General features: G+C 46.2%; 2 protein-coding genes across 13 annotated transcripts; both read left to right on the top strand.

The window, feature by feature from the left end:
- The first annotated feature begins 10,256 nt into the window (after nt 1-10,256).
- Nucleotides 10,257-44,594, top strand: LOC140206967 (NACHT, LRR and PYD domains-containing protein 3-like). 12 transcript variants are annotated; one of them, XM_072275269.1, is made up of 14 exons: nt 10,257-10,419; nt 13,859-13,930; nt 16,741-16,907; nt 18,517-18,613; nt 22,558-22,845; nt 23,388-23,560; nt 27,172-27,343; nt 27,450-27,515; nt 30,685-32,422; nt 32,738-32,824; nt 32,979-33,149; nt 33,305-33,472; nt 33,637-33,719; nt 38,115-40,086. In XM_072275269.1, the coding sequence occupies exons 4-13, from the start codon at nt 18,604-18,606 to the stop codon at nt 33,713-33,715; spliced, it is 2,952 nt and encodes a 983-aa protein (XP_072131370.1). In that variant the 5' UTR covers nt 10,257-10,419; nt 13,859-13,930; nt 16,741-16,907; nt 18,517-18,603; the 3' UTR covers nt 33,716-33,719; nt 38,115-40,086. The 12 variants fall into 12 exon arrangements, 11 of the variants coding, with proteins under 11 accessions (XP_072131370.1, XP_072131374.1, XP_072131373.1 ...); XM_072275273.1 differs by having other exon boundaries at nt 13,859-13,918; XM_072275272.1 differs by having other exon boundaries at nt 10,257-10,366.
- A 17,553-nt stretch (nt 44,595-62,147) lies between these two features.
- Nucleotides 62,148-62,981, top strand: LOC140207679 (probable G-protein coupled receptor 139). Its single transcript, XM_072276239.1, has one exon. The coding sequence runs from the start codon at nt 62,148-62,150 to the stop codon at nt 62,979-62,981; it is 834 nt and encodes a 277-aa protein (XP_072132340.1).
- Nucleotides 62,982-72,089: the final 9,108 nt, after the last annotated feature.

Raw genomic sequence — 72,089 nt, forward strand, 5'->3', positions numbered from 1 at the left:
CCTGGGAGGCAACGCACCATGCGGGTATCTCTGTCAGGCTCACAGAATCTCCTGTCCGTTACCCTGACTATGGAATCCCCGACAACTACCGCATTTCTCTTCTCCCTCCTTCTCTCCTGCACAACAGCGCCAGGCTCAGTGCCAGAGACCCTGGTCACCGTGGGCGTCCCCTGTCAGGTCATCCCCTCAACAGCATCCAGAACAAGATATTTGTTGCTGATATTTGTTCCTTGGAATATAAATGATTGACGGGAGGTTTGATGGAGGTGTTTTAAAATTGTGAGGGTTATAGATGGGGTAAATGCAAGCTGCCTTTTTCCACTGAGATTGGATGAGACTACAACCAGAGGCCATGGATGAAGTGTGAAAGGTGAAATTTTAAGGGGAACATGATGGGAAACTTCTTCACACAGATGAACATCCGCATGTGGAATGAACAGCCCGCACAAGTGGTGAATGGAAGCTCAATTTCATCATTTAAGAGGTTTGTGTAGGTACTTGGATGGTAGGGATATGGGAGTAGAAAGTTTAAATAGTTCAGCACAAACTTGATAGGCCGAAGGGTCTCTTTCTGTGTTGTACTTTTCTATGACTGTGACAAGAACCTAAAATAATACTAATATTCACTCTAATTCCTTTTAACAGCTGTGCAGGCATACATCTCAGTCAGAGTCATTTACATGGTGTTAAAACTGTGGCACTTTAAATTAACAGTACATAAAAGAAAATCCCAGCAGTACGTCAACAAAGGCTATTTGTGTGAGAGTGTTTCAGTTACTGTGGGGCCAGGAACCCATGCAGCTCATTGGGAACAGGGAATAATACCAATGGAGAGTGTCAAACTGAGCCAGGTCACAGACTGGAGATGGCAGAAATGCCCCATTCTTATAGAGACAGGAAGAACATCAGAGAATTTGATGGTCATTCCAGATACCAGCACTGTGCCCAGATAGAAGATGATTTCTCTCTCCAAGTTGGGTTGAACTTCACTGTAACAGTGTGATGCCAGATCATACCTTGACAACTCAAGTGATCTCATCTGAAATGTTTTCCTTCACCCACTGATGAATTTTGTAAATCTTTTTACAGGTTAAAAATGACAAGGAATTTGTCTACGGGAATCTTGAACACAACACACCAGTTTTGCTGTCTCTGTCCAGATATTTAAGAAGTGGAGCAAGGGATTCACTTGATCATCCTTCTGGCTCAGACTGTGGGGAGGGATTCACTCGATCATCTGAGCGACTGGCACGCCCGTCATTTTACATAGGGGGGAACCCATTCATCTGCTCAGACAGCAGGAATGGATTCACTTGGTCATCTCAACTGAAGGTACATCAGCAAGTTCACACTGGGCAAGGCCATTCACCTGTTCTGTGAGTGAGAAGGGATTCAGTCGGTCTTCCCACCTGTGGACACACCAGTCAGTTCACACTGGGCAGAGGCTGGTCATCTGCTGAATTTGTGGGGAAGGATTCACTCGGTCATCTGACCTAATGGCTCACCAGCGAGTTCACACCAGGGAGCGGCCATTCATCTGCTCGGACTTTGGGAAGGGATTCACTTGGTTATCTAATCTGAAGGTACACCAGCGAGTTCACATCGGAGAAAGGCCGTTCACCTGCTGAGACTGTGGGAAGGGATTCATTTCGTCATCTAAACTGAAGGTACATCAGCGAGTTCACACAGGGGAGTGGCCGTTCACCTGCTCAGACTGTGGGAAGGGATACACCCAGTCATCTGACCTAATGGGACACCAGCGAGTTCACACTGGGGAGCGGCCATTCACCTGCTCAGACTGTGGGAAGGGATTCATTTCAGCATCTAAACTGAAGGTACATCAGCGAGTTCACACTAGGGAGCGGCCGTTCACCTGCTCAGACTGTGGGAAGGGATTTACTTCCTCATCTCAACTGAAGGTACATCAGCACGTTCACACTGGGGAGAGGCCATTCACTTGCTCAGTCTGTGGGAAGACATTCACTTTGTCACCTCACCTACTGAGACACCAGTTAGTTCATACCGGGGCGTGGCCATTCACCTGCTCAGTCTGTGGGAAAGGATTCACTGAATTATCCTTCCTACAGAGAAACCAGTCAGTTCACACTGGGAAGTGGCAGTTCACCTGCTCAGTCTGTGGCAAGGGATTCAATCGGTCATCTCACCTCGTGACACACCAGTCAGCCCACACAGGGGAATGGCCATTCACCTGCTCAGTCTGTGGGAAGGGATTCATTTCGTCATCTAAACTGAAGATACATTAGAGACTTCACACTGGGGGGAGGCCATTCACCTGCTCAGACTGTGGGAAGGGATTTACTATGTCATCTCATCTGAAGGTACATCAGCGAGTTCAAACTGGGGAGAGGCCGTTCTTCTGCTCAGTCTCTGGGAAGGGATTCACACAGTCATGTCAACTACAGAGACACCAGCAAGTTCACACTGGATAGAGGCTGTTCACCTGCTCACGATTTGGGAGGAGATTCTCTCAGCCAAATGAACCAAATGTGTATCATTGAGTTCATAGTGGAGAGAGGCCATTCACCTGCTCTGACTGTGGGAAGCGATTCACTTAGTCATCTAACCTTATATAACCCCCGCTTCGGCTAGCTGCTTAATATAGGGGGTGATAGTCCCTCAGCCTGGCCAAACTTAAGAAATCTTGTTTGGGTGGATGCTGCGTGATGTGTTCCCTGTTACAAATCAGTACCCCAAAATAACAAACAGTAAACTATATGTGATTAAATGATTGAGCTTTATAATTCTTACTTTGACTATATGGTTAGTGATGTAAACAAAAGAAGATAAAAGGGCCCACTCTCTCCATTTGTGTCTTCTCATCTCTCCCCGACAAAAGACCATGAAAATCTCTCTTCTAGACGCACAAGGAAGAACATTTCTGTCATTGGATAGCCCCGCACTCCAAAACACTGTTGTCTCTAGTCGTAACCTAAACATTGCTGCGACTGAGAAACCATTACCTCAGCAGTGAAACATTGCAAGGAGGCCATTACATTAGCAGTGAAACCTTACAGCTTGTGACGCACTACCAGGTTCACACTGGGGAGAAAGTTTCAATAAGCTGCATGCTGGATGTTTGGCCATCACGGTTGCTGAATGTGATTTTGAGAGTGACTGTCGGTGCTGAACTCTGCAATTATTGCTGCTGCTCACCACACCCAGTTCTGCACCCTGGTCACTGGGCATGGGAGGAGTTTCTTCTGCTGCATATTCACCTTTAGTGGAACTGGAGTTTAAAATTCTGGATCTGAGACAAATAAATCAGTTCTATTTTAAACTCTGTCTATTCTAAACTCTGTCTATTCTACTTAGTGAATTCATAACATGACTAGTGTATAGTAGAGAGTCAACTCAGGCTGGCTGGACCCTGCCAGTGATTCTGTTCCATGACAGTCCTCTTAAGTCCTCTGCTGTTGTTCATCTCTCGCTCTCCCTGTGGGATGGGTTCCAGTCACCACTCTGTGAGTTAAGAGGTTTCCCTTGAATTTTCTGCAGACTGAAGAAGTCGAGCTGACTGCAGTTCTGTCTGAGATATTCTTTGCCCCTCGTAGCTCTGGGCTGAGGAAGAATGACATTGGTAGTTAACCTCCTTAATCATGACTCATTTCCACATTATCGGTCATTTTCCCTGCTTGTAAAGGGTTGTTAGAAAACACCACAGTCCTCTAAAGACATGGGAACAGAATGGGAAACCATCAGTTGGATGTTCAATGAAGCAGGGTCAGAAACCAGAGGCAGGTCTGCATCACATTGAGTTAAACTGCTGCAGGATCCTGGAATGTGTTGGATTGTGTCTGGTTTCTCTTGGCATTTTCTGCACTTACTGCCTTGTTTGTTTCTATTTCCTGTATTTTCGATTTTTCCCCCCTTTTTTTAACCACCTTGTCCTGTATTTCTGCAAAGAACCCCTCATGGAGGGTCATACTCATTCCACTGGTTAATGTTTTCTTCCATAGTGGTGATTCATTTTTCTGAGTTGGCCTCTCATTTAAGTTTTCTGGTCTGTAGTTCTTATCACGATTGCATAGACACATTTTTGATGAAAATATATACTTTTTGTTGTGTGATTTTTTTTCAAGTGTGTTATTTCTCTACCTTATTCTGTCCAAGGTAGTGTTAATCTAAGTGTGTTTGAGGGTAAATAGTCTTTTCTAAAGTTTTCTAGAGTTATTTATCTTTGTAAAATTCACTGATTGAAATGGGACAAAGATATTTTTATATAAAAAAGTCAATGTCGGTATTGATACAAGTGTTTATTGCCTTTGTTGTAATTTTGTCAAAGGTTTTCCCTATTTTGCACTACTTTCTATTTTCTTTGCTTGTTGATATTCCAGATACATGGATATCAAGAGTTCCGATGAAGGGTCTTGGCCTGAAATGTTGATTCCCATCCATAGATGCTGCCTGACATGCTGAGCTGCTCCAGCACTTTGTGTGTAGTTCTCTAGATTTCTAGCATCTGCAGGTCCACTTGTTTCCCAGATACTTACATGCTTCTTGAAAGAACAAGCTGGTAGTGGCTTTCTGTGGCTGTGTTTGTAAAATATTAAATAAAATCATTAGAAAGAGGTGGCATAGGGTTGGAAGGTGTAGAACCTGTGGGTAGAATTAAGGAACAGCAAATGTAAAAAAAAATCCCTAATGGGAATTGTATAGAGACCCCCAAACAGTAGTAAGTATGTGGTCCACAAATTACAATGGGAGATAGGAAATGCATGCCAAAAGGGCAATGTTACAATAGTCATGGGGGATTGTCATGCAGGTGATTAGGAAAATTAGGATGGTGTTGGTCTCAAGAGGAAGAATTCCTAGAATGCCTACAAGATGCTTTTTTTAGAGCAGTTCATGGTTGAGACCACTTGGGGATCAATTATTCTGGATTGGGTGTTGTAATGAACCAGAATTAATTGGGTCTTGTAATGAACCAGAATTAATTGGGTCACTTAAATTCAAAGAACCCTTAGAGGCAAGTGATATTAATATGATCAAATTCACCCTGACATTGCAGAAGGAGAAGCTAAAGTCAGATGTGGAATAAAGAGAATTAGAGAGGTATGAAAGAAAAATTGGTCGAAATTGATTTGAAAAGAACACGGGCAGGGATGAAAACAGAGCAGCAATGGCAGGAATTTCTGGAAGCAATTTGGAAGGCACAGGATATATAAAGTGGCATGCAAATGTGTGGGCACCCCTGGTTAAATTTCTGTTACTGTGAATAGCTAAGCAAGTAAGAGATGACCTGATTTCCAAAAGGCAGAAAGTCAAACATGACACATTTCTTTAATAATTTAAGCAAGGTTACATTTTTATTTTCATCTTTTACAGTTTCAAAATAATGAAAAAGGAAAAAGGCCCAAAGCAAAAGTTTGGGCAACCTGCATGGTCAGTACTTAGTAACACCCCCTTGGCAAGGATCACAGCTTGTAAACGCTTTTTGTAGCCAGCTAAGAGTCTTTCAATTCTTGCTTGGGTAAATTTCTGGGTTCAGTCATTAGCAGCAAAGCACTGACTGTGGAAATTACAAATCAGAATATTATTAGAGTCACAGAGCCCAGCAGCACTGAAACAGGCCCTTCAGCCCTTCTAGTCAATGCTGACCTTTTGTTTTTACTGCCTCGTTCCAACTACCTGCACCATAGCCTCCATACACCCTCCATCCATGTCATCACCCAAATTTCTCTTTAGTGTCTCAATTGGACCCACATCCACCAGTTCCACTGGCAGCTCATTCCACACTTCAACCAACCTCTGAGTGAAGAATTCCCCTTCAGACTCCCCTCAAAGAATTCACTTTCACCCTGAACTTATGTCCAATATGGGGGTGAGAGGGAGGGCAGTAAGAGGAGGGGGTGGTCCAGTGTGGAGAGGGAAACAGAATGGAGAGTTTATACTTAATATCTTTCAGAAAAAGTACTTGTTTAAACTTACTTGCTGCAAACCTACTATCCATACCCTGTACATTCTCAAGCAAATTGTTGATCGAGATGACAAGTAGCAATGTTCAAAGTTCAAAGTAAATTTTATTATCAGAGTACATATGTCACCACATACAACCCTGAGATACTTTTTCCGACAGGAACACTTAGCAAATCTATAGAATAGAAACAGGATCAATGAAAGATCAAGTAGAGCAGAGAATTCAACAAACTGTGTAAATGCAAATATAATTAAATATCAATAAATAACAAAAGCAATGGGGTGTAACCCTGGGGAACCCACCAAGGCCGGGCCTTGAGTCCAATAAACGGCCTCCCACCATCACTCTCTGCTTCCTACCATCAAGACAACTGTGCATCCAGTTAGCCAGCTCTCCCTGGATCCCATGTGATCTAACTTTCCACAGCAACTTACCATGCTGAACCGTGTCAAAGGCCTCACTGATGCCCATGTAGGCCACGATCCTGGGACAGAGGTGTCACTGATCAGAGGGCATAGGTTTAAACAGAGGATAAAGAGGTTTAGAGGGATCTGAGGAAGAGATTTTTCACTCAGAGGGTAGCTGAAATCTGGAACACACTGCCCGAGGTAGTGATGGAGGCAGGTCCCTTCACAACATTACAAAGTGGATGAGCATTGAAACTGCTGAGATACAGTCGTCTATGAACCGAGTGCTGATAAATGGGACCAATGTAGACAGTGAGTGGATGGTCAGAACAGGTATGGCCAGCCAAAGACCTGTTTCCGTGCTGTGTGATCCACCACTCCGGACATGACAAATTAACGATGGTGGCACCGCAAGGCATTGATTTGAAAACTCCACACCCCTCTCCAACCTGAAATAAACCAGACTGAACCCCTTTGTCACCACTGTGAATATCTGTTTCTGTCGAGGTAACATACAAATTGGTCACTTCTGCTAAACAACTGGCAATTGATGAAGTTCCTGTGTCGTCTTCCATTAATGTTGTTTCCTTACAGCAGAACTAACCCTCTCACAGTGTCAGAATCAATGATTAAATCCGGCCCCAAACACTGTGCTTTCATCCCTGCACATTGTAACTTGAACCATCTCACTGAGGGTCTGATAGAGACACAACCCCTGCCCTCTGCACATGTGATCACATCTCCCCTGATTCTGACATTTCAAATACCCTCAGAATGGTTTTCTGATTCAGTCTGAAGGTTGTGGTACATTCAGCTCATCGTCAGACCTGACAAACCATGTCTTCCCACAGCTGGTTCCACCTGTTGGTGTGTCCTCTTTCCTCCACCTCCAGGGAAGCTGCATCTCCACACAAACTCCTCACTTGAGACGACTGTCTGTACCCTTGACACAGGAAATCACATCACTGTCACTCTCCTGATACCATCCGGGAAGCGGTACCGCAACATAAAAGCCAGGACCAACAGGACCTGGGACAGCTTCTTCCACCAGGCCGTCAGACTAATGAACTCACGCTGACTTGAGTGTACTCTATATTACATTGTGTTTTATTTATTATAAACTGTTATAAATTACTATGATTGCACGTTGCACATTTAGATGGAGACGTAATGTAAAGATTTTTACTCCTGATGGATGTAAGAAATAAAGTCAATGCAATTCAATTCCTGATTCCGTATCTGAGCTGCTCGCCTCCGGGTATCCCCCGTCAACAAGCTTCTTCCTCAGTCACCATCTGTCAGATTATAAAAACAATTAAAACGATCTATCAGACAGCTCCTGTACCCCTCCACCCCTGTTAAAACTCTCTGCTCAGCCCCTTCCCTATTCCCTTTCCCTTTCAGACTCCCGATGTGCCAGCAGATCCGAATTCACCGTGTGGACATTTCTACCCCACAGGAGGCTGTACAAACCCGTGTCCTTCTCTGATGCACAGCTCAGTGACCCCAATCCCTGTCTGCACTCGCAGCCCATGACGGTGACAGCTGTCCTAGACTCTGTAACTCACAATCTTGTAACACAGAATCTTGTTCACAGCAAGTTCAGACAGTCATTAATATGAAGAGAGAATTGTTGTTTCCTGAAAGGACAGGCGAGCGAAGCTGTCTGATCCAATTCACCAGATGGTCCGGTGTTTACAAGTTAATTTGTCCCGGGACCCACTCATAACCCCGACCCACACAGACAGACAGACAGACAGACAGACTGTCCCTTCGCCCCAAACCCCCTGCAGAACCACAAGGAATTGATCCACGGCCCGGGCTCGGTCGCAAAGTGAAAACCGGGGCTGAGGAGAGCCCGGAGACAAACACCCCGCTGCCCACTCCACCAACAACACGGCACAGCCGGACACATCTCACAACACCGGATCCGCTCCCGATGAAACCCGAATTTAATTTTGTTGTTCCAGATCGGACCCAACAAAAAGGTGTTTTAAAATTGAAGCGCTCCCCCTCACGTGACGTCACACAACAGCCCCCCCACGCGCCTGACGTCACCCATGGTCTCCCCGTATCTACATCTGCTGTCACGAGCACGGTGCCTTACGTCACACACGCGCTGCTGTGCTCGAGCTTTTTCGGTTTAACGGCTACTGAGCTCGAGCTACGCCCCACCCCCCGAACAGTCAACAGAGGAATTGGACTGATTGCAGAGCTGCGCTATTCCCATTGGTGCGAAGCGATGTCAATCACTGGTTACAACCAATAGTGGAGGCGGACCAGCCGAGAGGCCGTTACCCCTGTCCCCTGCTGCAGTTATGGCTTCAAAGCAGAGCAAATCCCAAAGTAAATGTCCGCTTTCTGATTTATTTCCATTTCCCTCCGAGGGAAGTTGGGGCGTTTGTGAAGCGTCTCCTGCGGCCAGAGTCTGATGTGTCGCTGAGAGGTAGGAGGAGACCGCTCGGCCCGTCGGTTTGATGCCGGTTCCCCGGGGAGGGAGAGGATGAAGACGGTGAGAGAGGGGGCGGACAGGATGTTTGTCCCGGTGGGGACAGGAGGGGCTCATCTGTGGAAATGTCTGAGCCCACGGTGGTGGCGATTCACCACATTGGGGGGCAAACACCGGCAGACTGTTGCCCTGCAAGCGGGGCCAATGGTCGGGGCAAAGTGACAATTATTTGTGTTTTGTTGAGATTGTACCGGGAATATGGTGTAAAATCCCGCTCCCCACACTAACACGGGTTATACAGACCAAAGAACAAACTGCCGGAGGAACTCAGTGGGTCGGGCAGCATCTGTGGAGGGAAATGGACCGTCAACATTTCGGGCCGAGACCCTCCCTCTGGACTGAGAGTGGACGGGAAATAGTCCGAGAAAAGAGGTGAGGGGTGGGGATGGGGCAAGAGCTGGGGCGTGAGAGGTGGGTCCAGGTGAGGGGGAGGTGGGAAGGTGGAAATAGTGACAGGGGTGGGAGGTGAGTGGTTGGGGCAACACGGGGCTGCAGAAGATGGAAATTAATTCCATAGAGGATTAACAAAGGGATTAGAGAGTATTTGTTATAGAGAGTGCAATGAAGATTCACCAGACTGATCCCTGGAGTGGTGGGTCATCATATGAAGAAAGATCAAATGTGATAACCCTTTCATTTGGAGAATCGAGGACCGAGGGGTGAACACATTGAAATGCACAACATCATTACCGGTTGAACCAGGGATCCCAGTCTCTGAAAAAGGGGGTGGACTGTCTGGGACTGAGATGAGGGGAAATGTCTCCACTCCGAGGATAGTGAATGTCTGTAAATCCCCACCACAGAGGGCGGTGAAGACTCAGTGATCGTCCTCACATAAAACAGAGTTCGGCAGATGTGTGGAGACCGCAGTGATCGAGGAATTGAGGATCGGGCAGAAACATGAGACTGAGATGGGAGAGCAGCCGTCATGTTGTCGATGGTTAGAGGGGCTGAATGGCCACCATCTGCTGTCCTCACTTGATGTTTCAGTGTTGCTGTCCAGTGAGGCCGGGGGAATGTGACCAGAAATTAGTGTTTTTAAACAGAGAACTGATTTAAATGAAACCTGCACAATTCCTGTTTGGGCCTGAATTGTGTGTTGGACCGTGATGGGAATCGAACCCGTGACTCTGAGAGGAGGTCGAGCGACGGGGACAGGGCAAGATACAGAGGGAAATTAAATATATAGCTGGTGTAAATATGAAACCACATGGGAAATGCGCGGTGGGTCGGGCAGCGTGTGAGGGGCGAGGAGCAGAGTCACCGGGTCACGTGGCAGACCCTGCACCCGTCACCTGATCCCGTTTGCCGCTCCCATTTGAACGCAGATCTGCAGCATCTGCGGGGTTTTGCTTCCGAGGCCCCGCCCCGCTCTGATGACGTGCTGTCGCTGTGCTGATACTCAGAGTCCCCGGATGGGGCGGCGGGTTTTTTTCCGTTCAATGTCGGGGAGCTGGGGCCCGGGCCGGCTCACATCACAGTTTGTGGGGCAAATAGAGCCAGTTCCCACCGGTGAGTGTTGAGGCCGGTCCCTAGGGATGAACCAGACTGACAATCTCGCATGGGTGAGTACTGAGGTCGATCCCGAGGGAGGAGACCTGGTGTTGGGAAGCGAGTCTGGTTAACTTCCTCGAAATGGCGGGCTCGTCCCGCTTCCTGGGCTGTGGGACCTTCTCACTGAACCGCCTGAGATGAGCCGCTGCTCAGCCCCTGTTGCTCTGGTCCCAGGAGGGGATGAGGTGGTGATGCCGGGACGAGACCCATCCGTTGAGTTGTACCTGCAAAACCTGTTTCCCGTCACCTCAAGGTTATGTATCAACCATCTTGTTCAACATCTGTCCAGTCTGTATCCCATAGTCTCAATGATATATTTCAGCAATCTTTCTTGTAACCTTTTCTTTATTGTGGTGTGTTTATTTTGCACCTTTTACCTCATTGAATTTTCCAGGAATTGTTTTTTGATAACTAGGGTTACAAGAGCTGTTACTGAATACAGCGCAAAGCAGGGTAAAATCAGCCATTACAATTTAAGGTTCACTGTTACAAAATGGCTGCATGTTAATCTTTGTCATAATGTAACTCACAGCGTACAGTATCATGCTCAGTTTGCTATTTCCTTTTTTAGTGAGCCACTTCCTCCGTTTCCAGAATGACAGCTTGTCAGAGCTGCAAGCAGTGTTGCAATTTTTTTTATCGCGCTGTGGTCACCGTCTCTCAGCGTAGAGACGGTAGCCTCAGGAGCAAATGTAACAGAAAGATAGTGGGAGGAAAGGACGCTGTGAGCATTGACTGTGTGGGATGTATTACACCAGGGTTAGAATGAACTCAGAAGTAACAAATTGGTTGGGTGGGGTGGCATGTACACAAATCTGTTGAACAGTTTCGGGTGTCCCAATCATTTTGCAATCGGTTAATTGTTTGTGCATTAAAATAGAGGGGGGAAAAAAAACCTTACTGTTGCGGGAAATTTAAAGCAAGGAGAAGAAAATACTGGAAACGCTCAGCATCTCGGCTGCATCTTGGGAAGTTCCAGTTCTGAAACTGGGTCTTCCACCATTTCTCCTTTTAGAGATGTAGTCTGATGTGCTGAGCTCCCAGCATTTTCTACTTTATACTTTCACATGAAAATCATTTTGTTTCTGCTACACTGTACGAAGCATGGCAGCCAATTGTGCAGAGTGAGATCCCACACAGCAAAGACATTGTGATCAAATGTGCTCAGTTTAGCTGCTGGAATGAAGCTCAAGTCTATCCACATGCTGTCACGATCTCCAGACCGGTGAACCAGCCTGAGCACCGGGCAAGGCAGAGGGCCATTAGGTTCCTGTTCCGCCTTATGATTCGGAAATGGCAGGAACAACACGACAAATCACCCTATGGAAACACGTTCCAGAGGCGTCTGTATGTGGGTTATACTATTGGGAAGGAGTCTCTGAGAATATAGAGCTGGCAGTATACGGGCTTCAGTCCAGATTGGTAAACCACAGCTGGGATCGGAAATCTTCAGTCTGCAGTGAGGCCGTAGACTCGGGCGAGTAGAAAACCTACAGCACAATACAGGCCCTTTGGCCTGCAATTCTGTGCTGAACATGTACTTATTTTAGAAATTACCTCGGGTTACCCATAGCTCTCTATTTTTCTAAACTCCAGGTACCTATCCAGGAGCCTCTTAAAAGACAGTGCTTGTGCGGAAATCAGCCTACACCACTCAAGTGGGATGTCATGTCCGTCAAGTATATTGGAGATATTTGAAGTGAACTGTGGGGATAGTCAAAGTTGGGCAGTGATGTTGTCCATATGGACTTTGGTAAAGCCTCTAACAAGATCCTGCATGGCAGCTGATCTGAAAGGTTCGGTCACAGGGGATTCACGGGGAGTTAGCGAGGAGAATTCAGACTGGGCTTGATGACATGAAGCAGAGGGTGATGATTGAAGATAGATTTAGCGAATGGAGTCCTGTGACGAGTGGGATGTGTGTGTCAGTATCGAGATCTCTGTAATTCATTATTCATGCCATTGATTTGTATATGAATGTACCTGGCGCGGTTATCAAGCTTGATACTAAATTCGGGAGTCTGCTCCATATTGCAACAGGCTACAATGAATTTCAAGGGGACCTTGGGTCAGTTCTGGAGAAACGGCAAATGGTTTTCAACCTGGACAAGTGAGAGATGGTGCAACTTGGACAGTCATACCAGGGTGGGACTGGTATAGTGAATGGGAGGGCAGGGAGTGTGCTGGGACAGAGCGACGTGAGAGTACAAGTGTACAGTTCAGTGAAGGTGGACATGCAAGTATAGAGGCTGGGAAAGAAGCTCTTAATCATGCTGGCCTTCATTGAGTTCTGGGTTACGGCCATCATATTGTAGTTATTTAAATTGTTGGAGAAGCTACACCAAGTACTATAAGCAACACACATCAAAGTTGCTGGTGATCGCAGCAGGCCAGGCAGCATCTCTAAGAAGAGGTACAGTCGACGTTTCGGGCCGAGACCCTTCGTCAGGACTCAGTACTATATACAAGTTTGTTCAGTCTGTTATCGGAAAGATATTATTGAGCTGGAGAGGGTGCAGAAGTGATGGTGAAGCTGCTCCCTGAACTAGAGGCCGAGTTAAAGGGAGAGGTTGGCCGAGCTGGATCTTCATTCCACAGGAGATTGTGGGTGATGTTATAGGAGATTATAATATCAAGAGGGATTATGAATAACGTGGTTGGTTGTGGTATTTTCTCAGGGTTCAAGATTCAAGATTGCTTAATGTCATTCCGGTTTACGAGGGTAAAGGAGAACAAAATAATTGTTACTCTGGATCCGAAGCAAGATGGGGGAAAAAAAACATGACGAGAGAGACCACAATAATGAAATAAAAACACAGTCCATACAGTATGGTAGCTGAAAAACATTGATCGTGTGTTTATAAAATGAAGTTAGGCACAGGAGTGTCTGGACATATGGTGACTGTTAGGAAATGTTAAACCAGTGGTGTCGGGAGTGTAGAGGGGTGGGTTAGTGAGTGGAGGTGGTGATCAGGCTTACTGCTTCAGGAAAGTAACAGTTTTGAGGCTGATTATCCTGGCGTGGAGATTGCGTAGCCTCTTCCCTGATGGAAGTGGGACCAGTAGTCCCAGACCAGGGTGTGTAGGACCCTTAATGATATTATGGCACTTTTCCAGCATCTTTATGTGTATATGTGCTTGATGGTGGGTAGGCCTTGCTCGGGTGTTTGGATTTGTAATTCTGTGAGCGGAGTGTACAGCAATGGTTTCAGCACAAGGCTGAGGGTCACACAGGTTGACGATGATGGGACAGGAAGACCAGTTGTGCACCTGACTGTCTGTCATCTATTGGTTAGTCAGTCCACCACCCAGTTACACATTGGTGTGTTTAGACAGAGGCATGGGAGTTTGTTCACCCAAATTTCTGGGACATCAGTGTTGAATGCCAAAATGAAATCCAGAAACAACACTTTGACCTAATGGTCTTTTTTTTTTTTTTTTTTTTTTTAGGCATGTCAGGCGAAGGAGAATGACAGATGCAATGTCATCTGCCATTTAGCGACTCAGTCGGTAAGCATACTGGTGAGTGCTCAGTGAGCAAGGATTGGAGTTTTTGATGTGTGCCATCATCAGCCATTCAAAGCACATCGTGCTGATTGGTGACAGGTCCACTGGGCAGAAGTCGCTTTGTTCCGAATATGTAGAGTTCTTTGGTACAGGGCTGATGGTGGTTGATTTAAAGCAGGTGGGAACAGCGGCCTGGATGAGTGAAGTGTTGACAATGGCCGTGAAGACATCAGTGCACTGATGTACACTTTCTGCGAGCTCAGCCTGGATGCTTTCTGGCCAGCATCTCTGCAGAATCCTTATTACCTTTGCTGTTATTGACATTGGATGCTCAGCTCTGAGGGGAGTAGCTTTCCTGGCTGGCTTGTGTTGCATGCTTCGAAGCAGTGTTTAGAGCGCCAGGGAAGGGAGCGCCACTGGTACACACAGGCCTATTTTTCTTCCTCACGTATTCTGTAAACTCTTGATACCCAGCCACATACACCAGGGTTCGTTTCCTGGTGTTGGGAAGTCTGAAGCCAATGGAGACAGATACAAAAGAGCGGAAAGAGCTGAAAGGTCAAGTCAAGTGAATTCAAGTTAAGTCACTCAAAACACAGAGCTCATGTGAGTACCTGGAATGAGCTGTTCAGTGTTTGCATTATTGGTTATCTACCTCGGGTTCAGTATTCTCACCGTGTTTGGAAATTCACACTCGCTGTCGTCTGTCTGTGAGCAGCTGGAAATTAAAGAAGCACTCAAGATGCTGGAGACCTGAAATCAAATCAGAAATTGTTCAAAGCCATTCCAACACCTGAAAAATCATCTTTATCTGTTGAGTGTTCATTTCATTTGCAGCTTTTTTAGTACATTACCTTGGAAGGAGTTAAGTCTCTTGGGAAGCGGAGTTGTGTGCAACTGGGAAACTGGGTTGAAAACTGTCAGATGGAATCTCTGTTTACAACACCCAGTGTGAGATGTGGGAAAGATGGGCAAGACTGTCGGTGCTGACTGTGACCCTGTGAGGTTGGATCCTGGGTTACCACTCATGTTTCGAACCAGATAAAATGAACCTGGGGATCAAGTTGCCCAGGTTTATGAGGTGATCAGTTAGTATTTCTGTCCATTCTCGTATGTTTTATTCTATAGTTCCTTTGGAAGCAGAGCAGAGAATGAATTCCCATTCTGTCCCTCACCGCGTGAGGCTGTCATTAAATACACTGTTTTGTGTTTGTACCAGTAGAAATGGACCCAAGGGGTTCAGTGTTCAATCCACGTTTGGAAATTCCCCCTCACTGTCACCTGTCTATCAACCAGTGGGAGTCAAAGAGAAATTCATGATGGTGGAGATAGAACAGACCATGGAGCAGTACTTCACAGGAACAGGCCCTTCGGCCCACAATGTTGTGCCAAACCAGCTAAAAAGTAAATCAAATCCCACCCCCAAACCAATCCTACCTACAAAGGCAACGCATTCCAGGCATCCATCATTCTCAGAGTATAACAACTTACCCTCATACTTCCTTTGCATCTATTCCCTCACACCTTTAATACATGCCGTATGGTATTAGGCATTTCTAACTAGTGAAAAGGTGCTCCCTGTCTACTCTATCTATGCCGTTCATAATCTTCTAAACCTCTATCAGATTTCCCCCCAGTCTCTGCCTCATGGAGAACAACCCAAGAATATCCACTAAAAACTCGATGATGTTTGAAACCACTCTGATGAAAGGTTGGGAAACAGAATCGTTAACTTTGTTTCTCTCCCCATGGCTGTTCCTTACCTGCTGAGCGTTTCTAGTAATTCCAGTTTCACTTTATTACATTCACCCTGGAACATTTTAAATCTGCGAACGGACCAATGCACCAGCGCTCGTTTTGTGAGAGTTGATAGAAGAGTATAGAAACCTCAGCTCTTCCCCAGTACATTATCCTGGTACCAATTATCCTGATTTTCCTGGAATTGTATTCAGTACAGTTGCTGCTGACAAGGTTCACAAGAATAATCGGAGGAATGATAAGGTTTATGCATGAGGAGCACTTGATGGCCTTGGGCCTGTGTTCTCTGGAGTTCAGTGGGATGGTGGGTGGGGGTGATGGTTTACACCAACTGAATACCAACAAGTGTGGAAACAGTGGGAATGGAGAGGATGTCTGCATTAGACGAAGAGTCTGGGATCTGAGAGTGCAGCCTCAGTTTTAAAGAAGCTTCACTTTAATTTTGGTATGAGAGAAATTACTTCAGTCAAACGTTAGTTGATACCTGTAATTTGTTGCCACAGAGTCTGATGGAGACTATCGTTGGGTATGTTCATGTTCTTGATTGCTAAATAAGTTGAGTGTTATAGCAGGAAGGCAGGAATATGGTGTTGGAAAAAAAATTAGCCATGATTTATTGTGGAACAGACTTGATGGACCGAATTCTACTCCGATATATTATGGGTTATATCTAATACCATGACTGAACGATGACTCCTTTGTATCCCATCACAAACAAGAGAAAACCTGCAGATGCTGGAAATCCAAGCAACACACTCAAAATGCTGAAGGAACTCAGCAGGCCAGGCCGCACCTATGGAGAAGAGTACAGTCGACACGTGTCTCGGCCTGAAACGTCGTCTGTATTCTTTTCCATAGATGCTGCCTGGCCTGCTGAATTCCTCCAGCATTTCGTGTGTTCCTTTGTATCCCATCTCATGCTTCGTAAAATGTCACGGACAGTTACACATTGTTCACTCGGATCATTATATTTGTGTTCAAGTTGTAAATGTCAATGAGCTTTGTTTTCAAGAACATTCCGCAGACATGTTGAATGTTAACGTGCTGCATCATCTCTCTGGTTAAAGTGAGACCTGCGGTGAGAGATTTATTGGAAGAAAAGCCCACAACAGGAAGCAAATCACGATTGAAAAGGAGGGAGCAGCAACAAGTGAACCAGCCCGATGACTGAGAGCACCAACGGGAGAGAACACTCCTGACTCAGTTTCCATTGATTCCTTCAGGAGAAAATTTGGTGAGTCTCATTTACTGAAGCACTGGTCCTTTAAACATTACATTTCTGTATAAAGAAAGTTAGGAAATAGCTGGAGTGAGACGGAATGAACCTGGAAATACCAGTTATGCCTCTATCAGACTTCAGATCTGCTAATGTGCTGTCAGCATCCCAGCTCATTAAAGCCACACACATTCCCTCACAGTGTTTGCTCATTTCAAGCTCTTGCATTTTCTGAAGTGGATTTTGGTCAGTTCTGACATTTCCTTGCTTGGTTGTGTTACGTCATCAGTAAAGGTGAGACCACGGATCTACGCCTGGAAAGTCTTCACTCTCCAGGGTGCAGGCCTAGGCAAGGTTGTATGGAAGACCGGCAGTTGCCCATGCTGCAAGTCTCCCTTCTCCACGACACCAATGTTATCCAAGGGAAGGGCATTAGGACCCGTACAGCTTGGCACCAGTGTCGTCGCAGAGCAACGTGTGTTACGTCATAATCTTCACAACATGTGTTGACAATTTCCTCCCTTTATTCGATGTCCCAAGTGCTTCTTGATGTAGTGATTGCTGAAATATGGAATAACCATGAACTACAGCAACATGTCACTGATTCCTTTGGCTATTGTCAGCTGCAAATATATACTTTTCTTCTAATACAGCGTTGCGTAAGCCTCTGCTAAGAACAGACTCATTTGAAGCTAAATGTCCGAGCACCATATTTAATTTTGTCCAAACTAGCAAACGTCATTCAATAATTTACATCTATGTGCCCTGGCCTCATCAAGTACTCTTCTGCTAAATAAATTGTCGGAACATATGAACCTGCTATTGAGCAGAAATAGGTATTGCAATGAAGTTACCTACCAAAGGCACGAGTTACAGCTGTAGTTGCCACATAGCGGTTTGGTCTGGAAGATAAAGTCCCATACAGTCCAGAGAGATCAAGGTAGATGGATTCAAAGTTACCTGAGCATATCATGTAAAGAGTAGTAGTTGAAGGATTCTCCTCTGAATGAAGTCTGGTAACTAGTCGTCTGCCGCAAGGCTACAAGTTGGGGCCTTATATATTGTGTATTTTATAGCAATGATTTGGATGCGAATGCACAAGTCTTGATTGGTAAGTTCGCAGATTTGACAAAAGTAGCGGATGATGCTTACAGTGAAGATTATCATAGCTCATAGGGGATCTAAATGGGCAGAGTGGCGGTAAATAGATTACGAACTGACATGAGTAGCAACCGTTTCATGTGGAGGTTGGTGATTATGTGGAGGGAACTGCCAGGGGAAGTGGATCAGGCAGGCACGGTTGTATAATTCCAGAAGCAGTGTAGATGTGTAGATGGAGTGAAGAGGCCAGGAAAGAAATGGGCCCAACACAGGAAATTAGGACCATCTCTGTGGGCACTGTGGGCAGCATTGTCTGGTGCTGAAGGGTCTGTATCTGTGCTCTGTTGCTCTGTTACTCTCTCAGTAGATACGACAGAGATCACTGGTGACACATACAGACATGGAGTGGAAATAGCTGTTAACTGAAAATGTTTGGAACCAAGCCAACTGCTGCTCTGATACAGGAGATAGAAATGCAAAGTAATCGCTCTCTCCCTGACAAACTCTGTGCTTGTGTGTAATTCAGGGCATCACCAGCAGGTGGAGCTGTTCTGCACCGGGACCAAAGTGTAAACAAGATGATGACAATCAACAATCGTCAGTCAGAATCAGAATGGCTACAGGTACGTTCACTGGAATATTTTTAATTCAACTTCTGTCACATTTGTGCACAATATTGCAGATCAAGAAACTTACACAGATGCTAACAGGACACAAAAAAAATTAATCAAACAGTCATTGATTCACTGGTAAAGCAGCCCTGTATAATGGATTCCAGCGCAGGGACCTGACAGCAGTAATGGTCGAATGACTCCACTCACCATGCAAAGCTTCACCTGAGTGAAAAGAGCAGGAGATCCTGAATCAGATGGTTGTGAGTGACACACAGACAGGAATGCGACAGCAGTTTTGAAGGTTATGTAAATGTCCAGGGTCAGGGTCTGTTTCACAACTAGACAAGCCCTGATGTGTAAGACATCTCCAACTTTCACTTATAAAACTCAACGCCAGATGATTGGAACATTTCCGGCGTTTCAGAGATTGTGTGATAACACAGCACTCCAGGTTTTGGAAAGGCAGCTATCAACACTCAACTGGTTTTCTTGGCTGCTGTGCCAAGGAGATGAGGGGAGTTTCTGAAAACTGTTTTTTGTAGCCGAGCTGAGAACATTGCCAAAGCTGGGAATGGCTGAGGATCAGGAGACAGCTCATTATAGATACACTTGTGGTGATTTAATACCTAAATAAATGTCTAGGTTGTGGACAAATGTGAACACGAGTCTTTCAATATTTCCCTATTGAGATGATCTGCTACCTGAATTTAAATTCCCAAGATATCTGTTGGGAAACCCAGTAAAACCAATGACCAACTGTCTCTGTCTCCAGTCAATGTGTTCAACTCTGTGATTCCAGATGGAATAAAACAGAAATTTAGCTTGGAAACGGGTCCTTCGTCCCAAATAATTCATGCTGATCTTAATGTCTCTGAGCTTGCTCCTTTTTCTGCAGCTTTCTCTAAATTTCCCTCATTTTTATCGTCTATCATTTTTCCCACCTACATCTTCTCAAATTTGTAATTTAATTTGTGTTTGAAGCCTCCTCTGGCTGCACACAAATTATACCCGTAACCCTCCATGTTAAAAAATGTGCCTTCCGTCCCTTTTAAATCTCTACCAATGAGTCTCAGACTCCGCTACCCTGATTATTTATGTACGTGTGCAAAGTCACCCTTCTAGCTCAAATGTTCCTGGTCAAAATGTCCCAGCCTATCCATATGACACAAAACTGAACACCCCCGTCCAGTAACATACTTGTCAATCTCTTCTACACTCTTTCCAGCTTAATCACATCCTTTATGTTTCGCAACCAGAGCTGCATGCAAAACTCTCCAAGCGAGACTTTGTCAATGACTTGTATAGTTGTTAGTCATAGTCATACTTTATTGATCCTGGGGGAAATTTGTTTTCGTTACAGTTGCACCATAAATAATTAAATAGTAATAAAACCATAAATAGTTAAATAGTAATATGTAAATTATGCCAGGAAATAAGTCCAGGACTAGCCTATTGGCTCAGGGAGTCTGACCCTCCAAGGGAGGAGTTGTAAAGTTTGATGGCCACAGGCAGGAATGACTTCCTATGATGCTCTGTGTTGCTTCTCGGTGGAATGAGTCTCTGGCTGAATGTACTCCTGTGCCCACCCGGTACATTATATAGTGGATGGGAGACATTGTCCAAGATGGCATGCAACTTGGACAGCATCCTCTTTTCAGACACCACCGTCAGAGAGTCCAGATCCATCCCCAGAACATCACTGGCCTTACGAATGAGTTGTTGATTCTGTTGGTGTCTGCTACCCTCAGCCTGCTGCCCCAGCACACAACAGCAAACATGATAACACTGGCCACCACAGACTCGTAGAACATCCTCAGCATCATCTGGCAGATGTTAAAGGACCTCAGTCTCGTCAGGAAATAGAGACGGCTCTGACCCTTCTTGTAGACAGCCTCTGTGTTCTTTGACCAGTCCAGTTTATTGTCAATTCGTATCCCCAGGTATTTGTAATCCTCCACTATGTCCACACTGACCCCCTGGATGAAAACAGGGGTCACCGGTACCTTAGCTCTCCTCAGGTCTACCACCAGCTCCTTAGTCTTTTTCACATTAAGCTGCAGATAATTCTGCTCACACCATGTGACAAAGTTTCCGACAGTAGCCCTGTACTCAGCCTCATCTCCCTTGCTGATGCATCCAACTATGGCAGAGTCATCCGAAAACTTCTGAAGATGACAAGACTCTGTGCAGTAGTTGAAGTCCGAGGTGTAAATGGTGAAGAGAAAGGGAGACAAGACAGTCCCCTGTGGAGCCCCAGTGCTGCTGGTCACTCTGTCGGACACGCAGTGTTGCAAGCACACGTACTGTGGTCTGCCAGTCAGGTAATCAAGAATCCATGATACCAGGGAAGCATCCATCTGTATCACTGTCAGTTTCTCCCCCAGCAGAGCAGGGCGGATGGTGTTGAACACACTGGAGAAGTCAAAAAACATGACCCTCACAGTGCTCGCTGGCTTGTTCAGGTGGGTGCGGACATGGTTCAGCAGGTAGCCGATAGCATCTTCAACTCATAGTCGGGACTGGTAGGCGAACTGGAGGGGATCTAAGTGTGGCCTGACCATAGGCTGGAGCAGCTCCAGAACAAGTCTCTCCAGGGTCTTCATGATGTGGGAGGTCAATGCCACCGGTCTGTAGTCATTGAGGCCGCTGGGGCGCGGCGTCTTCGGCACAGGGACGAGGCAGGATGTCTTCCACAGCACAAGAACCCTCTGGAGCCTCAGGCTCATGTTGAATACATGGCGAAGTACTCCACATAGCTGAGGGGCATAGGTTTTGAGCACCCTGGAGCTGACACCATCCGGTCCTGCAGCCTTGCTTGGGTTGAGATGTTTCAGCTGTCTTCTCACCTGTTCAGCCGTGAAGCCCACCGTGGTGGTTTTGTGTTGAGGCGGGGTATAGTCATGAGAGCAGGGTGGGGGACAGTGAGGAGGGGTAGGAGGGGAGAGTGGAATATGTGTTGATTGGGGGCCGACAACAGGTGGCTCATGTGGGGAATGGGCAGGGGCCACAATGTCAAATCTGTTAAAGAACAGGTTAAGTTCATTGGCCCTGTCCCCACTGCCTTCAGCTCCTCTGTTGTTAGTTTGCCGGAACCCAGTGATGGTCCTCATCCCCCTCCAGACCTCTCTCATGTTGTTCTGCTGGAGTTTCCACTCAAGCTTCCTCCTGTACCTGTCTTTAGCCTCTCTGATCCTGGCTTTCAGGTCCCTCTGTATTGCCCTCAGCTCCTCCCTATTTCCATCTCTAAACGCCCTCTTTTTAGCTTTCAGGCTGTCCTTAATGTCCTTTGTCACCCCTGGCTTGTTATTTGAATAACAAAGGACATTTCTTGTTGGAGCATTGCAGTCCACACAGAAGATCAACATCCAGGGGATGGGGAATCATGGGGGTCAAGGCAATGGTCAGTCTGTGACCCAGGGGAATGGACATTATTTATCTCAAGGCAATGGTCTGTCTTTGACCCAGGAGACAAGACAGTGTATGACAAAGCAAATGGAGAATGTGTTATCTAGGGGATTGGACAGTGTGTAATCTGGATCTGTATGTGACACAGCTGACTGAACACTTTGTGATCCAGGGAGATTTTTGTTTGGAGAAGATAATCCCAGTGATATTTCCCGGTATCACCTGACGCTGTTCCATTAAGATCCCCTGGTTATCAGTGTGTTCAACCACTGCATAGCCGGTGATAGTCATAGTCATACTTCATTGATCCCAAGGGAAATTGGTTAAATCAGTGTTACTGTGTCTGTCCTGTTCTTTTTCTGAGAATGGATCTGTCCAGCCACTTGCTTATCGGGATGGTAACCCGGCAGGAAGTGGGTTTTACATTCACCAGCACAGTCCCATTCCTAATCTGGTGGGACAGAGTCTCGGCTCCATTGCAGCCACCCATTGTGAATCCTTGTTCAAGTACAAATCACTCTAAACTTGCAATTCATCATTTATTTCAGGTGGGAAATTAAATCGGGCACAGAAAGTACTCAAGAGGTTTTTACGAGGCAAATCACTGAGGGAAGATGATCGGGACAGGGGAAGCAAAGTACCAAAGCAGGGTCAGATTGAGAGCAATGTCCCAGTGGAATGCCGTCTGGCCGCAGAGGAGCAAGAGCAAAGTCAACCCAGAGACAGTGACGTCGGAGACACCAATCCGGACTTTGGAACCGGCACTAGCGAGGGGACTGTCTGTCAGCTCGGCAGATCATTGAAGACAGAATTGTCAGTTCCCCAACAGGGAGCAGGTGAGTGAAGTATGAGGGTGGTGTGTTTGCAGAATGTGGCAGGGAGGAGAGAGATTCCTTATTGGAGGGTTGGTCAGAGGAGAGGGGAAATGTGTGGCTACACGTTGTGTAGCGGTGCACCCGTTAGCCTACTACAGGAAATGTACTACCCGATCCAAAGATTTCCAGGATGTGTATTAGAGGAAATGCAGCTGTCCAGATAAGAGAGTATTTCCAGGATGTGAATCAAGGGAAATGTATTTGCCAAGATGTAGAGACTATCTCTGGGAAGCCACTATCATTTATTGTCCATCTTAAACTGAAATAGGTGAGTGGGTGGGATGGAGGATGGACTGGTTTGCATTAAATATGGCCTGTCTGGTAACTTAATGCCTAGAATATCGTTGGGTAGATTTTAAAGCTGGTGTTGGTGGTTGGGAATATATTTTAGTGGCTGAAGGCAGGTGAATACTGAGGTTCAAGACATGATTGGTTTGTTGAGTTGGGTGAGAGCGGTCGAGACGAGGGATATTTGAGTTTGTGACTACATTCTCTTTTTATAGTCACAGAGCCAGCGTTTACAATCTCTGACCTCCTAGCACAGGGGGGTGAATATCGACTGTATCAACTGACAAAATTCTACAGGGACAGACTCAAACAAGCGATTGAAGAAAAGGTTGAAAGACTCGGTTGGATGTTGACAAAGGAGGGGCACTTCAGTAGAGAAGAAAATGAGGTGAGTGAATTTAGTGTATTGTCACCGAATTGATGGTATCGGAGGGGATAGTGATCAATATTATTCTCCCGCACGTTCCAGGAGTTCTACATGGCAATGGAGAATTTGATCTCTGACTTGTCACTGGTAGATCTGGTCTCAGCTGTTAAGGTGGGGAGCACTGGGAACGACAGGTTCAGTGTCACCTTTTCCTCTCACGCCTGCTGTATTTATCAGTGTGTTATAGGAGCAGTGGCTGCATATCTGGGCTGTTGAACAGACATTCAGTCTAAAACTGATTTCACATCTCATCAGGACTGTCTGTCAAATTCACCTCAGCTCATTAATTCAGGATGAATATTAAACTGTCAGATTGTAAATTGGGCCAACTGGCTTCACTGCCGTACTTGAGGGAGGGAAACCTGCCAACCACAGCTGGTCTGGTCTCCGTCTGACTTCCCGACCTCTATCAAATCACCCTTTAATCATCTACGTCCCAAGGCATAAAGTCCTAACCTGTTCAATCTGTTCTTGTACCTCAGGTCCTCCAGTCCCGGCAACATCCTTGTAAGTTTTCTCTGTACTCTTCCAACATTCTTTACATCTGTCCTCTAAGTAGGTGATCGGATCTGTACACAATACTGAAAACTAGGCCTCACCAACGTTTTATACATGTTCAACATCATATCTCACCTCCTGTACTCAATATTTTCATTTATGAAGGCTAGTGTGCCAAATACTTTCTTTCCGATCTAACTATCTTTGCTGCCACTGTTAATGAATTATGGACCTGTATTCCAAGGTCTCTTTGTTCTACCACACGCTTCAGTGCCCTACCGGTCACAGTATAAGACCGACCCTGTTTGGTCATTGGAAAGTTCAACACGTCGCACTTGTCTTCATCAAATTGCCTCTGCCGGTTTTTCAGCCCATTTCTCAGCTGATTTAGACACCACTGCAAGCTTTGGTAGTCTTCTTCACTCTCCACTACGTGTTCCCACACTTGGTGTCATCTGCAAATTTGCTGATTCAGTTAACCACATTTTTATCCAGATCGTTCATATAGATGACACACAACAACAGACCCAACACCGATCCATGTGGCACTGTACGTGTTGCAAAGTCCCAGTCAGAGCTGCAGCAGTCTATAACCACTCTCTGTCTTCTTCCAAAAAGCCAATGTCTAATCCACTTTACCGGTTTACCTTGAATGCTGAGCAACTGAACTATCTTTCCCATCCTCCTTTGCGGTACGTTGTCAAATGCCGTGCTGAGGTTCATGTAGACAACACCCACTTCCATCCATTCATCAACTTCCCTGGTAACTTCCTGGAAAAACTTTAAGATTGGTTAGACATGAACTACCACGCACAAAGCTGATATCTTATGACTCCAAAAATCAATAGGTTGTCCTAAAAGAGCATATATATCAGACAAATCTTTTCGTGAGCCATTTTACATTATTAGCTAGCCTACCTTCATATTTCATATTCTCTCTACTTACGGCTTTTTAGTTGTTTTCTGCTGGTTAGTAAAAGCTTCCCAGTCCTCCAGCTTTCCACGATATTTTGCTATATTCTATGCCCTTTCCTTTGCTTTTGTGCTGGCATTGACTTCCTCATCAGCCACGGTTGATCATCTTCCCTTTGGTATAAATTTCCATCTTTGGGATTATCGACCTCTACCTGCACCTTCCGAATCTCTCCCAGAATCTTCATCCATTTCTGCTTTGCTGTTGCCTCTGCTAGTGTCCTCTTCCAATTTATTTTTGCCCAGCTGTTCTCTCATGCCTCTGTAATTCCCTTATTCCACTGTAATACAGATACCTCTAACTTTTACCTTCTCCCTCTCAAACTGCAGTGTGAGTTCTGCTATTTTATGATCATTGCCTCTTAAGGGTTTTTTTAGCTGAAACTCCCCAGTCAAATCTGGTGCAATACACATTACCGAATCCAGATCCGCCTTATAGTGGACTCAACCATAGGCTTCTCTCAAAAGCCATCTCTATACTTTATACTTTATTGTCGCCAAACGATTGATACTAGAACGTACAATCATCACAACGATATTTGTTTCTGCGCTTCCCGCTCCCTGGATTACAAATCGATAGTAAATATTTAAATTATAAATCACAAATAGAAAATAGAAAAAATGGTGAGTAAGGTAGTGCAAAAAAAACCGAGAGGCAGGTCCGGATATTTGGGGTTTACGGTCCAGATCCAGGTCAGGATCCGTTCAGCAGTCTTATCACAGTTGGGAAGAAGCTGTTCCCAAACCTGGCCGTACGAGTCTTCAAGCTCCTGAGCCTTCTCCCGGAAGAAAGAGGGACGAAAAGTGTGTTGGCTGGGTGGGTCGTGTCCTTGATTATCCTGGCAGCACTGCTCCGACAGTGCGCGGTGTAAAGTGAGTCCAAGGATGGAAGATTGGTTTGTGTGATGTGCTGCGCCGTGTTCACGATCTTCTGCTGCTTCTTCCGGTCTTGGACAGAACAACTTCCATACCAGGTTGTGATGCACCTTAGAAGAATGCTTTCTACGGTGCATCTATAAAAATTAGTGAGGGTTTTAGGGGACAGGCCAAATTTCTTTAGTTTTCTCAGGAATTAAAGGCGCTGGTCGGTCTTCTTGGCAGTGAACTCTGCTTGGTTGGACCAAGTCAGGTCATTTGTGATATTGACCCCGAGAACTTAAAGCTTTTGACTGTTCCACTTGCGCCCCACCGATGTAACTTGGGTCGTGCGGTCCGCTACTCCTTCTGAAGTCAACAACCAATTCCTTCGTCTTGCTGATGTTGAGGGATAGATTATTGTCTTCGCACCATGCCACCAGGTCCGTAATTTCCTCTCTGTACTGAAACTCATCATTACCTGAGATACGGCCTACAATTGTTGTGTCATCAGCAAACTTATATATTGAGTTTGATGGAAACTTGGTTACACAATCTCACAGGCATTCTATAAATTCCCTCACTTGGGATTCAGCACTGACCTGATTTTCCAAAGCTACCTGCATATTGAAATTCCCCATGACTATTTTAACATTGATCTCTTTACATGCCTCTTCTCTCTCCCACTGGAATTTGTAGCCCATGTCCTGGTTACTGTTCCATCAGGGTCATTTTTCCTATGCAGTTTCTTAACATCTACATTGTCCAATCCGATATCACCTCTTTATGAGGACTTTTATTTTTCTATGAGAACGGAGTCAACCCAATCCTTTCACCTACCTGCCTATCCTTTCGATTAAGTATTTATTCATAGATGTAAGCACCCAACTGGGATCTCCTTTTAGCCACAATTCAGTGATGCCTGCCATCCATTTTTTTTGCTCTCTCATTCTCTCCCTCTTCCGTTCTTGTTGTCACATCTTTTTGTTGTAATATTGCACATTGATGGACAAATAATAAATCACATTAAATATACTGCAGAGCATCAGTAAGTTGTTATTCTTACACAATATTGATTTAGAATTTCCTTCAGTTACTGTTTCTCTGTTAATGACTAAACCCAGGGAGGATGAGGCAGCAGCCCAGTGATTGCATCTGTTCTGAAGCTACTGGGGCCATGAACAGATATTTTCCTCCACATGTCTGTCTGTCTGCTCCACAATAAATTCACTGCTTTCCTTTTATAGAAAGTCACTGCACTGACAGAGAAGGGAAACCGGACAGAGAGTTCCACACTCTTCCTTAGTTTGGTGATGGGCAAAGGCTCCCGGGCCCGGAGGGCGATGTGGGAATCCTTTGTGACATGGAGGACTGAGTTACCGAAGTTGGACAGAATACTGAGGGAAATACAGGAGCTCGGTATGTTAAAAACATGTACTGAACACAACGGCACATTGAAATAAACATTTTAGTTATTTTAATTATTATATCTCTGTTTTCATGAACATTTTTTTGATTTAAACAGGTCCTGATCCACAAGAATACATGAACATCGCCCAAGGGTTATCTGACTTACCCCCTCATCTGATAGGTGAGTGATGAAATGCTCAGTTCAAACCACATCTCAGATGTTAGACTGTGACTTGGTAGAACCTGGTAATCAAAATTCACCATTAATCATTCGCTGATCTCTGGTTCAGGTTACAATTCAGGGAATCTCTCGTTGCAGCCTGAATATTCTACAATGTATTTTTCTATTAATCCAGCTGTTGGTTCTGGTGAAGCCCTCACTCCGGGTCCTAATGCTCTGGGAATGCCTACACACCCCAGGCAGGCTCCTGATACACTGTATGACCCAGTCCAGGTGACTTTTTTTTTATCTTCAGACCTTTTGGATTCCGAAGCATCTTCTCCTTCATAATAGCAGCTACACTCAATTCTGTCCGCTGATGCTCTTTACAGTTTGTAATTCTGCTAGTGACTTCCACAGAGTTTGTCTGCTATTTCCTTTTCTCCCATTACTGCATCTACAACATCATTTTTCAGCAGTCCGATATTGACCCTCTCACTTTTTTTTACTCTTTATATATCTGGGAAAGGAAAAAAATACTTTGGTATCCCCTTTTATATTATTGACCATACCCTTGCATTTACTGCATATTTCATGTGTATATCTAGGAGAATCTATATCATAGTTGCCTCCGACATGACCCAAGCAGTAAACTCCAGGCCCCACTACAATGTGAAACAACTACCCACGTGCTGTAAATTTACCCCTTCTCACCCTAACCAAATGCTCTCTGATACTAGACACCAGTCAGATGTGGGGGAAAAAAAAACAACAAAATACACGCTGTGTACCTAAACTTGTATCTCTCAATCTTGTACACTTCTGTCAGATCTCTATTCCAACTCCAGAGTAAACAAACCAAGTTTATCAAGCTACTCTACTTGTAGCAAATGCCGCCAAATCCAGGCAACACCCTGATGAACCTGTTCTGCATCCTCTCCAATCCTTCCAAGAGCAGGACAATCAGAAGTGAATACAATACTCCAGATGCTCCCTAAAACCATAAGATCTAGGAGCAGAATTAAGCCATTCGGCTTAGTGAATTTGATCTTCAATTCCTCTCTACCCCATTATCCCAGTAAACGTTGACACTCTTCCGAACCAGGAACATATCAACCTGCATTTTAAATATACTCAATGACTTGTCTTCATCACCCGTCTATGACAATAATTTCACAGATTCACCAACCGCCAGCGAAAGAAATTTCTCCCAGTATGGGTCCCCAGCAGCCAGGACAATTCACACAGTTCTCAAACATGTTAATTTTCTGCTTGAGTCTCCCATGTGGGATCTTGTCAAACACCCAACTAATATCCAAGCAGACAATATCCATATGTAACTTAATCCATCACTTTTGTCACCTCCTGGAAGAACTCCAGTCAAGTTAAGAAGACTCTACATCCCCTGCCCAAAGCCTTGCTGCTGAACCCTAACCCATCTCAAATGTTCTCTTTCATACTCCCATGGGGCAGAAGACATAAAAGGCTTGAAGGTATGTACCACCAGCCTCAAGGACAGCTTTAATTCTGCATTTATAAGACTATTGAATGGTCACCTAATATGATATTATTGGCTTCTTAATAATAAGACAATTATATATATAAAAGTGTAACATTGTGCATCTCGTAACTAATAACCACTCACTTAGATAACCACAATAGACATACAGAAGAGCAGTAAGAATACTGTTTGGGTATGAACAGATTTAAGGAGCAACTGTAAATAGATTTTGTAATTCTACAGCAAGCCCTGGGGAAATCAGAAATCTTTCAAAATTATACTGTCTATCAGAAACCATTTGTTTCTGTCCCTCACGTGTTAAAGAGAAGTTCCTAATATATACAAGATGCACCCGATCTTTGTGAAATTTCTGCAGTATCTGATGAAGCATTGGCGTACGATAATCACCCTATTAACAACCACAGAGGAACAACCACTGTTATCAAAATAAATGGAGGATTTCCAGAGCAACTCACTGAGCCCACTATGGTTTTGTTTAGTTTTGAACTCGCTTTCTAATTTACTGAAACGGACAAAAATCAGGTATCAAATCAGAAAAAAAAGTGAACTATACTTTGACACAGCTATACAGGGATGATCGGAAATTAGTTGCTCTTGCATCAGTAAAGCTAAAACAATTCAAATACAGTAATGGAACTAATTTCCAAAGAAACCATATATAGCATATATAGCAATGCATGTCTGTGCGATTCTACAAAATATTAAATTAAATAAGTTGTATAGAAATAAAAAAAGAGGTTAGTAAGTCACTATCAATGGGTTCAATGTCCATTCAGAAACTGGATGGCAGAGGAGAAGTTGTTCCTGAATCGTTGAGTGTGTGTCTTACTTGGATCTTCTGCAGTAGTCCCCATGAACCAGACGGTGATGCAGCCAGTTACAATGCTCCCCAAGTTACATCTGTAGAAATATTCGAGTGATGTTGGAAACTCCAGATGAAATATAGTCACTGTTGTGCCTTCTTTGTAGCTGCATCGATATATTGGGTCCAGGTCAGATACTCGGAGATATTGACAGCCAGGAATTTGAAATTGCCCACTTTGTCCACATCAGATCCCTCTATGAGGACTGGTGTGTTGTGTTCCCTCATCTTGCCTTTGCTAAAGTCCACACTTAAGCTCTAAGGATCAATTTTCATCAATGCAGGGAGGATTCAGCACTCCGTACAATCATATGCAATTCTGATAAAGGGTACACATCACTGAATGGAAATGAAAGCAGAATCCATAAAAATGAAGAAACTATCATAAAAGAAGAAAGTTAACCAATGGAAGAGTGACCTGGCTTGCGTATCTAGTCAGCTGGGATACAGCATCCATGGTCGACCCTGATCAATGTTAACATCGTCTGTTAATGATGCAAACAATGCTTTAAAGATAGTGAAATGTTGTTGTAATGGAGTGCAGTCAGGATTGCAATAGGATATCAGGGGAATGTTCACCATCACAAATAACTAGTACCAGAATACGAGGATTGGACAGTTTCTGGGACATCCATCACTCTCAGTTCCAGTGTCTGTGAACAGAATTTTACTTTCTGTCCTAATATCCATGGAAGCTTTGAATTAATTCATGTGATCTCAAACACTGAATGTTGAAATGCAGTTACAATATTCTTTGACAGTTGAGCCATTTAACATTTTGACAATGTTCTCTGTTCCCATGGAAGATGTTCAACAGAAACACAAGGAGACTCTGCGGGCACAAACCGAAACACTGACAGTGAACACGATCCTGATGAAGGAGAAGGTGAAGGTTTTCCAGCTGGTTGATCGATACGCTGAGCTCACGGTCATTTCTACTCTTCGAGATCGGACACTGGTGGAACATGAGCTGCTGGCAAGAGGCAGAGACCATGAGGAGTGGAGAGAAATTCATCTCCGCGGAGAGCTGGAAAAAATCCGGACTGATCAGTTGTTCCAGAGTAGCTTTTCCCGGAGTAAATCCAAATCTGGGAGTTCAGCAGCAGTGGCTGGAGTCGCGGGGATAGGGAAAACAACAATGGTACAAAAGATTGTTTATGACTGGGCCACGGGGAAAATATATGAACAATTCCAGTTTATCTTCAGCTTCAAATTCCGTGATTTAAACAGTATTAACTGTCGAATAAACCTGAAGGAACTGATTTTGGATCAGTATCCATACTTTGGGAATATCTTGAGAGAGGTCTGGAAGAACCCAGAGGGATTGCTGTTTATATTTGATGGCTTGGATGAATTCAATGACAAAATTGATTTTGCTGACAGTCGGAGATACACAGAACCTCAGTCCACATGCACAGATCCTGAATTCAAGTGCAAGGTGTCTGACATTGTGTACAGTTTAATCCAGCACAAGCTGCTCCCAGGGTGTTCTGTGCTGGTGACCACCCGTCCCACTGCGTTACATTTATTGGAAAAGGCAGAGATTGGTATCTGGGCTGAAATCCTGGGATTTGTTGGTGAGGAACGGAAGGAATATTTCATCAGGCATTTTGAAGATCAGGCAGTGGCAACAGACGTTTTCAAACACGTGAAGGAGAACGAGATCCTGTACACCATGAGCTACAACCCCTCCTACTGCTGGATCCTCGCTCTGGCACTGGGCCCCTTCTTCACACAAAGAGTCAGGGACCCACAGCGAGTTCCCAAGACCATCACCCAACTATACTCCTACTATATTTACAACATCCTGAAAAACCACGGCCGTGAGATTGAGAACCCCCGGGATGTGTTAATTAACCTTGGTGAGATGGCCTTCACAGGAGTGTCTGAGAAGAAGATTGTATTTACAGAGGGCGATTTGATCAACGACAATCTGCAGCATTCCCAGTTCCTGTCTGGGTTCCTGATGGAGCTTTTGGAGAGAGAAGATTCTGCCCAGAGCGTGGTGTACACATTCCCACACCTCACCATCCAAGAGTTTGTAGCTGCAGTCGCACAATTCCTGACTGTGCATCCCAGGGATATCCGTGAATTCCTCACTGAAGCCCACAACACTACAGATGGGCGATTTGAGGTATTTCTCCGTTTTATTGCTGGTCTCTCCTCCCCAATGACAGCTCGGGGCCTGGAGGAGTTTCTGGGTCCATTTCCTCATCAAACTACCTGCCGGGTGATTGACTGGGTGAGGGAGGAGGTTGAACGCCACAGTGAAAACGCGAAGAGTGAAGCTGGTAAAAGGAGCCTCCTGAACACATTGCACTACCTGTTTGAGTCTCAGAATCGTGGACTGGCTCAGGATACACTGGGATCTGTGAAAACACTTTCATTCAGTGGAATGACACTGACCCCAGTTGACTGCGCGATCCTGTCTCATGCCATCGGACTCTGTCAGACAATAGAACAGTTCGATCTGGGGGAATGCCGCATTCAGGGTGAAGGAATCCAGCGGCTGGGACCCGGGCTGCACAAGTGCCAGCAGTTGAGGTAACTTGATTTAACTCTCACTCTGAACATGGAAACTGTCCCATTGTGTTGTTTCAATGTAAAAGAATTTGGGTAAAACTGAAGTAAATACAACTGAAGAATTGTGAAAAATGCCATCCCCCTTCGTCCGATGCAATCACTCCTCTGTCCTCCTTCTTCCTCTTGGATTTCTTGCCCCCATCTCCCTTCCCCCTGTGGCATCGCTCGTCTCCATCCCACTTCCCCCTGTGGGATTTCTCCTCCTCCCCGTCCCCCTTCCTCCTGTGGGATCTCTCTTTCCCGTCTCCCTTTATCAATTTGTCCATTTTTGTTTAGACTTGGGCTGAATAAACTGGGAGATTCAGGAGTGAAACTGGTGTCTGCAGCTCTGATGAACCCGGAGTGTAAAATACAGAAACTGGAGTAAGTACCAGACTGTGAGAGAGTGTGTTTGCTGTCACTGGGTGTCTGACACTGAACATCAATGTGATCAGTAATTGTGTTGATAAACACTGGGGATTTGTACCATCTCCTGTCTCTCTGTGTCCTCCACCCTCACTCTCTCTCTCATCTCCAGGCTGAGGGGTGTCGGTCTCACAAACTCTGGTGCCGAGGATCTCATCTCCGCTCTCAGTACAAACCTATCACTGACAGAGCTGGACCTGGGTTATAATGAACTGGGAGATTCAGGAGTGAAACTGGTGTCTGCGGCTCTGAGAAACTCTGAGTGTAAAATACAGAAACTGGAGTAAGTACCAGACTGTGGGAGATTGTGTTTGCTGTCACTGAGTGTCTGACACTGAACATTAATGTGATCAGTAATTGTGTTACTGATAAACACTGGGGATTTGTACTGTCTCCTGTCTCTCTGTGTCCTTCACCCTCACTCTCTCTCATCTCCAGGCTGGAGAGAGTCGGTCTCACAGATTCTGGTGTCAAGCATCTCGTCTCCGCTCTCAGTACAAAACCATTACTGACGAAGCTGAACCTGGGATCAAACTGGCTGACAGACGGATCTGTCTCTGCTCTCCTCCACCTGACAGGAACCCACCCAAATCTGAAGTGGATCCAGTGAGTGTTTGTGTTGATGTTCAATGTGATAAAATATCAGTGGATCCGTGGGTTTTCTGGTGATATTTGTCTGTGAGTGTTGTTGAAACATTAACCCCGGTCCCCTGTTACTGACACTGTTGTGTAATCTGTTTAGTTCATCTTTATTCCTCCATTTGTTTCAGGCTGGCGGGGAATCGGTTCAGTGGGTTCCGGATGAATCAACTGATATCTCTGATGGAAACCAGACTCAGACCACAGTGACCATGTGAGTATCCCCAACCGCGGGATAGGGACATTTTGGCCGATTCCCCGCCCTCCCTTTTAACTCTTTCTTTAACTCCTGCCCTTACCTTTAATGGCCGCGTGCCAGGTTTAATTCTCAGCCGTCCTAACGGAACTGGCTCCAGTCTCGCCCTCTGTGACGTCGGATGCGGTCCCACAGTGATGTATTTCCGCCTCCTGCCCATCGGTGCAGCTTCTACCGGATGTGGGGGTTAGAGACTCCTCACGTGACACCCCGGGTAATTACACAGACAGGAAGATCCCGGGGGCTGGGTTAGAGTCTGGGACACCAGTGTGCCAGGGTGGGATTATCCCGGGAGAGAATCCTTTTGCTCCCTTTGCTGAGGACGGTGCATTCGGCAGTCTGTTAAATTGTCAGATCACTCGGCAGTGACCCTGGATCTGCAGCCTTCTTGGTCACCGCCCTGAAGTGTGATTTTTATAACCGGAAACACGAGAACATCTGCAGATGCTGGAAATTCAAGCAACACACACAAAATGCTGGCGGAATGCAGCAGGTCCGGCAGCATCTATAGGAAGAAGTACAGTCAACGTTTCGGGCCGGGATCCTTCGTCAGGACTAACTGAAAGAAGAGATAGTAAGAGATTTGAAAGTGGGAGGGGGAGGAGGAGATCCAAAATGATAGGAGAAGACAGGAGGGGGAGGGATGAAGCCAAGAGCTGGACAGGTGATTGACAAAAGGGGTACCAGATTGGAGATAGGAGATGATCATGGGACGGGAAGCCTAGGGAGAAAGAAAGGGGGAGGGGAGCCCAGAGGAAGATGGAGAGCAGGCAAGGAGCTATTGTGAGAGGGACAGAGAGAGAGAGGAAAAAAAGGGAAATAATAAATAAGGGATGGGGTAAGAAGGGGAGGAGGGCCATTAACGGAAGTTAGAAAAATCAATGTTCATGCCATCAGGTTGGAGGCTACCCAGATGGAATATAAGGTGTTGTTCCTCCAACCTGAGTGTGGCTTCATCTTTACAGTAGAGGAGGCCATGGATTGGCATATGGGAATGGGGTGTGGAATTAAAATGTGTGGCCACTGGGAGATCCTGCTTTCTCTGGCGGACAGAGCGTAGGTGTTCAGCAAAATGATCTCCCAGTCTGAGTCAGGTCTCACCAATATATAGAAGGCCGCATTGGGAGCACCAGATGCAGTATATCACGCCAGCTGACTGACAGGTGAAGTGTCACCTCAGCTGGAAGGACTGTCTGGAGCCCTGACTGTCCCAACACACACTCCTGGGGTCAGACACAACTGATCCAATCTTCCTCTCGGCCCCCATCTTCTGCCTTCTCCCCAGAGTGAAGCTCTCTCTGTGCTGTCCAATCCCGCCCTCTCTTGCGCAGACATGGAGAAAAGCTCTCTGTAGAGTTAGATATATCAGCTAAATTCTCGAGTTGAAATGGATTAGTGAGGACACTCTCAGCTTGTAGCACAGGGACTCCCCTTCCCAGCCCCCCCCACACACACGAATCTCTGTAGAGGAGGTCAGAGAGATAGGAAGAGAAGTACTGTAATGACAGGATGCATGGAGCGGGCGAGGGTGTGAGGGGGCGGACAGGGGCAGTGGATATTAGAACCTCTGTGGTTAACAATCACATTGGATTTCTTGGGTCCAGAGGTAGCCAAGGATAAAATCGAAGATGAGGTATTACCACACACGTTTCCTGGTGTCTGTATCATCCTCCCTCCACGTCACTTGGAGTAATAACTCACAGGATCTAGAGATGAGGATGTCGGACCGGTCTCTATTGTGATATATTTATTTCATTTGTGATAAACAGTTTGTTCAGTCGAGTGGAGGGTGGTCACGAGTGTCTGTCCTGCAAGGGCTCCTGATTGAAAATGGTGAATAGGGAGGGAACGACAGAGCATTCACAATTGTCACTCGGGAGGGAGTGAAAGCTTGACTGAAAATGGTCTCTGGGGAGAAATTGATGGGCTGAGTGACAATGGGCGCCAGGGAGGGGCAGAATTAAGATGGCCGTGGTCACCTTGTCTCTCATGGCCGGCAGGGAGGGAGTGATACACTGACAAGAGAGTGAGAGTGGGAGTTACAGGCAGAGATAAAATGACCCACAGGGTGAGGATGACGCTCTGATTGAAAATTATTGCGGGGGTGGGGGTTATGTGCTGATTTAAAAATAGGATTCTGGATTAAAGCCAGAATATAAAATTCTCACCAGGGCGAGAGTGACCCGCCGACATAACATTGTCACCAGGGAGGGAAGGACGCGCATTGAAAATGGTCACCAGGGAGGGATGACAGGAAGTGAGCAACACGCTGACAAGTCAGAGGGAGTGGCGGCCTGACCTGAAATAGTCCCTGATACCTTTGTTACAATGGCCGACAGGGAGAGAGTGATGGAAAAAATTCAGAAGGCCAGCAGGGAGGGAGGGACGCACCGGTAAGATGCCAAAATGGAGATAGTGACACATTGAGAAGAGAGAGGGGGTAATGAGTCGATGCAAAATGAGAGTGATGCTCTGACTTCGCTTAAACTGTCTGACGGGGCAGTTTAGGGTCAGAGATACCTTGTTTAAAGTGAGCGCTGGGAAGGGAGAGGGTGAGACGCCGATTGAAAACGGCCGTCACCATCGTTAATGTTGTTGAGAGAAAGGGAGAGATGTGCTGAGTGAAGGAGACCCCGTTCGGCCGGGTTGAAACGGGCACCAAGGAGGGAGCGACGCCTTGGTTAAAGTGAGCGGCAGAAAAGGAGTGAAGGACACGTTGACTTCAAATGGCCGACGTTTCACTTGAAATGTCTGCTGGGGAGGGAATGATGGCTTTGGTAGAAGTGAGCACAAGAGAGGGAGGGACGCGCTGATTTAAAATGGGCGAATCCTTGGTAAATGTGGCCACCAGGGATGGTGTGAGACACTGATTTACAATGGCCACTGTGACACACAGACTCCGGCAAAGGAACATACGGTGCCCATGGTGCAATCTCGGGATCAAGTGTGTTATTGATTGTAGTAACAGTATTTTAATTTGTGTTTATATAGTCTTGGGTAATGTGTATATGTTTTAATTCTCATAATTCTGTCATTGAATAAACTAGTTTATATATATCAGATATTCACACACACATATACATGTGGGTTTTGGGGAGGAGAGGTGAGGGTTTGGGAGGAAGAGTGATGGGACGAGGAGTGGACTGATGAGACGGTGAGCGTGGCAAAGTCACTGACTCAATAGGTGACGAAAAGGAGAGGGGCAAAAGTTCCTGTCACAAACTGGTGGCCGATACGGATAAGATAAAGACGGGATGAGGAGGAGTGATGGGACGAGGAGGAAGAGGAAGTGACGGGGCCGGAGGGGAAGTAATGGGACGGGGAGGGAGGGCAGGTTGGGGTGGAACAGGATGGGGTGTGTAGGGGAGTGCCTTACTCGGTGAGAGAGAGAGAGGGCGATGAGGAGAGGCGCAAAATGGCAGCCAAGCAGCATAAGATGCACAACGAGGTGGTGGGGAGAGAAAAGGGGGGTGCGGGTGGGGGAAGAAAAGTGGTTTGCGAGTAATGGGATGGGAAGGAGGATGACAAGATGGTGAGTTTGAGGGAGTGACACACTTAATGTTGGAGGAAATGAGAGCGAGAGTCACACCCTGTTATAAAATGGCTGTCGGCAAACGGTTAACTGGAGAATTATGAGAGCGGGTAGCAAGGGAAAGGAGAGGTAGGGTGGGATTTTGAGATTGAATGAACTGTAGATGGACGGTGATCAAAAGGGTGCGACTCATTTGGCGATGCTGGGAGAGCCGTTACCCATGGTACCGGTCACAAATATGGCCGCCAAGCAGGATGAAATGGGCGGACCGAGTGGGGAGAGAAGGGGAACAGAGAGCGGAGTGTTTCAGGAGGCACACATCAAAGTTGCTGGTGAACGCAACAGGCCAGGTAGCATCTCTAGGAAGAGGTACAGTCAACGTCTCGGCCCGAAACATCGACTGTACCTCTTCCTAGAGATGCTGCCTGGCCTGCTGCGTTCACCAGCAACTTTGATGTGTGTTGCTTGAATTTCCAGCATCTGCAGAATTCCTCGTGTTTGTGTTTCAGGAGTGACGGGATAGCGAGAGTGAGAGAGGACGACTCATACCAGGGGAGCTGGAACTGGGGGTACCCACAGGGAAGGATGTGGCTACGAGAAGAAGCTAACCCTACCCCAACCCCTCTCTCCAAAATCCAGCCTCGATTTTTCTTTTTTTCCTAGTGCGTGGAATGGGCTGCGGGCAACGGTGGTAGAGGCCGATAACGATGGAGTCTTTTAAGAGACTTTTGGATAGGTACTTGGAGCTTAGAAAAATAGAGGTGGGTAACCCTAGGAATTTCTAAGGCAAGTTTTCTATGTTTCTATGCTACCCTCCACAGGTCGGTCGGCCCGAATCCTTCAGGGTGTCCCGTGGATTGGAGAACATGTCCCTGGGGCCCGTCAAAGGCAGGAGTGGGCGCGGGCTTGCTGGAGAAGATGAAAGCGAGGTCTGGCAGTGCGGGCTGGTTAGCGTGGATCACCACCATTTTCTGCAGGGTGGGGGAGGGAGGGATCAGATTGAGGAGGGGATGGGAGAAAGAGAAGGTGAGGAGAGGAGACGAGACGAGTAAAACCATCATCGCACCAGTCTCATCCATGACCCACTCCCTCAGCCTCTCTGTCCCACGCTCCTCTCTTCCCCCTCTCCCCCACCCTATCCTTCTCAATCCACCCCCTCTCCCCACCCTTTTTTCCTTTCTCCCCTCTGTCCCCATCTCTCTCTCTACCTCTCTGCTCTCTTGCTACCTTCTGTCACTTCCCAACCTCTTTTCATCTCCCCCTACTCTCATTTGTCCTACCTATCTCCCATCCCTCGCCATTTGCACCCCCTGCACAGGAAGATCCCACACCACTCGTGGCTGTGCGGTTCAGCGCTCGATGTTCCTGCAGTTGACGATGGCCGTGAGCACGGTCATCACCAGAGAGACCAGGCAGTTTACCAACAACATCCCTGATCCCGCTTACAGAACTCTGTGTTAGGGAGACAGGAAGACATGGTGTTTGGTGGAGGGACATGGGAGTGGGAGAGAGCCAGATGGGAAGAGAGGAGTAGAGAGAGAGAGGGAGGGAAATGGAGAGAGTGAGAGGTGAGAGACAGAGGGTGGGAGAGAGGTGAGGGAGAGAGAGTGGAGGGTTGGGAATAGGAGTGTGGGGTGGCGGAGGCGGGAAACAGACGGGAAGAAGAGAAGTTGGGCATGGGTGAGGAAGAGAGCGGGTGAATGGGAGAGAGATGGACAAAGAGAAGCGGGCAGACAGGTGAGATTAGTGAGAGAATGGGGTGAGAGAGGTGAGACAATAATGGAAGAGAGAGAGTGATGGAAGGCAGAGGGTAGAGAGAGGTGTGGAGGAGGGAAGAAACATGAGTGGCAGGAGGTGAGAAACGTCAGAGAGAGGTGGAAAACAGGCGGCAGAGAGGTGAGATGGAGAGAGGATAGAGATGGAGAGTGGTGAGAGACGGAGAGCGGGAAAGGGGTGAGTGAGGGAGATGGATGAGAGTTGGAGAAGGGTGAGAGAGGGGTGAGAGACGGAGAGGGGGAAGGGAGATGAAAGACAAAGGTGAGCAGAGGGAGGAGAGGTTGGAGACAGAGACGGGAGATTGTGGAAGAGAAGCTGTGAGTTGAGAGTACGAGAGAGAGGTGGGGGGAATTCCGAGGGAGGTAAAGAGAGGGGTGAGAGACGGCGAGGTGAGAGAGACAGAGAGAGAGAGGAGGGAGAGTTGAGGGACTGAGAGGTGGAGAGAGGGGTGAAAGTCGAAGAGGTGGAGAGAGAGAGGGTTGAGAGACGGAGAGGTGGAGAGAGAGAGGGGTGAGAGACATGACGCTGTATATGCAGCTCCCATCCGTGACGGAATTATCATTCCCCAGGTCAATGTCTCGGGTGAATGACATCATCCTGCAATCTCCGGGAACAGTGACCCTCCCCCCACACTGTCCTCTCAGAGACAATGGAGAGGTTCCACTTTCTCCTCAGTCCCCAGATACAGTGACTCTGCGTCCACAATTGAAAACAATAGAATCAGAATCAGGTTTATTATCACCGACAAGAAATTACATAGAAACATAGAAACAGAGAAAATAGGTGCAGGAGTAGGCCATTCGGCCCTTCGAGCCTGCACCGCCATTTATTATGATCATGGCTGATCCTCCAACTCAGAACCCTGCCCCAGCCTTCCCTCCATACCCCCTGACTCCCATAGCCACAAGGGCCATCTAACTCCTGGTTAACTTAGCGGCAACAGTTCAATGCAATACATAATCTAGCAGAGAGAGAGAGAATAAATAAAATAAAACAATTAATAAAGAAGTAAATCAATTACGTATATTGATTAGATTTTTAAAAGTGTGTAAAAACAGAAATACTGTATATTACAAAATGTGAGGTGGTGTCCAAAGCTTCAATGTCCATTTAGTAATCGGATGGCAGAGGGGAAGAAGCTGTTCCTGAATCTCTGACTATGCCTTCAGGCTTCTGTATCTCCTACTTGATGTAAGCAGTGAGAAAAGGGCATGCCCCGAGTGCTGATGGTCTTTAATAATGGATGCTGCCTTTCTGAGACACCGCTCCCTGAAGATATCCTGGGTACTTTGTAGGCTAGTACCCAAGATGGAGCTGACTAGATTTACAACCTTCTTTCGGTCCTGTGCTGTAGCCCCTCCGTACCAGACAGTGACGCAGCCTGACAGAATGCTATCCACGGTATACTTATAGAAGTTTTTGAGTGTATTTGTTGACATGCCAAATCTCTTCAAATTCCTAATAAAGTATTTAACCAAGCGGGCTTACAAATTACAGCCCTTCTCTAATACTTATAATGTCTGATGGTGGTGGCCCTTCTTCCCGTTAAGTATGACCAACCAACCCTTGTACTAGGTGGTTGAGCCTCCATCGATTCTAGTGGTGACCATAACACGTCCATCCGTGTGTGGCACGGAACCTCATTGCTCCCGGTGGTGGTGAAGCCTCAGCCATTGTTCCGTATGGTGTTGAACCTCTATCCAATGTTCCTTGTGTGAGTGACCTCGCCGGTTGACCATCAGTCCAACGTGCCCGGTGGGGATGACCCAACGTCATTGATCCCTGTGGATGGGATGGGGTTACCAGACATCTATTGGTGCCGATGGAAGTTACCCTTCCACAGATTGAACCCTGTGAGGTGACTAACCATCCTTGTCTCCCGGTTGTGTGTCCCTACAACCATTGCTCTTGTAGAATTTGACCCTTCATCAATCGTTCCTGGACGTGACGCTCCATCCACTCTTCCCTATGGATGGACGTGTTATGGTCACCACTAGAATCGATGGAGGCTCAACCACCTAATTCAGAAACAATGAAGTCGATTATACTTTAACATCCCTTCAATACATGGTTGATTTGAAAGTATTTGCCCCTTCATTAGTGAAGCGAGAACAATTAATTCAAATAGCAGAACTATTTTTGAAAGTTATAAATATGAACTTTGGACTGGATGAGTGTTGAGCACTTAACATAAAGAATTGTGCAATAGAGCTAATACAATATAAAACACAGCAGAAATCAATGAAAATAGATCATAGTTTCATAAGGGAAAACCTTTTGACAGAATATACTTCAAGGCTTCAGAAAATCTGTTAAACGCAGCTCAACAGTAAACATTCAACAATGGTAACACACATAAAAGTTGCTGGTGAACGTAACATACACTTTCACTGCACCCATATTAACGTATTCTTTTGTCATAATATCTTGATCCGCAAATGATTTGGAAATGTAAAAACAGAAAAGTAAAAATTGAAATGGCAAATTTTAAGGAAAAAATGTACATTCGAATTCGCTTAGATTTTAACACTATTTAGTGCAGAAGGGGAACGAGGAATAACAGACATTAAATATTTACTGACGATGCATCTACAGTCAGATAAAGCTTCTGGCAAAATATTTTCATCAACGGAAACAGTATTCAGCATTCATGCTTTAAGTTTGCACACTAATCTCCTGTGTGGGACCTTGTCAAAAGCCTTTTGAAAATCCAAATATACCACATCCACTGGTTCTCCCCTATCCACTCTACTAGTTACATCCTCAAAAAATTCTATGAGATTCGTCAGACATGATTTTCCTTTCACAAATCCATGCTGACTTTGTCCGATCATTTCACCGCTTTCCAAATGTGCTGTTATCACATCTTTGATAACTGACTCCAGCAGTTTCCCCACCACCGACGTTAGGCTAACCGGTCTATAATTCCCCGGTTTCTCTCTCCCTCCTTTTTTCAAAAATGTGGGGTTACATTAGCCACCCTCCAATCCTCACGAACTAGTCCAGAATCTAACGAGTTTTGAAAAATTATCACTAATGCATCCACTATTTCTTGGGCTACTTCCTTAAGCACCCTGGGATGCAGACCATCTGGCCCTGGGGATTTATCTGCCTTCAATCCCTTCAATTTACCTAACACTACTTCCCTACTAACATGTATTTCGCTCAGTTCCTCCATCTCACTGGACCCTCTGTCCCCTACTATTTCTGGAAGATTACTTATGTCCTCCTCAGTGAAGACAGAACCAAAGTAATTATTCAATTGGTCTGCCATGTCCTTGCTCCCCATAATCAATTCACCTGTTTCTGTCTGTAGGGGACCTACATTTGTCTTTACCAGTCTTTTCCTTTTTACATATCTATAAAAGCTTTTACGGTCCGTTTTTATGTTGCCTCTGATAAATTCTTCCAGCATCTGCTGGCTCCATGGATCAGCCCAACCAAGGTGATGTAAATCTCTATCCTTTCCTCCCCTCCCCAGGGCGCCTTCGGATTCAGAACCGTACCAACCCATAAGCACAGTGAATCTCCACAACACTGGCCTCTCTCTCCTACTGACTCTCTCTCTCTCTACCCACACAAGCCGCGTGCCACTCGACTGCAGACTCTCTCCGCCATTCTCTTTCTCCACCGTCACTCTCTAGACCTCCAGTTTCTGTGTGCAGTCTCTAGCCTCCCGCTGCCGCAGGCTCTCTCTCTCTCTCCCCCCCCCCCCTCTCTCTCTCTCTCTCTCTCTCTCTTTCTCTCTTTCTCTCTCTCCTTCTCTGTCTAAGCCACTCCACTCTTCACCCCAATCTCTCTCGTCCCTGGGCACTCCCCCTCCGAGTCTTTCCCCAATCCAATTTGACTCCCCATCCCGATCTCTCTGTCCATCTAAAATCTCTCAACGCCCCAGATCTCTATCTTGACACCAATCTTTTTTTTTCCAGCGGTGGACCCGTCCATCTCCCCCGGTCTCTCTTTCTCCCGCACGGTCTCTCTGATATCACACTGGTCTCTCTCACCACTCTCCGAGTTTCACTCTCCTCAGCTATCGAGTTACGCTCTCTCAGATTTTCTCTCCCTTGTCTCTTTACTGTCCCTCTCTGCAATCTCTCACTCCCCGGTCCCTATGTCTCAATGTTCCCAGAATCTCTCTCTATCTCCCACAGCCTCACTCCCCGTCCACCCTCTCTCATAGTCTCTCTCCGATTCTCTCCCTTCCCCATCTCCCTCTCCCAATTCCCTCTGTGCCCCAGTCAGTCGCTCCGCAGTAATTTTCCCTCTGACTCTTTCTCGCCCCCATTTTATCTCCCTGCCGTGTATCGTTCGCCACAGACTCCCTCTCGCCTCCGACTCTTTTTCCCCTTTTTCTCTTCCACGGCTTGCTCCCCAACGTCTGTCATACCACGTCTCTCTTCTTGCCCTGTGTCCTCCCCGGTGTCACTCGCGTTGCCTCTCTCCCCCAACTCTCTACCTCCACTGTGTCTCTTCCGCCCCACCCTTTCTCTCTCTCCCTCACCCAGTATCTCTTTGCAAGTCTTTTCCCTTCCCGGTCCCTTTCTCTGTCGCCCCATCGCACGTCTCCTTTCCCCCTCTGCCTCTCTTTCCACTCTCTTTTTTCCTGTTTCTCTTAGTCGGCTCTCGCTCTCACCAATCTCTTTTTCCACATATCCTTCGATCTCTCCAGTCTGTCATTCTCCCCAGTCACTCACTCCTTGAGTCTCTCTTTCCAGCCTCCCTCTCGTTCCTCTCTCTCTTTCTCCACCAGGCTCTGGCTTTCCCCAATCTCTCTCTCCATCCGACTCTCTCAGTAGATAGTCTCTGCCCGATTCTGTCCCTTCCCCATTTCTCTCTCTCTCTCCCCATTCCCTGCCTGCCCCAGTCAGTCGCCCCGCAGTCATTGCCCCTCACTCTTTCTCTTCCCGTCTCTTTCCCCCCAGCCTCTCTCTCCGCTCAGTCTCACCCCCCACCCCACCCTGTCTCTCTCTTTCCTTTTTTCTCTCGCCCCCAGGCCCTCTCATTTCATACGCCCTTTATCCTCCACTGGCATTTTGCCCCATATCTGTCTCTCACTCCAACCGTACCTGTCCCTCTCTCCCGTCTTTCTCTTCCCACCTCTGTCTCTCTTCTCCCGCTTCTCCTTCTTGCTCCCCGGGCTTCTCCCCATTACAGCGTGAACCTCTTCCCCAACGTCTCTTTGCCCCCATTCTTCATCTCTCCTCCATCTCTTTCTCTTCCTTCTACATCCCCCTCTCCCCCGCTCTTCCCTCTCTCTCCCTTCTTGCTTTCACCTCCATCCTCTCGTCTCTTGCTCGTGTTCATTTCTCACCCACATCTATCTCTTTTACCGCCATTCTCTCCCCCACTTCTCTCCTCTCCGTTTATCACCCCACCCCTCTCCCTCCCCATCTCTCCTCCGTCAGTCACCGCGACTCTCTCACCAAGTCTCTCTCTTCCTCTTCCACAGGCTCTGTCTCTCCATGGTCGCTCGTTCCCTCTCTCTGTACTATCCTGGAATGAACTCGGGCGAGATCCAGTGTCCGTCAGTAACGGGTGGGATTTTCTAGACAGAAAGGGGAGAATGAGAGAGTACTAATGAGGAGAGTAAGAGAGGGAGGGGTGAATTTCGGTGAGGGGGAAAGGAGCAGAGTAGGATGATGAGAGTAAGAGAAGATGGAGGAGTGAGACAGAGAGGAGGATAGCTGAGGTGTGAGAGGATGGTGAGTGGTGGGGAGGGAGAGGAGAGGGAGAAGATCAGTGCACTCTGGAGGGAGGAAGATGGTGAGGGAGCTGCACACACTCAGATAAGGTTTTGGGGAAAGTTCCATCCCCTCTCTCCCACTCACATTAAACCTTCGAAGTTTATAATTTAATGAACGACAATAGGATTCAGCTGGATGAGGGCATGTGCTCCTCTGGCAAAAAGTGCACACCACTGAACTTAGAATCACAACGGAAAGAAGTAGATCAAAATTCTATGGATGACATACCCACGGTCGGAACAGAGTAGGTGTCAACAATGAAACGTCCAACGCCTAGTTCAAAGTTTTATTATCTTCCCAGAAACATAGTGGTGCCTTGTGATAATAATATTGGTTAGCACAAAAATATCAAAATATAGAATAAAACAGCAGCAAATTCAAGACGATTATGCACAAAATGCGAAATGAACCAGGAACTTTCCAACATATTACAGGATTTTGCAACAGATTAATTCAATCTGATTGCTTACACAGGAAAACTCAAGTGGCGAGCTTCATTCACCAAACTCTTGCGGCACAATGCAATCGAATGGAAGCTACTTTACCCTGTCATAAGTACAACCATGATTCATTTTCTCAGTCAGACCCCTGTAATTTTATTACGACAGATCCGTTATTAGAGATAGGATAATACATGATACTCGTCCGGATATAATAATACAGAATCAACAATTAATTGATGTAGCGATTCCAAACACGCACAGATATCAGTAAGGGAAATAACAGAAATATGCCGACATAAAAGAGGAAATGGAAAGGCTATGGTACATGAACAGGGTAAACGTTGCCCCAAAAGTAATATCTGAAAGTGGTTTCATCCCGATGTCACTACACAACAGCATTAAACAATTAGGCCTACCCGGCTATATTTATGCAAATATCCAGAAAGCTGTAACAGAAACCATCATCGGAATACAGTAGTCCTAAAATTCACAGCAATTGTGAGATGAGTGTGCTTGTCTACGTCCATACCTTAAATTTTACCAGTTTTAGGTGAGAAAAGAAGTATGAATAAGCATGCGATTGTACTAGGATGAATGCAGAGGAGATTCAACATGCAGTTTGCTCGGATGTAAATTATTAGAAATTAGCAAGGGAGATGACTTTTTTGCAGCAGCAGCAGCAGCAGCAGCAGCAGAGTAGGCATTCGGGGTTCCCATAGAAATTTCACACAATTATGACCAGGACGCCCGTGTTCTGCACTCTTTAGTATTTCACTTTAGGAAGTTTTAGATATTGCGAAGGAGAAGTGAAAGGTTTACTGTAAGTTCGTGTAGCCCATTTACTTTATTTTCTTTTCATTTTGATCCTATTCAATATACTAAATTAACGAATGAGTTACACTGTTGCCAATTTGGCCTTGAGTATCCTCAGATCCTGGCCCGTTCTGTTATTATCGAAATAAATGTGGCGGTGAAGGGAGCGGGAATATGGTGAAATAGTATTTACAAAAATGAAAGTAGAGTTCGTTTAATAATTGGTAGGAGGTAGAGATCGCAGTGTCCAGGTGCCTTAGGTCATTTTTCCCCGCTGTGTCTGTCGGGCTTAAACCAGGTTCATTCTCGCCGTTGCCATATTATCTGATAGGTGTCAGGTTTTTAGTGTCAAGATGGAAAACACCGCTAAGCCTCCGAGAAGAACTTAGATATTTTGTTTATTAATTAGTTGAATAATTGACGTGACCAGATATTTTGCTGCGCTGATGAACTGCTCTCTGAACTTTGACTGAGTTACCCCATAAATAAACGTGTTTGTGCAGCAACTTAATATCATCAGCATGTCTGCGGTGTGTTGAAATATGAACTCCAAGCGTTATAATTATTTTGATTCAACCCAGAAATGGTGTTATAAAGGAACTTAGAAACTTTTATTGATCACATGATGATGAAGCTTCCGGAGATGGTGAGAAGTAAGATCACAGATCTCCTCCTGCTCTCCATCTCTGGGTCACTGCGGTTCCCCACCTTGCTCTGACCCCTCAGCCCCTTACGGACGCGACTAGTCACTAAAATGTGTCTGACTGTCAGAGAGTTGAACAGTTGTATTAACACGAACGGGAGTAATGGCGTCAGAACGGTAGAGAGCCAGTCATATCCCATCCACCCGGGATCCGTATAATAGCCCGGCTTTCGAATACAGTCCCAGGGTATATTGTCAATCACTTTCACAGAATGATATGTAAAGAAGTAGGGCACATTTTTTTTAAACAGGGCAGAACGCCAATTGTTGTCAGAACCACAGCCGCAGTTTTCCCGGTGCAATACTTGGCTTTCCGCTTCTGAAAACAGATGATGACGAACCGATCAAAGTTGAAAGTGACAGTGAATCAGACAGAACAATCTATTGCTGCAAATCCCAGGACAGCGATCACACTAGTCATAGTCATAGTGATAGTCATACTTTATTGATCTCGGGGGAAATTGGTTTTCGTTACAGTTGCACCATAAATAATTATATAGTAATAAAGCCATAAATAGTTAAATAATAATATGTAAATTATGCCAGGAAATAAGTCCAGGACCAGCCTATTGGCTCAGGGTGTCTGACCCTCCAAGGGAGGAGTTGTAAAGTTTGATGGCCACAGGCAGGAATGACTTCCTATGACGCTCTGTGTTGCATCTCAGTGGAATGAGTCTCTGGCTGAATGTACTCCTGTGCCCAACCAGTCCATTATGTAGTGGATTGGAGACATTGTCCAAGATGGCATGCAACTTGGACAGCATCCTCTTTTCAGATACCACCGTCAGAGAGTCCAGATCCATCCCCAGAACATCACTGGCCTTACGACTGAGTTTGTTGATTCTGTATGTGTCTGCTACCTTCAGCCTGCCCCAGCACACAACAGCAACCATGATAGCACTGGCCACCACAGACTCATAGAACATCCTCAGCATCGTCCGACAGATGTTAAAGGACCTCAGTCTCCTCAGGAAATAGAGACGGCTCTGACCCTTCTTGTAGACAGGCTCAGTGTTCTTTGACCAGTCCAGTTTATTGTCAATTCGTATCCCCAAGTATCTGTAATCCTCCACCATGTCCACACTGACCCCCTGGATGGAAACAGGGGTTACCGGTGCCTTAGATCTCCTCAGGTCTACCGACAGCTCCATAGCCTTTTTCACATTAAGCTGCAGATAATTCTGCTCACACCATATGACAAAGTTTCCTACTGTAGCCCTGTACTCAGCCTCATCTCCCTTGCTGATGCATCCAACTATGGCAGAGTCATCCGAAAACTTCTAAAGGTGACAAGACTCTGTGCAGTAGTTGAAGTCCGAGGTGTAAATGGTGAAGAGAAAGAGAGACAAGACAGTCCCCTGCAAAGCCCCAGCGCTGCTGGTCACTCTGTCGGACACACGCTGTTGCAAGCACACGTACTGTGGTCTGCCAGTCAGGTAATTAAGAATCCATGACACCAGGAAAGCATCCACCTGCATGGCTGTCAGCTTCTCCGCAGCAGAGCAGGGCGGATGGTGTTGAACGCATTAGAGAAGTCAAATAACATGACCCTCACAGTGCTCGCTGGCTACATACGGGGGTGGTGTCCAGGAATGTCCCGGGGAAGTAATAATAACTGACCCGCCACAATATGACGTCAAAGATGATGGTCAGTAGATCCACCATTGCCGTGGCCACCAGGTAGCGCGTGGTGCAGGCGGAGAGGCCGCACTTTCCACTGGGACAGGATCGGAATCGCCACTAAATTCACTGGGGCAACAGCAAAAATAATGAGTTAATTACTGCCTCGCCGCTTCGTGGGTCACAGGGCAGATATAAGCTCGGAATTAGCAAATGTCAGACTTTATGTGTAGCTCATTTATGTACACTTAAGAAGTTTAAAGCGGGAGTCGCAGATGCCTCAGTCGGTGCATGCTGGGTGAAAGGGTACGGTACTCGCCACTGGCAAACGAGCACAGTTGGGAAGGAAGCTTGCCAACTGATTGCGGGGCTCGCTTTGGAAAAATCAATATAAACCTTCCCTCATTATGTTTTAGGCTGATGTGTACAGCCTGGATACCCTTGCACATTTCTCAGTGATTGTTATTGTCGCGATCCCTTCACCTATGTTTTGCCACTCTCCTCATAGAGAGAAGCAACCCTACTTCGCATCTGTCCATTAGAAAAGCAAATTTATTTCCCCTGTTCGCATGTCTTGGCTTCCTCCTTGACTCCAGCTTTTCACCCGCCCATAGAACAACTACTCTGGCCGGGATATTTTAACAACCATGTCAAGGTATCCGACCAGAAAGATCAAGTTTTCGCTATTCAAAGATTTTGCCAGACCGGCTAAGCGTTTCAGTTATTTTGCACGTTAGTGTTTAAACCATACAACTTCCAAAGGAGATACTTCAAAACAACAGCCTCTTTAGGAGCCGCTCTAAACTATTGCAGCGTAATTCTAAATATTTCGAAGCGCGGAGTGGAGAATCGCATAAACCTTTCCCCGCTTGACCTCTAACAAACACCGCTGGGTTAGCTCTTAATTCCCTCTGCGCTTCACAGTTAATCAGGCGTCGAATCAATCCCTGATACACTGAGACACACATAGATCCTCATTTGAATTCTTGACACTCCCGATGATTCGGAGTCTAATTCACATGTGATAGCTACCGCTGGTACCTCGATCTCAGTGGGATTTCGCTTCCCTTCAAACTTGCAGCAATATACTAAAACACGGCGCAATACCTTTAAATTTGAATTTAAAGCATGTTGTGTTACAGATATAGAATAACGCGAAGTAACCCTTAAATATGCCGAGCGAGCTGGATTATCGAAATCTACTTTGACAGCGGATTTACCTCGATAAATCAATACTGCCCGCCATGAATCCACAAGATATATCCAAAATATGGCTGTAAGGAACAACCTTTCACTTTCGAAATGGGAAAATGTCTACGGAATGGATCATAAGACCATAAGATAATATCAGAATTAGACCATCTGGTCCACCGATTGTGCTCCGTCATTTCATAATGACTAATCCAGCCCACCTACCACCAATCCCGTATTCCTTCATGCCCTGACAAAATGGATAATTTGTCACACTTGACTTGAAATATGCATAAAGACGACATCCGCAGCTGCCTGTGGCAAGGAATTCCACAGATTCACCACTCTCTAGCTAAATAAATTCCTCATCATCTCCGTTCTAAAAGGAAACTCCTCTATTCTCAGGTTGTTTTCTCTGTTCTTAGACATTCCCACCAAAGGAAACATCCTCTCCACATCCACCCTATCAAAGTCTTTTAACATTCGATAGGTTTCATTGAGTTCAGCCCTCAACCACTCTTCATACGACAAGCCGAGAAATGCTGGAATCATTTTCGTGACCGTCCTTTGAACCCTCTCCATCTTCAGCGCTTCTTTCTAAGATAAGTGTTTCAAAACTGCTCACAACAGTCAAAGTGAGTCTTCACACTTGTTTTATAAAATCTCAAATTTACATCCTTGCTTTTATATTTTAGTCCCCTTAAACAATGCGAGCATCGCCGTTTCCTTCCTCAGCACAGCCTCAACCTACAAAATAACCTCTAGAGAATCCGGCACACGATCTCCAAATCACTTTGCACCTAGTTTTTGTTCTGTATTTTCTCTCCGTTTAGAAAATAGTCAACTCTTCAATTTCTTCTGCCGAAGTGTATGACCATACACCACCCGTCACTGTAATGAAAAGAGCGATAGGACAGCGGCATAGGGGATTGCCTGGGCATGGCTGTAACTGGCGCTGGGAGTGACAGTCAGCGAACAGATAGTTTCCGTACTGCTTAATTGGCGGCTTGTCACCGAGACACCCGAGATTGATACAGCCTGTATTCAAAGTAGACCACGAACAGAATAGACAATAGACTATGGACAATAAACAATAGGTGCAGGAGTAGGCCATTCAGCCCTTCGAGCCAGCACCGCCATTCACTGTGATCATGGCTGATCATCCACAATCAGTACCCCGTTCCTGCCTTCTCCGCATATCCCTTGACTCAGCTAGCATTCAGAGCTCTATCTAACTCTTTCTTGAAAGCATCCAGAGAATTGGCCTCCACTGCCTTCTGAGGCAGAGTATTCTACAGATCCACAACTCTCTGGGTGATTTTTTTTCCCTCAACTCCGTTCTAAATGGCCTACCAATTATTCTCAAATTGTGGCCTCTGGTTCTGGACTCCTCCAACATCGGGAACATGTTTCCTGCTTCCAGCGTGTCCAAATGAACACCACAGAATGCGACTGCTGCTGGTGTTTCTCAGAGGAGCAGCCCACTGAAAACGAAGAACACACAAGTAGTCTAGAAAAGAGAAACACGCATGAAATACTCATTTTAAGTGTTTTTGGTTGTTCACCGTTTCCGTCGTTTCATTTCAAGTACACGCATTTATAATCTGCATATATTATTAAGTAACGATACTTGATACTGACATGACAGCATAAAAGGGGAACTTCAACAATTTACAGCGCAATATCTGTTCATACAACTAAACGCACAAGGAATAGCAGATCAGCGAATAGTGCAAATAAAAAAAACTATAATATAATTCCTATAGACATGTGTGTGTTTGTGTGTGTGTGCGCGCGCGTGTGTTTGTGTGTGTGTGTGTGTGTGCGCGCGTGTGTTTGTGTGTGTGTTTGTGTGTGTGTGTCTATGTGTGTGTCTGTGTCTGTGTGTGTGTGTGCGTGTGTGTGTGTTTAGCCTCCGTTAGTCGTGGTCCACCATGGGTACTTGGGTACTGCGCCTCTGGTAGTCACTGGGCGTGGCCTCTCCAGGGCGCAAACCAGGGCAGAGTTGATATGGAGATCCGTCTGTTGCCCATGCAGTGGGACCACCTCCCCACCCCCCGACACCATCTCCAGGTTGATGACAGGTCTAAAGGAACGGCGAAAGTCGCTACAGTTTGGTGCCAGCAACATCGCAGGGGTTGCCGTGCCGGTGCTGGGTACAGCAGTCAGCCGCCTTTGGGTCTCCGACTCCGGATTTTTCCTCGGAGTTTACTCCCAAAGCCTCTTCCGTGAGCGGGTATAGCCGCAAGGCAGCGGAGGTTTGAAATCGGAGTTTTCCTGCTTCTAGCTGAACTACCACCCGTGGTTAACGAGTTCCATCTGCCCGGAGCAGCTGGTTTTGAGGCGCCAGGGGCCCTTCAGTGAGAACAGCTCTGCCGGACATGAGAACCATGTCACACGTGAAGGCCAGGAAATAGACTTGGTTGTCAGAGGCTACTTGAGACGCAGGACATGAAGAGCATTTGTTTAGCAGTGGGAGCTCGTCCCACTTCCACTCTTCGGCTATGACTACCCTTGGAGGTTGAGGATTAATAGGCATAAAACATAACATATCAGACATTTAAAGCTTCTAATGATATATTTTCAACAACGAAATCGGATTTAGCACTCCGCGGGACGTTGCACATTTCTGATAAAAAGTACACACCACTAACTTAAATAGAAGCACAGCCCAAGAAAATGAGAAATTTCCACCACGTGAGTAAAATTTAATCAATGGAAAAGCAAGACCCTCCGTGGAAGACCTCCCACGATCTGAGCAGTCTGGATGTCGATGTGGCAGCGTCGAACGCTTTGTTCAGAGCTGCAGACCTCTTCCATGAAACAGAGAGGTTTCTTGTTGCAATCCCGATCCAGGTGGTTAACGCAAAAATATTATCAAATGTAAATAAAAAAAGACCAACACATGCAAGAAAGCAAATGCAGAAAATGCCAAGAGAAACCAAAAACAACTCAACACATTACAGATCCTGCAGCAGTTTAACTCAATCTGACTATTTACATAAGCATAATCAATGGACAACCATCAAATTATTGGGAAGGACAAAAATATTGGTTTAAAATATAATCTCATAAAAGGCACACAACCTTACTATAAATACAAGCGAGATCCAGTTTTACTGTCAGTGTCCGACAAATTATATTACCAATGATCCGGTATTACAGATAGGCTAATCTATAATAGCCGTCTGGATATAAAATTACAGTATAAACAAGCAAAACAACGTACTTAACAGATATAGCCATTCCAAACACATGCAACATACAGAAATCACTAAGTGAATAATACTGAAGACATGGCAAATTGAAAGAATATGGAACTGGAAGAGGGCATACATTTTCTTAATAGTAATATCTACAACTAATGTCATCCAAGATCACTACACAATAGAATTAAACAACTATGCCAACACCGCAACATTTATGCAAATCTTCAGAAAGCCACAAGAGTAAACACTACTAGAATAATCCGAAAGTTCCTAACAGTTGGGAAATGAGTGTGCTTGCCGATGCCCGCACCTCAGGTTTTGATCTGAGAGGTAACAAAAAAGCAATCAATATGAATGACATCAGACAAAGAGTCCTTGAAAGCTAGTCCGTAGATTCTCGAAAAAAAATCAGAGATGGAGCGAGGGACGAAGACTGAAGATATCCTCTCTACTTCAAAGCCTGATGGCCGAAGATGATATCACTGTTCCTCAACTGTTTTGAGGCTCCTGGGGCTCTTGTACCTTCTTGCTGATGGTTGATAGGGGTATTCACTGTTCATGACCTGTTGGCGAGAGTCCTCAGGCTCCTGTGCTTTCTTCGTGATGGGAGGTGGAGCTGACATAGTGAATGGCCTCGATACAGTTGTTCCTTAATGATGGATGCTGCTTTCCTGCGACAGCGCTCCGTGTAGATTTGCTCAATGGTGGGGATGGTTTAAACCGTGATACACTGCGCCATATCCACTATTGTTGCAGGATGTTATGTTGAAGGGCATTAGTCTGATGTTTCGAGTCAGTATACTATGTTGCACACATTGATGGAAGTTTGACAAAGTTTAAGGTATTCTTCGATAACTTTTGAGGAAGTGGAGGCACTGCCGTGCTTTCCTCTAAATTGCATTTGCGTGCTGGACCCAGGGCAGATCCTCCTAAATGAAAGTAGGACATTAAGTCTGATGACCCTCCGAAGAATACTAGCTCATGGATCTCCGGTTTCCTGTTCCTGAAGTCACTAATCAGCTCTACCTTTTTGCTGACATTAAGTTAGAGTCTCTGTTGTGGAACTACTCAGACAGATGTTAAATCTTTTTCCTGTATACTGATATATCAAGGCCTATGTTTGGCTAAACGGCAGTGGTATATACAGTAGCACTGAAGCTGTACTTCGCCTCAGTCATCAATATAACGTAGGTAGAGCAGGGGAGAAGCACACAACACTGTGGCGCATCTGTGCTGATGCAGCTTATGGAAGAGATGTTCTTGCGAGTCTGAACTGACCGGGGACCGCAAATGAGGAACTCGAAGATCCAATTGCAGAAGGAGGTACTAAGGCCAAGGTCCTGAAGCTTCTTGATTAGATCTGTGGGATGACAGCATTCGATGCCGCACTGCAGTCGATGAAGAGCATCCTGATGTATACGTCTTCCCTGTCCAGATGTTCCAGGTTTGAGTGAAGAGCCAATGAAATTGTCTCTGCTGTTTTCCTGTTGTAACCGTAGGTAAACTGGAACGGATCTAAGTCATTCTTCTCAATCACCAGTATAACTAAAGCCTGCAGGAGCCAGATAGTTGCCTCAGACTGTCTGTGCGATATATTAAAGACATCGGTGAAATCCCCAGACAGTTGATCAGCACGGGTCATTAGCACTCGGCCACGTACTCAGTCTGGACCGGATGCTTACCGTCCTTTCACCCTCCTGAATGACGCTGTCATGTCGGCAATGAGACTGAAATCATCGGGTCATCGGAAACTGTCCGAGCTCTTGAAGGTGCTCCTTGTCTGACGGCCAGTGCGAGCTTAGGCGGCTTTGGGATCACCTGTGTCGCTTGGCTTCACTTCGTAAGAAATGATGGCGATCAAGCCCTGCCACAGCTGTCGAGCATTTGTCAGTGATTCAGGTTTGGCCCTCAGTAGACTGAGGGCTTACGGTTCACCCAGGGATTCTGACTGGAGAAAACTCTGAATGACTTGATGGGGAAACGGTCGTCTACGACTGCTTTTATAAAGTCCGTGACAACCACGCGATGATCCTTCAGAACCTCTGATGAGTCCGTAGCAGGGCCAGGTTTGCCGACTGGAAACAATCCTATAGCCGCCCCATCCCTCCCACGACCTCGTACTTGTTGTCTAATCTCTGAAGCCCTGCTGTTTAACTTCTTCCTGAATACAGGAAGGAGATATACCACCACTCTGCTCGGTCTAGCGGAATTAGTCCTTACTCTTAATAATTTCTCCTTTGGCTCCTCCCACTTCCTCCAAACTAAAGGTGTGGCTATGGGCACCCGTATGGGTCCTAGCTATGCCTGCCTTTTTGTTGGGTTTGTGGAACAATCTATGTTCCGTGACTATTCTGGTATCTGTCCTCCACTTTTCCTTCGCTACATCGACGACTGCATTGGTGCTGCTTCCTGCACGCATGCAGAACTCGTTGACTTTATTAACTTTGCCTCCAACTTTCACCCTGCCCTCAAGTTTACCTGGTCCATTTCCGACACCTCCCTCCCCTTTGTAGATCTTTCTGTCTCTGTCTCTGCAGATAGCTTATCCACGGATGTCTACTATAAGCCTACTGACTCTCACAGCTATCTGGACTATTCCTCTTCTCACCCTGTCTCTTGCAAAAATGCCATCCCCTTCTCGCAATTCCTCCGTCTCCGCCGCATCTGCTCTCAGGATGAGGCTTTTCATTCCAGGACGAGGGAGATGTCCTCCTTTTTTAAAGGAAGGGGCTTCCCTTCCTCCACTATCAACTCTGCTCTTAAACGCATCTCCCCCATTTCACGTACATCTGCTCTCACTCCATCTTCCTGCCACCCCACTAGGAATAGAGTTCCCCTGGTCCTCACCTACCACCCCACCAGCCTCCGGGTCCAACATATTATTCTCCGTAACTTCCGCCACCTCCAACGGGATCCCACCACTAAGCACATCCCGACGAAGGGTCTCGGCCTGAAACGTTGACTGCACCTCTTCCTAGAGATGCTGCCTGGCCTGTTGCGTTCACCAGCAACTTTGATTTGTGTTGCTTGAATTTCCAGCATCTGCAGAATTCCTGTTGCTTGAGGAGATATACAGCCAAGTGATCAGATTTCCCGGAATGTGGTCCAGGAACAGTCGGCATCACTAATCGTAGGCTAGCAATGGCTGAGTGCGTTGTGACACTCGGAACTGCAGATTGCACTTTGAAGATAATTGGGCAGACATTTCTTCAAATAAAGTTGTTTGATATCCTCGGCAATTATCTTAAAGGCAGATTGAAATCACCGAAATCATTGAAAGAAGTCGAGCTGGACATTTTCTTGTTTGTTGATGACATCATTCAATATCTCCAGTGCCTGCTTAACGTCGGCATTCAGCGGTCGGGATCACGAGGAACTGTCTTGTATTCAGTTATTAGATGTTTCAAATTGGGGGAACCAGAGTGCGACAACAGAGCTGAGTTCTAGCAACTCAAAGAGTTTATTCTGAAACACAACTTTCCACCTTTGCCACAGTGAGGGAGAACAAAGTGCCACGGGACGGGGAGCTGCCCCGAAAGAGTTCGATTACCCAGTCATGTCTGTGAGGTGACAGGATGTTTGCTCCTCTATCACTGCAGGCGATATTTAAGTTGGGATAGTCCCGTGCAGGTTTGGTGAGGTTTGGTGAAATCAGCTGAGGTTGCAGGCCGGTAGCCCAGCAGCTGTGTCTCCATCTCCACAATGCACTGGACGACTAAGCGAAGTGACGGCCTTGAGTGGGGAGCCAAGAGTAACCCAGAGTGAAAAGAACTGAATGGACTCGTGGCCACGATGTCAATGGCGTGAGAAAAAGATTCAGTTTGGCGTCCAAGCTGCACACACACAGTCCCATCCAGAAAGTACTCTGCTGCGCCGGAATCCACCAAAGCCTCCTGGGCGTGTAGAGCCGACGGATTGTGGAGAAGGACAGCGGGAGAGAGACGGGCTATGGTAATGGAACAAGGGGCTGGGGAGAGGCGACTCAGTTGATATTCGATGCGTTGGTGGTCGGCTTCACCGTATTGGCTACGCAGGTTTTTGTCTCCTCCACCGACGGATTGTGGAGAAGGACAGCGGGAGAGAGACGGGCTATGGTAATGGAACAAGGGGCTGGGGAGAGGCGACTCAGTTGATATTCGATGCGTTGGTGGTCGGCTTCACCGTATTGGCTACGCAGGTTTTTGTCTCCTCCACCGACGGATTGTGGAGAAGGACAGCGGGAGAGAGACGGGCTATGGTAATGGAACAAGGGGCTGGGGAGAGGCGACTCAGTTGATATTCGATGCGTTGGTGGTCGGCTTCACCGTACTGGCTACGCAGGTTTTTGTTTCCTCCACCGACGCTCGGTCTCCTGAGGCGGTTAATGAATCTCTCTCTACCCGCGTGGGGTCTGGAGCCATTGGTGATGAGGCTAGTTCCATAAGATCGCGGTCAATACGGAGAGACAGACTCATGTGGTTTTAGAGGTCGGTGGGCAACTCCCGTGCAACCAGCTCATCTAACAAATGCTCCGAGAGGCCGCAATGGAAATGGACAAGTGGCTCTTCCGCCATTCTAGCCGAACCCCGGGACGAGGGTCCTGAATTCCACGGGTACAATCCTTGTCGCAGGTGAGGTATCAGATCCACTGCCTCCTCTGCGCATCCCGGATGGTCGGAGACCCGGCGCCTGTCAGCGGTGAAACCCCATATCTATTGTAAATGCTGACTTTATTAGCGGTGCCCAGGTCAGAGCAGTCAATAGCAGACTAAGAAGACGATCTTGTTACTGTGTCTAGAATACAGAGAATACTGGATATCGAAGTCTAAGACGCTCTGGGACAGGAAGTTGCAGCATCGGGTTGGAGATCCGTCGAATCCGTTTGGACAGGAGAATCCGCGGTTCAGAGGGAGGACGATTACACGCGTGGAGTCGCTACACCGAGGCGCAGAGTTGAATGAGAGCGGCGGACGGCAGTTATTGGTTTCCTGCTGCTTCTAGATAGTCTGCTCTTGTCGGCGGACGATTTCCTTTAGGCAAACATACTCTTGGGTCAATCGAAATTTCACTTATGCTGTCCGGAAATGTAGAGATGTCCAGCACTACTCTCACATTGGGGATAATCACCACATACCTCAGTATTGACCACGATCTGCCGATCAGTGTCCATCTAATGAATTTAATCCCGTAACCCACGCCTCATTTATTTACGATTGCAACAAGTATCTCGTCACAGTGAAAGCCTCTCCTTGTGTGCCATTCAGTTCAGAGCACTCAATACAGAATAACATTGTCGCGGAGAAACCACAGAATAGAGAATATTGTGTTATATTTCCAACGGAAGTGCAGGTCAGCTGTTTACATAGAACATAAAACATAGAACATAGAATAGTACAGCACAGTACAGGCTCTTCGGCCCACAATGTTGTGCCGACCCTCAAACCCTGCCTCCCATATAACCCCCCACCTTAGATTCCTCCATATACCTGTCTGGTAGTCTCTTAAACTTCACTAGTGTATCTGCCTCCACCACTGACTCAGGCAGTGTATTCCACGCACCAACCACTCTCTGAGTGAAAAACCTTCCTCTAATATCCCCCTTGAACTTCCCACCCCTTACCTTAAAGCCATGTCCTCTTGTATTGAGCAGTGGAACCCTAGGGAAGAGGCGCTGGCTATCCACTCTATCTATTTCTCTTATTATCTTGTACACCTCTATCATGTCTCCTCTCATCCTCCTTCTCTCCAAAGAGTAAAGCCCTAGCTCCCTTAATCTCTGGTCATAATGCATACTTTCTAAACCAGGCAGCATCCTGGTAAATCTCCTCTGTACCCTTTCCAATGCTTCCACATCCTTCCTATAGTGAGGTGACCAGAACTGGACACAATACACCAAGTGTGGCCTAACCAGAGTTTTATAGAGCTGCATCATTACATCGCGACTCTTAAACTCTAACCCTCGACTTATGAAAGCTAACACCCCATAAGCTTTCTTAACTACCCTATCCACCTGTGAGGCAACTTTCAGGGATCTGTGGACATGTACCCCGAGAACCCTCTGCTCCTCCACACTACCAAGTATCCTGCCATTTACTTTGTACTCTGCCTTCGAGTTTGTCCTTCCAAAGTGTACCACCTCACTCTTCTCCGGGTTGAACTCCATCTGCCACTTCTCAGCCCACTTCTGCATCCTATCAATGACTCTCCGTAATCTTTGACAATCCTCTACACTATCTACAACACCACCAACCTTTGTGTCATCTGCAAACTTGCCAACCCACCCTTCTACCCCCACATCCAGCTCGTTAATAAAAATCACGAAAAGTAGAGGTCCCAGAACAGATGCTTGTGGGACACCACTAGTCACAATCCTCCAATCTGAATGTACTTCCTCCACCACCACACTCTGCCTTCTGCAGGCAAGCCAATTCTGAATCCACCTGGCCAAACTTCCCTGGATCCCATGCCTTCTAACTTTCTGAATAAGCCTACCGTGTGGAACCTTGTCAAATGCCTTACTAAAGTCCATATAGATCACATCCACTGCACTACCCTCATCTATATGCCTGGTCACCTCCTCAAAGAACTCTATCAGGCTTGTTAGACACGATCTGCCCTTCACAAAGCCATGCTGACTGTCCCTGATCAGACCATGATTCTCTAAATGCCCATAGATCCTATCTCTAAGAATCTTTTCCAAGCCTGTCAACAACGGAACCAATTCAGTGCATCCACAAACCCATCGGCATTTTTGGTAGGAATGTCATGAATGCAGGTGCTCTGTCGGTTTCAGCATTTGCACCAATCCGAGGGTCGTGTGTAGGGTGATTGAATTTGCGTCAGACCGGTGCGAACCCTGACGGGAGCTGGTTTACCATGTGAGGGGCTGCAGCGATGCTGGACGAGCTCAACCTGTCAGGCAGCAACTATAGAAATGAATACACAGTTGACGTTTAGGGCGCGACCCTTCAACAGGGCTGGAATAAAGGAGGAAAATGCCAGATTAAGAAGGTTGGTGGGAGGGGGAGGAGGACAAGCCGGAAGGTGATATGTGAAGCCAGATGGTTGGAGTAGGGTGACCAAATAAGAGGCTGGGAGGTGATAAGTGGAAAGGCAACGTGCTGGAGAAGAAGGAATCTGATAAGAGACGAGAGTGGATCATGGTAGAAAGGGAAGGCGGAGGGACATCAGGGTGAGGGGAAAGACAGATGAGGAGAAGAGTAAGAGTCCAGAGTACAGAAATGAAGAAGAGGGAAGGGACAGACAGAACTACCGGAAGATAGAGATATCCATGCCCATGCTATAAGATTGGTTACTTTGACGGATTAAAAGGCGTTACTCCTCGAATGTGAGAGTGGTCATATCGTGGCAGAAGAGGAGACCATGGATACGTCGGACCGGAAAAGGGGATAGAAATGGATACGGTTGGCCACTGGAATATTTTGTCGATGTAGCAGAGGTGCTCGACGACGCGTTAATGAATTAGAAAAAGGGTCTCGGCCAAAGCATCGACTGTTAGTATACTTCCAGAGACGCTGCCTGACCTGTTGAGTTCCTCCAGTATTTTGTGTGTGTTGCAATTCATTTGATGAACGGTTTGGTGTGTTGACTATCTTTGTTTGCGATGTTATTTTAAGACCCGTCACTATATTACAGGGACATAAAAACAACTTATTCTGTTTTATATAATTGTATTGTAAGATCTATCACCGGAACAATTCTCAGTGAAACAGAACAGCCAATGACAATACAGCATTGGTCTATGATGTCAACGTCCATGGATCCAAGGATAGGACAAGATCAACAATAACAAACATGAAACCGAGAGATGTGCCTGAGAGTGTTTCGCAACTACATTCACTGACTTCTCCAATCGTCATTTCTTCGTCTTTAAGATTTTCCAATTTCTTGTCAAGCTCTCCAGCACAAATGGGATTTTACTTGAATGACATCATGTTTATTTTTACCCCAGCTGTTGGAAGACACGTCAGCCTTGTGTAGTATTGAATATTCAGTGTGCTGGAGCGAGTATAAATGAATGAGCGTGGAGATTCATCAGCTCAGAGTTTCTTCAGCGAGATCGCGGGCAGCTGGAAGACAGGCTGAATCTCACACAGCATGCGTGAATCATTCTATCCTGTGAGAAAGATATGGTACATGATCATTGCCGTTATCGGTGTTCCTGGTAAGTACATATGCAAACTGACTTTTGCGGTTCTTTGTGCGCGGTCTGTGGAGACGTTCAGTTACTGACAGCGCTGTGATGCCGGTGTATCAGTGAGTGCGGCGCAGACATTGTGACAAAACTCTGTGTTCGTTCAGAAGTTCCCTTGCAGTTTAATCCGTGGCCTCGACAGAAACTAGACCGGCAGTTGAAACATATATATAGTGGAAGATCGTGGAGATGGATATATTTTGCAAATTTATGACAGACAGTTTTGATTTAGCAATGTGAACCCCCTGTAAAAATAAATTCCGACACTCCAGTGCGCTCGCACTTAACGGGCTACTTAGTGTTACTCTGAATTAATAGCGTAACATGCATTAAATTCAGATTTAAAGTATTACGCTTTGTTTTAAGAAATTGCTTCGTTTGAAGGAACGCGGGAAGCGAATGACCGGGGAGTTTCAGGGGAGAGCGGTATACAGTACATCACATTCAAGTAAGGATCTGTGTGCGCTTTAGTGCACCAGGGTTTGTTTCCTTGTCCTACTATAAGTGTAGTGAAGAGGGAGTTAAAAGCCAATCCAGTAGAGTCTGTTGGAGGTCAGACGGGGTAAGGTACATGCGATACTGCGCTCTGGAACAGTAAGCTTCGCAGCATTCAGAATAATTCTGCAGTAATTTTGGAGCAATCAAAAATTATGAAATATTTTGCAAAACATGCTTCGGCTTTCCTTTGGAATTTGGATGGTTTGAGCACCAACGTTCAAAATACATGTAAAATCTTTAAAATCGGAAACTAGAACTTCCAGATTGCAATCGACCACGGTCAAGCTACTTGCAGAATTTTAAAGAAGCGAACCAAGAGATGATTTCTCCAAACTAAAGAACATTCCCCGATTCGTTGACAATGCCTCATTCCCAAACCCTGCTCCCCTTCCAGGACCGCGTGGTACTACCGTTCACCCAGCATGTAATTGTACGAGGCATTTAAGAGTCCCACTTTATACCTGTTAAACTCCAGAAAGGCGTTGTCTGTAAACTTTAATTGTTCTCAATTTTCAGCATATCTCTGCGCTGAGACCCGTGGTGTGACGTGAAGTAATTCAACTCAGTCTTTCTGCTGTTTCTCCAGTGAATTTAGTAGCGATTGTGATCCTGTCCTGGGGAAAGTGCGGCCTCTCCACCTGCACCACTCGCTACCTGGTGGCCATGGCAACGGCGGATCTACTAACTGTCATCTTTCAGGTTATATTAGGGCGGGTCTTTAATTATTATTTGCCCGGATCGGTTCTGGGCATAACCCCCGTATGCAGTGTGTACTATGCCCCCTTAAGGACAGCCACAGACTGTTCCGTCTGGTTCACTGTTACCTTTACGTTTGATCGGTTTGTCGCCATCTGTTGCCAAAAGCTGAAAGCAAAATATTGCACCAGGAAAACTGCGGCTGTAGTTTTGACAACAACCGGCGTTCTTTTCTGTTTGAAAAATGTGCCTTACTTCTTTATGTATCGACCTATGAAAATAATTGACAATATACCCTGGGGCTGCATTCGTAAATCAATTTACTATACGGATCCCGGCTGGGTGGGATATAGCTGGCTCTCTACCGTTCTAACGCCATTACTCCCGTTCGTGTTAATACTCCTGTTCAACGCTCTGACAGTCAGACACATTTTAGTGACTAGTCGCGTCCGTAAGGGGCTGAGGGGTCAGAGCAAGGCGGAGAACCGCAGTGACCCGGAGATGGAGAGCAGGAGGAGGTCTGTGATCTTACTTCTCACCATCTCCGGAAGCTTCATTATTCTGTGGTCAGTAAAAGTTGCTGAATTCCTTTATTACACCATTGCTGGATTGGATCAGAATAATTACAACGATTCTGAATACATATTTCAACAATGGGGATACATGTTGATGATATTAAGTTGCTGCACAAGCACGTTTATTTATGGGGTAACTCAGTCCAAGTTCAGAGAGCAGTTGATCAGCGCAGTGAAATATCCGCTCACGTCAATTATTCACTTAATTAACAAACAAACTATCTAAGTTCTTCTCAGAGGCTGTGGCAGTTTTTGTTTTCCATATTGACACTACAAAACTGGTGGTCATCGGAGAACGTGGCAGCTGCGAGAGTGTTTGAGAGCCCGAGTGAGACCCATCTCCGGAACAGACTCTTCGGCAACTGCAGACCGTGACTTCCACCTCCTACCAATTGTTGAACTCAAACTACCTCCTATTTGTATTTTTTCACCATATTCCCGCAGCTGTTACCGCCACACGTCTATCGATAACAAATCCCGTCCTCCAGTTTAAATGCTCACCGGTCAAGTGATAGGCATATCCGTTGCTTCTCGCTGACGGTGAGGAAATGGAGCACAAGGAGAACGGGCGGAATTCACACTGAGCCACCGAAGATCAGTTCGGGACTACTCCGTGCTCGCAGTGAGTAGACAACACCACAGCGAGATTTAATTGATTGCATCCAGCATCGGATCCGCACGTCCGTTAACACGCTATGAGCAGACAACGTCCACGCTTACAGATATTCAAACTTCAACATTCGTGTTCACCTGTACCCAATGAGTTTGTGTCAATTTCCTGATGTGTTCACCTGCAGAGAGAATGCCTGCACAAGGTCCAAATATCATCTGCAGGAAGTCTATTGCTAAAGGTGACTTGCATTACTTTGTGAGGAAAGCACATTTCTTCCTCATTTCCTTGGAGTTATGGCGGGGATGGGAGAGTAACAACAAAACGGAAAGAAATTCCGACTATTCTAGTGGAGCTTAGTACTGGTGCGTTTTGGACATTTACAGAAACATTGCCGTCTCGGTCTAATAGTTTAATACTGTTGTGTAGTGACTTTGTAGATATTACTGTCGGTGCAATGTATACCCTGTTCAATCCGTAGTCTACCAATTTTCTCCTGTAAGTCAGTATATTTCTGCTGTTTTCATTTCTGGATTTCAGACTGTTGTGTATGTTTAGAATGGATCCATTAAGAAAGTTGTTTCTGCTTGTTTTTTTTTTCTGTAATATTCTATCGTCACTGTTATTGTGGATATGTGACATCATATCAATGGATACTCTGGCTCTCAGACTGAATGAGGATTGTATTTATAGTAAGGTATAGTATCTTTGCTGAGTTTGCGTTTTAATGCAGGATTTTGGTGAATGATGCGTGTCACTTGACTCTGGCTCCGTAAGTAATCAGATTGAATTAAACTGTTGCAAAATCCTGTGATGTGTTGGATAGTTTCTGGATTCTCTTGGTATTTTCTTCTTTTGTCGTCTCGCTGGCCTTTTATTGTGCATTTTATTATTTTTGTGTTAACCACCTGATCCTATACTGCCACAGAGGGAATGGAAAATCCAACAACAGCCTGTTTGAATATGTGCAGGAGAGAGAGTTGGACGCGAGAGAGAGACTGGGGGAGGATGCGTCACGGAGGGAGATTGTGGGAGAAACAGAGTGGTCAGGGAGAGAGTGCCTGGGAGCAGCGACAGAGAGTGGAGAGAGGGAAAGACTGAGGACGGAGAACATCTGGAAGGGACTGATTGGGTGACTGCTATGCCGAAGAGAGTGAGACCGGGGCGGGATGTGGCGGCGAGAGATAGTATGGTGGGAGTGGGAGTGGGAGAGAGAGTTGGGGGGGGGGGGGAGAAAGAGAGAGAGAGCGCGCACATAAGGAGATTAGGAGGGATTTTGAATGCGGCGTGCGGCCATGGTGAGCAAAGAGATTGGGGTGGGTAGAGATGTTGGGTGTTGATAAAGATTTCGGTTGGGGAGACAGATCGGAGTGGGGATGGAAATTGGGTTGAGGAGAGAAACCGGAATATAGACAGATGGAGAGAGGATGAAACCTGGGAGCGAGACTGAGGGGAGAAAGAAACTGGAGTATAGAGATTCTGGAGGACAGACAGATGGCCGGATAGGTAGGGATTGAGGATGAGCGCGAGAGAGGGCCTGGGTTGTGGAGAGACACTGGGATGGAAACCGAGAGACGGGAGAGAGTGACTGGGCGAAAAAGAGCCTGGTGGGATGGTGAAGAAACTGGGGGGTAGAGATATACGGATGGATGGAGAGACACACTGGAGGTTATAGTTTGGGGGACAGAAGTACGACGAGGTAGATGACGAGAGAAAGCCGGGTAGAGAGATACGGGGAAGAGAGACAGTCGAGATACGGCAGAGGGAGAATGAGATGAGAGAGAGTCTGTGGGAGGGAGAGACTGGGAAGTAAGAGAGACTGGGAATGCTGGATACAGAGACCGAGGGAGAGGGAGTCCGGGTAGAGAGAGTTGGTAGAGAGAGAGAGAGAGTGACGTAGAGAGAGTGGGACTGGTGGACAGAGAGTCCAGGGAAGAGGGAGACCGGGTAGAGAGTGTGGGTAGAGGGAGACTAGCCGAGCGAGACTGAGGGGCTAGAAAGAATCGGGTGAGAGACACTGTTGATTTTGAGATGCTGAGGGAGGGAGCGAGAGACAGACAGAGAGAATATGCAAGGAAAGAGAGAGAGACGGGAGAGAATGACTTTGCGAAAAAGAGACTGGTGGGATGGCGAAGAAACTGGGGGTTAGAAAAGACAGATGGATTGGGAGACACACTGGAGGTTATAGTCTGAGTACAGAAGTACGACGAGGCAGATGGGGAGAGAAAGCGGGGTAGAGAGATACGGGGAAGAGAGACGGTCGAGATACTGCAGAGGGAGAATGGGATGAGAGAGAGACTATGTGAGAATGGGAGACTTCGGGAAGCAGGAGAGACCGGGTAGAGAGACACTGGGCAGAGAGTTGGAAGTGAGAAAGACTGGGTAGAGAGAGACTGACGGAGAGACAGTGAGAATGCTGGATAGAGAGACCGGAGGAGAGGGAGACCGGGTAGAGAGAGGGGGTAGAGCTAGACTAGCCGAGCGAGGCTGAGGGGATAGAAAGAATCGGGTGAGAGACACTGTGGGTTTCGAGATGCTGGGAGAGAGAGAGTGAGAGAGAAAGAGAGAGAGAGAGAGAGAGAGAGAGAGAGTAGGCAAGGACGGGAAGATGGCTGAGTTAGTGGGGGACGAGAAATACTAGGAGAAAATACGGGGAAGAGAAACTGCGGAGAGAGAATTTTTGGGGAGAGATAGACTGTGGGCAAAAGAGATCGGAGGAGAAAGACGGATTAGGAGAGCCAGTGGAGTGAGGGACACTGAAATCCCGGGATATGAGAGAGAGAGAGAGAGAGAGAGAGAGAGAGAGAGAGAGAGAGAGAGAGAGAGAGAGAGAGAGAGAGAGAGAGAGAGACTGATGAGGAGAGGGAATGACTGTGGATTCAGACAAACTGATGAGGAAGAGACGTGGGGAAAGAGAATGCGGAACGAAGGAGACGAGGGAAGGGACACTGGAGAGCGACAGAGCCGGGGAGAAGGCGGGCGAGAGAAACGAGGGACACAAAGGTCGGGGAAGATAAGATATGGAGAGAGAGAGAGTTGGCGAAAGAGACGGGGTATACTGCAGGAAGAAACGGGAGGGAGTGAACCTACGGCGAACAACGAGAAAGAGAGAGAAGTAGAGACTGAGTGAAGACACTGGGAGAGAGAGAGAATCAGGGAGACAGAGGGTCCGGAGTGCTGAGGAGAGAGAAAGTAGGGAGGGAGAGTGAGACGGGGAGAGAGACTGAGGACTGACAGAGAGAGGGCGGACTTGAATGGGGACAGAGGTCGGGCTGAGGAGAGAAACCTGCAGGAGAGATTGTGAGAAAGGTCGAAGTGTGGAAGCAATTTGGGGTGGGAAAGGTACTGGAAGGAGAGAGATCAGTTGAAAAAAGAGTCTGAGATTGTGGGACGGTAGAGAAAGACAGAGAGAAAGTGTGTGGGGAGGGGAGAAGAGGAAGAAAGAGAGAGAAAGAGACACGTGGGCAAGTCAGACCGGAGAGAGAGCGAGGGAGACGGGGGACAGAAAGAAGAGGAAGAGACGGGGAGAGAGAATATCGGTGGAAAACGGGACGGGAGGCCGTGGGGAGCGATTTCTCGGGGGTTGGTGAGACAGTTGCAGAGAGACTTCGGGACTGGAGAGAGATACAGATGAGCGACTGTGGGGTGAGACAGACTAGGTGAAAGCCTGGTGGAGGTGAGGCGAGAGACTAAGTGTCAGAGCGAGACACTGGGGGGGGGGGAGATAGACAGATTGGGGGCTGAGAGACAGACCGGGATGAGGGACGGTGGGGCATTGTGAGTCAGAGAAAATGTTTATGTACCGTGAGTCGTCAGAGGGTGTTCATACCCGCACGCCATTTTAGGAATGCCCAACTTCCATTGTAAAATCCCTCTGAAACATCCATCCAGCCCTTCCGTCTCGGCCTGACCCCACTCTCCCGGTCGCATTGATCCCCCTCTCCACCCATTATCGCGATCTCCATCTCTAACCCATCTTCGCGACCACCCTCCTTTCCTCTCCCGAACACTCCCACCTGCATCCCCTCCTCCGACCTAACCCTCACTCTCTCTTTCTCTCCGACCCTCCGCAGAAATCCCCTTCCCTGCCCTCTGTGGCGCTCCTTGTCCTTCCGGAACGGGACGGTGTCTGCCTGCTGGCGAGAGGTGGAGTGTCCCGGGGAGGACGCAGACGGGGTACAGCCAGTCCTCTTTCCAGTCTGCAGCCGGAGCTCAGGGCAGCCTAGAGCCGGGCCGAACTGGAGGTGGGTAGGGTCCAAGAGGAAACGTCCCCTCATTGAGCGAGATTCTGGGCCGGGTCGTTGTCGCTTGTACCTTGGAGTACCCGGGATCCCACTCCACCCTCCCGCTCCCTTCTACTTCCTCTTTAATTCGGTGATTCACCGGTGCCTATCCTCATCCGGGCACAAAACGACCCCGACCTCCTGCCTCTGTCCCAGGCAGTAAGGGTGCTGAAGGCGCGGGAGCGTCCAGAGTGTGTGTACAGACGGGTTTCACGCGAGCCGTTTCGGGTCGATAGGTCGTGAGGCCGAAGAGGCTGTGGGAAGGTGAGGGAAAGTTGGAGATTTACCTCCCCTCTGTGATCCATGGGGGAGAGCCGGCCCGGTAGGTGTGTGATCAGAAGTCCAGGTACACGTGGGTTTGGCGGTGCTCCTGGGCTCGGGGATTCCATAGCCTGGAGGTCAAATGAAGGGTGGAGTGAGAGCATGGGAATGCAGGGTTGGGCCGGTAGGAGGAGCTACTGGATGAAGTGAGGGGGTGGGGAGCTCGATCTGTCATTTCAATTATTTATGGAACAACACAAACACAAGAAATGTGAAAAATACAGTAAAATTCATATTTTTTGTGCTTCACTCTGTACCTGCACTGCCACGCGGATGACATTTTGATCTATCTAGGGCAACCAACATTACCTAAATTGATGCACACCTTTGAACAATATGGCCAATTATCAGGATACAATATCAACATAGATAAAACCCAACTACTTTCTTATAACTATAGCCCACCAAAATAAATTGAAAGTATTTATCCTTGGGCATGGCAAAGAGAGTCCGTCAAATACTTGGTCATCATTATGTCAAAAGATTTGGCAAAATTAACAGAAAGCAATTATCAGCTTATATATAAAAAAAATTAAGGAAGATATAACAAGATGGAACCTAATTCCTTTTCTTGGTCTCAGTTCAAGGATTGAATCTATTAAAATGAATATACTGCCTAGACTACTATATCTCTTTCAGACCTACCAATAGAGATTAACCAAAATCAATTCAATGAATGGAACAAAATGCTATCCAGATATATATGGCAAGGTAAAAGGCCCAGGGTTCGTCTCAAAAATTTGCAAATAGCCAAGGAAAAGAGGGGATTCAGCCTACCTTCTCTTAGAGATTATTATTTTGCAGTACAGTTGAGAGCTGTGATATGCTGGTGCAACCCATCATATGACACTCAATGGAAAAACATTGAGGAGAGGATACTTTCCATCCCCATACAGGAAATTCTGGCTGATAACAACCTACATATTTACATAAATAATATTAATAACCCGTGGGTGGAATGGACTCTTAAAATATGGAAAACTATTATAAAAGTATATAGACTAGAGAGAGAGATTGCAATTCTTTAATGGTGTGCATATGACTCGGATTTTACGCCGAATAAACTGGATGCTAGATTTAAGGACTGGACAGCTAAAGGAATAACAGCTATTTGCAATATAATGAAAGAAGGAACACTGTTCAGTTTTGAAATGCTCAAAGAGAAACGCTTATTAGAAAAACAAGACTTTTACCGGTATTTACAAATGCGACAGTATGTTAATAAGACAGTTAAAATGTAACCAATAGAGGTATTTAGAAAAGTATATAATTCAGACAACGGTAATAGAATAATTTCAAGCGTTTATAAAGGTTTGTCAAATCTTAAAACACATTCGACTTCATATATTAAAACAAAATGGGAGAAGGAAGTGGGGATAATAATATCTGAGGAAGGGGAACGTCGACTCAGACCATGAGGGACCTGCGTCGGGCATTTTCATGCCTTACAGGGCGCCGATTGGAAGTCTGTGTGGGGCGCCAGTCCTCGCACAGACTAGAGCAATGTGATTAACTGCCTTGATTAAGGGTACAAACACGCTACCACAGCTGAGGCTCGAAATAGCGACCTTGAGGTAACTAGTCGAACGACTTAACCACTTGGCCATGCGCCCAACACTGGCCATATGCCCAACACAACCTGAGGAAGACTGGACAATAATATGGAGGTATCAATGGAAGTGTACCAGTTCACAGAAATGGAGGGAGTTCGGGTGGAAAAACTTGATAAGATACCTTATTACACCCTCTCAGAAATCCCAAAATAATAGTATCTCCCCTGCTTGCTGAACAAATTCTGGAAATCAAAATGCAAACCATTATCATATTTTCCGGGAATGCCCCGTTATGAAAGGCTATTGGAGTGGGATAGATAATGCCCTACAAGACATCTTTAAATGTGAAATACACGCTTAGAGAGTAAGACCATATATTTTGGGTATATACCTCAAGAATGGTTGAAAAGAGATAACTATTTAATGAATGCAGTGCTGGTGACTGGTAAAAAGACCCTTACCAGGAAATGGTTATCTCAGGAGAGCCCAACTTTAAATGTATGGATGGAAATTACAATGGATATTTCCAAAATGGAGAAGATAACAGCATCTATTAATTATAAGTTGGAACAATTTTATTCATACTGGAAAAAAAATGGTTAACTACATAACACCTCATAGGCCTGATTTTATTCTCACAAGTCAATGAACATGTTCTGAAGAAAATCACTCCCTACTCTGTACATAGTTTTCTTCTTTCGATTGTTCTTCCATTCCTCTCCCTTCTATGTGTATACCTCAGATAAATATTATGTGGAGGTGTGTAACAAATATGATTATATGATATATATGTACAGTATCTGAAATATATCTTATGGAAATGTTTGTTTGATGATGAAATTCAATAAAAAAATAAATTACGAAAAACAATCCTATTTAATAGCTGAAGCCATATATCATGAAAAATAACATGGAGAAAAAAAGCACATCGTATTTTGTTTTAAAGTAAATAGATTGCAATATCCCTTGAGCACTCAAATTCATGACAGGGGATAGAGTGAATAAAAATTTTTTAACGTAAGTGTTTGCGTAGTTGGTTGTCACTAATGTCCCTGACGTGATAGCCACGCTATTTGCCTCAATGGAATTGCTTTCTCCTCAATAAAAGTCTGCTAAACCGATCGTCAGTCCATCTGAGCAGCTGAAACGTTCCGTACAACTGAACGCTGCTTCTGACGGAATATAGGAATATCCGGCGATTTACTACACCTCAGCCATTTTCTATCCCACACTTGTAGCGGTTGGTGTCCCCGGTAAGATGCCGGAGCTGGTTACTTTATGTACGGTGCCGTCGTTACTCTGCTGCGGTATCCGCACTGTTACTGAGCGCAGATGCTACCGTCGGCTGAAACGTGTTTCCGGAATGCAGGATTCAGGCAACTGATTGTTTTATTTTCTTTTTTTTTGTACTTTGAACGAAGTGATTTTTCTTTTGTCAATTATGTTGGTGCCGATATTGTCACTGTTTCATAACTTCACCTCGCTGGGCTTTCTGAAGTGATGCTGCTCTATGCTTTTCTAGGTCCGAGTCTCTGTCAGTGCACTTCGACCTTATAACAACGTGGCATCTTATATAAATGTCCGTCCAGTCTATTTTCGACACGTCGGTCTGTTCAGTAAATTATAAACTGTACTTTGTATTTTTTAATTCCACTTTGTCACCGCTGCAAACAATCCCTTCAGCTATTTTACCTCTAATAATGGAAATAGTGTTGTTTACAGGAGCGATCGACCGTTCACCGGTACGTGAGCTGTGGAACTCAGATACTTTGCTCTAAACTGTGGGAAGGTCGCCAATCCACTGACACTCACATCGTCATTGTCCTCCAGCCGGAGTGCAGCGACGGAGACCGCACACACTGGACTCCCGTTTTCCACTTCCAAACAAACCAGACCTGAGGGCATTCAGAGAGTTGCTGTTGACCATATTTCTATTTTGCTTTCCAATTTCTTGAGGTTAATTTAACGGCGATTGTGATACTATCTCAGGGAAAATGCGGACTCTGCAAATGAATCGCTCGTTACCTGGTTGGAATGGCAACAGCGGATCTGATGGTGGTTATCGTTGTTGCTTTAGTGGAACAGACCAACAATATCTACATTTATTCCAGATTCCTGTTCATCACTCCTGTATGCGCTCTGACACTTGTAATTGTCGCTGTAACATTCTGTTTGGTTTACGGTCAGTTTTACCTTCGATCGCTTCATCGCAATATGTTGTCGAAAGCTGCGGGAACGATACTGCACGGAGTGAACAACAACGGTGGTTATCGTGACCGTGGTTACAGTGAGCTTCGGGAGAAGTGTCCCGATTTACTTTGTCCTTGAACCTTACTTTGCACTTGAACATTGACAACATGCCATGGCGGCGCACCGGCAGATATGAATACGTTTCTTCACCCGTGTGGAGAGGATACGAATTACTGGACAGTATGTTGAAACCATTGCTACCAATCGGCTTAATCCTGGTGTTTAACGGGTTAACCGTAAGACTTATCGTTGTGGCAAATAGAGTCCGCAGAAGGCTGCGCCGAAATCAGAAAGATTTCGAGGTGGAAAACCGCAGA

This window comes from Mobula birostris, chromosome 13 (assembly GCF_030028105.1).
Source record: "Mobula birostris isolate sMobBir1 chromosome 13, sMobBir1.hap1, whole genome shotgun sequence".
In the NCBI taxonomy this organism is placed as follows: domain Eukaryota; kingdom Metazoa; phylum Chordata; class Chondrichthyes; order Myliobatiformes; family Myliobatidae; genus Mobula; species Mobula birostris.

Bases quoted from the DNA above. Each gene is read 5' to 3' on its own strand.
- LOC140207679 (XM_072276239.1), top strand. From the start codon at position 62,148: ATGGCAACGGCGGATCTACTAACTGTCATCTTTCAGGTTATATTAGGG.
- LOC140206967 (XM_072275266.1), top strand. From the start codon at position 10,393: ATGAACCAGACTGACAATCTCGCATGG. The intron at 27,516-30,684 runs GTGAGTGATGAA...TTCCCATGGAAG, and splicing joins CTTACCCCCTCATCTGATAG to ATGTTCAACAGAAACACAAG. The intron at 32,423-32,737 runs GTAACTTGATTT...ATTTTTGTTTAG, and splicing joins CACAAGTGCCAGCAGTTGAG to ACTTGGGCTGAATAAACTGG.